The sequence below is a fragment of the Pelophylax lessonae genome (genome assembly GCF_965119305.1).
Source record: "Pelophylax lessonae genome assembly, chromosome: 4".
Classification (NCBI taxonomy): domain Eukaryota; kingdom Metazoa; phylum Chordata; class Amphibia; order Anura; family Ranidae; genus Pelophylax; species Pelophylax lessonae.
This window is the reverse complement of record NC_138771.1, coordinates 645800109-645872197: the sequence shown is the minus strand read 5'-3', so window position 1 is coordinate 645872197 and position 72089 is coordinate 645800109. Positions and strand designations below refer to the sequence as shown.

General features: G+C 43.7%; 2 protein-coding genes across 2 annotated transcripts; both read left to right on the top strand.

Annotated features, from left to right (window-relative positions):
* Positions 1 to 18755: 18755 nt before the first annotated feature.
* On the top strand, positions 18756 to 19562 carry LOC309552993 (olfactory receptor 10AG1-like; the record flags this gene model as incomplete). The annotated part of the gene is made up of 1 exon (XM_082253897.1): positions 18756 to 19562. Exon 1 carries the CDS (start codon positions 18774 to 18776, stop codon positions 19560 to 19562), a length of 789 nt encoding a protein of 262 aa, XP_082110023.1. The 5' UTR covers positions 18756 to 18773.
* A 34859-nt stretch (positions 19563 to 54421) lies between these two features.
* On the top strand, positions 54422 to 55174 carry LOC309554190 (olfactory receptor 11A1-like; the record flags this gene model as incomplete). The annotated part of the gene is made up of 1 exon (XM_082255821.1): positions 54422 to 55174. One exon carries the CDS (start codon positions 54422 to 54424, stop codon positions 55172 to 55174), a length of 753 nt encoding a protein of 250 aa, XP_082111947.1.
* Between the last annotated feature and the right edge of the window lie 16915 nt (positions 55175 to 72089).

Sequence of the window (72089 nt, the reverse complement as noted above, 5' to 3'; positions counted from 1 at the left end):
TTAATGGTGTGACCGTTGCCCACAAAACGTACAAATTATCGGCTTACGCTGATGACGTTCTGCTTTTTCTGACCAATCCGGTCATTTCCATCCCTAACCTTCTCCGCGATCTCGACGCTTTTCAAATTATATCCAACCTGAAAATTAATTACGCCAAGTCCGAAGCCCTTAACATTACCCTCCCGGCGCACACTGTGAAGTTCTGCCAAGATAACTTTCCCTTTCGCTGGGAACCCTCCGCGATCACCTACCTGGGCATACAAATCCCATCAAGCCTCACAGAACTATACGCGCGTAATTATCTTCCGCTGCTACAGTCCGTCAAGTCCGACCTCTCTAAATGGGAGTCGGGCCCCTTTTCATGGTTTGGTAGGCTGGCGGTCATAAAAATGAACGTCCTCCCTAGGTTACTTTATGTGCTGCAGGCTGTCCCACTCAGACTACCTCCGGCGTTTTTTAACTCCTATCGAAGTACTTGCACCGCCTTCATCTGGCGCTCCCAACGTCCCCGAGTGTCTTGGGACGTTCTTACTGCCCCGAAAGAAGCTGGTGGTCTGGGCTTGCCACACCTGCAGAGGTACTATTGGTCTTGTCATCTGTCGAGGGTCGTAGATTGGCATAAGCACCGCCTCCTCAAGGACTGGGTGGCTTTGGAGGAATCCTTCTCATCCTTCCCCATCCACCACCTCCCTTGGATTTCGCCCTCTTCGTTTCCGGCTGCTTGCTACAAACATCCCTTAATTAACCCCACGATCACCGTTTTTCGGAGTCTATGCACGAAACTAAATCTAGCCTCCACACCAGGTCCTCTGATCCCCCTGGCCCAGAACCCGGATTTCCCGGCTGGCCTCGCTTACCCTCCCTCAGCGGGATGTCAGACGAGCACACCCCGAAGGGCTGAGCAATGTTTTCACAAGGGCTCTTTACTTTCCTATACGGAGTTCACTCGGAGATACCCGGACCTTCAACTTCGGTTTTTCAACTATTTACAATTGAGAGACTTCCTGCTCCGTACCCCGGACGTCTCTTGTTGGTACAGGGACCTTACCCCCTTTGAAACCCTTTGCAAAAACTCCGGCCCCCAACGACATCTCGTCTCCTTTCTTTACTCCCTTCTTTCGCTGAAACGACCCACCAGGATCGATACCCTGCGTAGCCAATGGGAGGGAGATTTGTTCATTACAATGTCGGATGACGATTGGGATCGCGTGTACGCCCACATTCACAAGGGTTCCAGAAATGTTTTGACACAAGAGAATGGCTTTAAAATCTTTGCACGCTGGTATAGGACACCCGAGGTGCTACATAAAATCTCCGCCGAAACCTCCCCTTTATGCTGGCGATGTCGCCAACATACTGGATCCCTTCTGCATATTTGGTGGGACTGCCCACTGATCCAACCTTTTTGGAAGAATATACATGCCCTTATCGTCCGCATCACGACTTTCACGCCGGATTTTACTCCGGCTCAATACCTCCTTCACCACACCTCCCTCTCCCAACGGATCTATAGAAAATCCTTGATGTTCCATCTGATCTCTGCTGCCAAAATGTGTATCCCCTGCCGTTGGCTTTCCCCGTCCCCTCCCACTGTATCAGATTGGCTGCGGCGGGTGGACAAGGTTTCCCGCATGGAAGACCTCACCCTTCAGGCTCTCGATACCCCGTCCAAGTTTTATGACGCCTGGGCCCCATGGATAGACTTTTCCTTCTCGGATGAATACCATCGTCTGCTGACCGGTTAGATATGGCTTCTGGTAGCAGCTCGTCTCCTTTCCCCGGCTCGTACCCGGGGGAGTGCACCCACGTCCTTCCTTCTTTGCTGGCCTACCACCCCCCCCTTTTCCCTCCCCCCCCTTTTTTTTTTTTTCTTCTCTATCCCCCCCCCCTTTTTTCTTCACTTCCCCCCTTCTCTTTGTCTCTCTTGTTTCCCCTCCACTTTTGCCTCTCTTTCCTCCACATCTGCTGTTTCCAGATGTTCCCCGCGTTTGTCTTAGGTAGTTCGTCCCAACCCCCCCTCCTATTCTCCACTGCTCCCACGTTCCCTCATTCACCGGGGAGTCGATTGCTAACACTACCAGATGGTCATCCCATGGACTCGGACACAGTTAGATCCCCTTGGGGGTGTTCGTCCCTGGGACGACTCATCTTCACATAATACTTTGAAGCCCCCCCCACTGCACCCTTCCCTTATCTTCAGGTAGTTGAGATAGGGAATTCCCCCCCCCCTCCTAGTTACGTTCCCCCTTTTTTTTTTTTCTCTTCTTCTTTTTCCCCCCCTCTCCTCTACACCTCACTAACAAGTGCTCCTTCCCTACGTGGAAGCCTTCGTAGATTTACCTCCCACTCATCTTGTCCGTTCAAGCTTGGGCATGTGCCCGTGATACATCCGCACTCTTATGTAATGTACATATGACAGCCTTACTGTTTCAAGTTAAGCTCTACTTGCTTGTTTTAATGACATAGGAATTTGAGTTCATTATACGATGCTCTCTGTTGTATGCAGTTGTCTCATTTTGTATCACCTGGCCTTGTTATTTCGCTACCTGATGATACTGTTCTGTTTATATTTCTCTCAATAAAACGTTTATACAAAAAAAAAAAAAATTTGCAATTCTGCAAATTTCAGCATACCTACGTCAAAATCCGACCCCTCTTGCCCTATACAGCCTACTCATACTAGACTTCCACCTCTCCTAGGGCAAAGGGCATTTCAATTTTACATAATTGCATAATCTAAAATGGAATTTGTGAAATCCACCTCCATGCTAAAATGGGATATGGGCTCTGTAATCTCAGACTCTCACTGGCTGAAGGCTATACAATATACCTTGATATTTACTAAATGTATAAACAACTGGGAAATCTCCCAGAAAACACTACACAAGTGGTATCTAACCCAAGTACGTTTAGCAAAATTCACAAACACTAATGACAATTTCTGCTGGAGAGGATGCCAAAAAGTGGGCACTCTGATCCATACACTGTGGGAGTGCCTGAAAAGCTTCTGGAACACTTATCTTCGAGGTCACAGGTTGTTTGACAAAACCCATTACTGAACTAGCCCTACTCAGCATAGGAGTAAATAATTTACCTGACAAATTCAAGTCAATGGTAGTTCATATATTGTTTATTGCCATAAATAATGATTCTTAGAAAGCGGAGGGTTCCTTTGGCTCCTAATGTTTCTGATGTGAAGATTTAGTAGAACCTCACAGTGAGCTACGACGAGCACTGTTTAGCATCTCCAGCTCTGGAACCTAAGTCAGTTCCATAGAGCCTGGGATCAGTGGGTTGTAACTCAGATACTGTATCTGAATAAAAGTTTGTTGGCTTAGAGAAATCAACTGTTGTCATTATACTGTTTGAGGAAGCACTGTGTTTCTCCCTCAGGACACCAGCCCCACGGAAGTTTTCTCCGCTGGAACTGGTGGCCTACCAAACATCTTTGATTTGTCTTTTTACTGTTTGCTCTATCCTGCTCAACATGTATCTTGAGTATTACACATTAATGTTCTGCTCCTGATAAGTGTTTATACCTTCCAAGTTAACGGCTACAAAGCTGCCCATAGTTTCTCTGTAAGTTCTTGAATACAGCCTATGCAATGTTTACTATGTACTGTTTGATTAACCACTTTAAGACCGGAAGGATTTACCCCTTTAATGACCAGGACACTTTTTTCAACTTGACACTGTGTGACTTTAACTGACAATTGCTCTGTCGTTCTCTTTTTTCGCCTTTGAAAACGTCATCTGTGACGAAACGTGGTAAGGACACGGCGTACTGACATCATCTGACTGCGACAAGGAAGTGCGGACGAGCGGAGTCGTCTGGCCGGCGGCTATACTATCAATGCTCTGTACTTCCTGACAAATTGTGAGTTTTATTTGTTTATTTTTAATAAAATTTAAAGCGGTTTTACACTATGGAAGCTGTTCTCTTTTTATGGCGGTGATTACCTTGTGGCCATCTTTTTGGAGTCATCTGGGTCAGAATTTGCTTCAATACAAGCATCTCTATTCATGGAGTTTGATCTATCTACTGGCGTGTATATCATCTGTATTTGGTAAGAGGCGATTTCTTTTTCTTTTTTTTTTTTTGAATAATATTTTTTATTGAAAATTCAACAAGGTACAATGGACATCAATGCACATCATCAGAAAGCAACAAGGCAATTTACAACATAACAGCATACATTAGTGCCCAAACAGGAGGGGTGAAGGGAGAGGGGGGGGAAGGGGGGGAGGGAAGGGGGGGGGAGAGGAAGGAGAGTATACACTTATCATACAACTACTGAATCAATAGTAAACCTAGATCAACAAACCTGACTACTGAGTCACCTAACTCATCAGTGAATAAGTAAGTAAGCAGGTAAGTAGATATATACCACCGAAGCCCAGAGGTACAATAGGCGGATATGCAGAATAAAGAGACGGAGGGTGGAAGAGGACGGTACCGCTCCCTAACGTGGCCCCCAGTGGGAACATATTCACCACAGGAAGGAGCACCATCCCACCCCCGAACCCCCATGTCTACAATAAAGAAAGGACCATCTCAAACCAAACTAGGAGCATACTTCCAGTGTTTCCAAGCATCGTCAAATTTGGAGAGGGCGAGAGCGTTAACCGCCAACGCTCGTTCACATAGGTAGTTTTTGTTGACTAGTTTAATCAGGTCAGTGAAGCCCGGGATTACCAGGGACCTCCAGTTCCTAAGCAGCAGCGTCCTAGAAGCTAGCATGATGTGTGTGACCATACCTCGATAGCACTTCGGATAATCATCGATACCAATGTTCAGCAGGGCCATAGCTTTCCTGGGGGGGTGAAGGATGCCTGTACAGTCCGCTATGCAACCAAACACTCTGGACCAGTAGCTCGTAAGCGAGGGGCATTCCCAGAGTATATGGGCCAACGTGCCCGTACCACCGCACTCTCGCCAACACTGATCAGAGACCCCTGGAAAGATCTTGGAGAGTCTGATGGGTGTATAGTACCACCTATTGGCAATCTTGAGCGACTGTTCCCAGTGCGAAGTGCAACGGGAGTATCTGTATGGTGCCAAAAAGGCTCGGGACCACTGCTCGTGGGTAAATGTGCAGGCCAGATCTCTCTCCCAGCGAAGCATAGAAGACGTCTTGGGGGGGCGGTGCCCCCCCAAAAGGCATTTGTAAGAGAGCGATATACCCTTTCCCCGCCTGACCACATTGAGCAGGTAGTCCCATACCCCCTGGGGAAGTAGTTTTGTCGTCATGGGGTGCTTGGACAGGAAGCTGTGTATCCTGAGAATCGTGAATGTCCAGGTGTCAGGAATCTGATAAATCCTCATCAAGGAAGACGGGGAACGGAGGGAGCCCGCTTGGAAAAAATGGGATAACGTGGTCAGCCCCTTCACTTGCAATTGTGTCAAGTTTAGGGAGGGTAGATGAGCCCTCAAAATGTCTAACGGCAGGGAGGTCGATGCACAGGGAACGAGTTCCGCCCCAACACCTTGAGACGCTCCCAGCCTACGCCATGCCAGAAGGGAGGCCCGCATAGGAGGGGAGAGTCCAGGCGAACTCCAGGGAATCCAGAGGTCGCTCAAGAGCAGGAGGCGGAGGTCCCGAGTTGGAGACAAATGTCTCTCAATCTGCGTCCAGGGAAAGTCAGTGGCATCATGAAACCAGGACCTGAGTTGGTCCAGTCTAGTCGACCAGTAGTAGAGAGAGATGTCGGGCAGCTTTGCTCCACCCAGACACTTAGGTTGTGTCAGGATAGAGGTAGCTACCCGAGCACTCCCTCCGCACCAGATAAACTGGCGCATAGCTCTAGTTAGGGCGTCTAAGCACTTCTTAGGAAAAATCAGGGGGACCACTCTGAAGATGTACAGGATTTGGGGAAGTATTGACATTTTATACGCCGCCATCCTGCCACTCCAAGATAGTTCAACCTTGGCAATGGAGGCCATCTCTTTGGCAGTCTTCTTAAGGAGAGCATCAACGTTCGCCGAAAGGAGCGACGAAATGCGGGGGGTAATGTTGATACCCAAGTACGGAATGTGTGCATCCGTCCAGGGGTATGGGAAAGAGGACTGGAGGTGTGCGAGCGTTCGGCCATCTATTCCTAGGTTGAGCGCCAGGGACTTAGTCGTGTTGACTTTGTGGTAGGAGACAGCCCCATAATTGACTAAAATGTGATGTACTGCTGGGAGGGATTGTAAGGGGTTGGTGAGGACCAGTACAATGACGTCCGCAAAGAGACTCACCGTATGGGTCACATCACCTACTCGGAAGCCTATCACCCCACTATGCGACCTAATGGCCTCCACCAGGGGTTCAATCATCAAGTTAAAGATCAAGGGGGAAAGGGGACACCCCTGGCGGGTACCATTCGAGATAGTGAACGAGACGGAAGTCGTACCCGAAGTGAGAACCTGGGCAGAGGGACAGGAGTACAAGGCGAGGATTGATGAGAGAGATGGGCCAGAGAAGCCAAACTTCTCCAGCGTCATTCGCATGAATAACCAATTTACCCTATCGAACGCCTTCTCCGCATCCAAGGTGAGGAGCAGAGAAGGCGTTCGTGAGGCTTCGGCCAAATGGACAAGATTAATAATTCTCCTGGTGGCGTCAGCTGTCTGGCGGCCAGGCATGAAACCCATCTGGTCCCGGTTGATGAGGTGGGGGAGGATAGGTTGAAGGCGGGCTGCCACAATCCTAGCATAAATTTTGACATCACTGTTAAGGAGGGATATGGGCCGATAATTAGCGGGCGAGCTAGTGTCCTTACCCAGCTTGGGGATGGTAGTTATGTACGCTGCTAACATGTCAGGGGGGAACCGCGCCGTCGACGCTGCTTTGTTAAAAACATCCGTAAGGGTAGGGCTAAGGAGGGCGGCAAACAATTTGTAATAGTCGTTACAAAGACCATCAGGTCCAGGGGACTTCCCAGAGGGAAGCGTTCTAATGGCCTTGGAGATGTCCTCTGACGTGAAGGGGGAGGCTAGGGAAGATATGTGGGATTCGGTCAATACAGGCAGACGCAGCTTGTCCAAGAATGCTCGAACAAGCTCCGGGGTAGGGTGCAGTGTGCTGGGGTCTTTGGCTAGGTTGTAAAGGGAGCTATAGAAGTCTGCAAACTTGTTAGCTATATCTCCCGGGCTTGATATTCTCGCGCCAGTAGTTTTGTGGGAGAGGTAAGAGATGCGGGAGTTGACTCTACGTTGTTTAATGCGAAGGGCCAGGGCTTTACCAACTCTATTTGCGTGAGCATAAAACTTGAGCTTAAGAGTTTTGAGGTGACGGTCATAACGTGACATTAGATGGGATTTCAGGGATTCTCGCTTATGGGACAGTTGCAATAACACGGTCTGGGTGGGCGAGGTCTTGTGTAGGGCCTCCAGGTCCTTGATGTCGGCTAGAAGGGTAGTCAGCGTTTTGTTATAGGATTTCCTCATCCTTGCAGACTGCTGGATGCAGACACCGCGAATAAACGCCTTGTGTGCACCCCACAGAGTCCAAGGATCCGAAACAGAAGGGGAATTAATTTCAAAGTAGGAGGACAATTGATCCCTAATGAATTTACCCGAAGAGGGATCCTGCAATACCCTAGTATCACATCTCCAGATTGACGTCCGTTCCCTGGGTCCGGACTCCTCCAGCACCATTTCAACCGCCGCGTGGTCAGACCAGGTGATGTTCCGAATGACGGAGGAGGAGACCTTACCCAGCAAAGCGAGATCTGTCAAAAACGTCAATTCGCGAGTAGGATAAATGTCTATGAGAGTAGAAGGAATAGTCCCTTTCGGAGCCATGAAGGCACCGCCAAACATCATATAACTGTTCCCGCAAAAGAAGGGAGTTGAGGGAGAGTTGTCGGCCACGGGCAGGCGCCGAAGCGTCGAGCCCAGGGTCGGCAACCATGTTCAAATCCCCACATACAACCAAATTACCATATACGTTAGAGGTGACTCGTCTCAGAAGCCTGTGGAGAAAACGCTTTTGGTGACTGTTAGGAGCGTACACAGCCACAAGAGTCAGTGGAGTCGAGTTGAAGTCCCCTTGAAGAATAAAAAACCTTCCTTCAGGATCTGGGGTTTGCGAGTGAAGCCGGAACGCCACAGTGTCTCTTATTGCGATCATCACGCCTTTCTTTTTTCAGGAGCATTAGCGAAAAATAGAGCAGGGAAGTTCCTGTGGGAGAAGGTCGGATGATTACCAGATTTAAAGTGGGTCTCTTGGATGGAGATCACGTCCGCTTTGCTGTTGCACAACTCAGTCCACAAGGAGAACCTCTTGGCCGGGTGGTTGAGGCCGTTAACATTCAGGGATAAGAACTTGATGGTCATGGTGGGTATCTGAAGAAGTCCAGAGGCTGCAGGAGTCCGATACCAGTAGGCAGGGATGTATGGAGCAGGATGTCAGTAGCATACAAAACTTGGAACATGAGGTGGGTTCTGGAACAGCAGAACAGGGAGGGAGTCAGGGTGCAGGGTGCGCCAAGCGCAGGGTGAAACATAAGAAGTAGTCCAAGGGCAGGCAATGCCTGTAACATTAACACAGGGGCCAAGTAGGTCAGAGACACTAACTAGGCCAGGGACAAAGGCAGAGTCAGCGGGGTGTCTTTCCCAGCCCCAGGGGGAAAGCTCCTAGGTTTGGCTCTCTTGCGTGAGAAGACTTGCCATTCTCCAGAAGGTTCTGAGGAGGACAGGGGAGCCACAGGAGGAACAGTGCGGTCTACAAGGATTCCCCACTTGGTCAGTAGAGACATACCTTCTTCCAAGGAGGAGATAGTCAACGTAGCGTTCTGATAGGTGATAGTGAGCAGGGCAGGATGCTTCCACTTGTGGGGGATGCGGTGGTTGCGCAGGGCCTTGGTGACAGTGGCCAAGTTTCTACGCTTTTGCAGCGTGTGCCTAGAGAGGTCCGGTAGGACTTGAACATTGGGGTAATCACCAGGCATAACTTGGAGTTGGCGGGCAGCTTGGAGGATCCTGTCTTTCGCCTGAAAAAAGTGCACCCGAAGGAGGACATCCCTGGGCAGTTCCGGGGCTATGAAGCCCGGCTTGGGGATCCTGTGAATACGATCTATCTCTAAGTCAGAGGCTGAAAGGGCAGGGATCAAGGCAGAGAAAAGATCAGTTGCCACTTGCCTGAGGTGTGGAGGCTGAACCGTCTCTGGGATCCCCCTCAGCTTCAAATTGTTCCGACGAGATCGGTCCTCGAGGTCTGCCACCTTGTCTCTCAGCCACCCAATGTCCTCAGCGTGGCCATTGTGAGCAGCCACCATGGTGTTGAGGGAGAGAGAGCATTTTTCCATGGAAGTTTCCACCTGCTCCACCCTGGTCACTAGATGTCTCACCTCCTTCTTGGTCTGAGTGAGGCCTTGATAAAGGTCTGAGTGGAGAGAGGACCACAGGGAATGCATCATGTCTTTCAGTAGAGAGGCAGACACTGGCTGGTCTCCTGAGGGAAAGGCAGCAAATGGATCCCTCGGTGTCTGCGCCGGGGTCTCCCCAGGCTGTGGAGGAGCTGCTGCGAGATCCATCCCGCAGGCCTGATCAGGGTCCGGTGGCGGGGAGCTCCATCTGGGCTTCTGCTTCGCCGGGCTCCTAGCCGAGGGTGAGGGAGGAGTGGAGGATCCAGACGAGTTTCCACTGTCCGGGTTCGCTACTTGCCTCATAGGCTGGCCTCGCTGCTCCCGCTCGCCGGAATAGTAGGATGCGTCCTAGTGCGGCCTACCCGCGCCATGCTGGCGGAGACCCGCGGAGGAGGAGATGAGAAAACCGTCCAGCCGGTTCGCCTGTGACGAGCCCTTCTTCCACTTCATCCTTCCCGGGGGCTACAGGAGCGTCGGAGAGGTGAGTTTACCCGCTTTGTGGGCTGTAGTGGCCTGAAGTCCCGGATGGCCGAGCGGAGCTGCCGGTCTATGCGTCCATCTTGCAGTGCCGCAGGCCACGCCCCCCCGGTAAGAGGCGATTTCTACTGGTGAAGGCTAGCACTGGTTCTGAAGTGTTACATGTGACTGCCCTGTTACACTTTGGCTTGTTTAACAGTTTTATTTGGTAAGAGGCGATTTCAGCTGGTGAAGGATAAGCACGGATGTTAGAGTGTTTATGAGATTACTCCCATTCACTTTGGCGTTTTTACTGCTTTCACATGGTAAGAGGCGATTTCAGCTGGTGAAGGATAGCACTGATTCCTGATTGTCACATGCGATTTCCCTTACTCACTTTGGTAAGGGGTACCTTAAGGTGTTCTATTGCATGGGATTTATTTCCTTTTTCTTTTCAATATAATTTTTCTTTCTAACTAATTGTGAGCATTCACATTGGTGGTGGTTATATCAACACAACTTAATTTTTTGAGCTAACCATTGAATAATCACTTTGGTGTTACAAGTCACAATATATCATTTATGTTGGGTTTTACGCTATTGCGGTTTCTATTTAATTTTATGATTCAACGACCACTGAGTCACCACGAGCTTACTGGTTCCGGCTTTCCATTAAGTGGACAAGATATAATACAAAGAACCTGCATTTAAATTTTACCTTTCTGGTAAGCATACATCCATAAGGAGCCTGATTTGAAAACTAAGGATTACACCAATTTAAGGACTTATATGGACTTTATTTGTTCCATTTTTCACTTTTAGCGCGACTTGATATAGAACTATTTACTGGGGTGTGGTCACACTTGAAGTTGCAGCTATTTAATTTGATCTCCATTAGCACGGTTATTATTTCTATTTTTCAATTGCTCTGTCATGCAATGACTGTACCCAAATAAAATTTATGTATTTTTTTTCCCCACAAACAGAGCTTTCTTTTGGTGGCATTTGATCACCTGTGCAATTTTTATTTTTTGCGCTATACACAAAAAAAGAGCAACAATTTTGGAAAAAAATCAATATTTTTCACATTCTGCTATATAACATTCCCAAAAAAAAAAAAATCAAAATGTTTTAACATTTTAGGCCAATTTGTTTTCTGCTACATATTTTTGGTAAAAAAAAATGCAATAAGCGTATTTTTATTGGTTTGCACAAAAGTTATTGCATCTACTAACTACGGGAAACATTTATTTCATTTTTGTTGTTTTTTTTTTCTTTACTAGTAATGGCGGCAATTTGCAATTTTTTGCGGGACTGCGACATTGCGGCGGACAGATCGGACCCTTGACTGACATTTTTGACACTTTTGGGGGGACCAGTGACATTATTACTACAGTAATCAGTGCTATAAATATGCACTGTTACTGTAATAATGACACTGGCAGGGAATGGGGTTAACATTATGGGCAATCAAGGGTTTAAATGTGAGCCTAGGGGAGTGATTCTAACTGTGGGGGGGTGTGGCTTGTGAAATTACCATAGAGACCTGTGTTCCTATATAGAAGGATCACAGGGGCTCTGTGATCATTCCAGGGAGAAGAATGGTCAGCTGTGTTTACAACAGCTGACCGTTCTTCTCTCTCAGCGAGGGAATGATCGTGGGTGTCAGGCAGCAATTGGAGCCACCTGCCCGCTGCCTCGGCTTGCCCGCGGATGAGGGGGAGCGCGCCGCCGCCAGAGCACGCTTGCCCCTAGCCTCCTGCTGGGGACCGACATACAGTTACGGCGGTTTGCGCAGGAGCGGCTGTCTTCCATGGTACATCTGCGGCAGGCGGTCGTAAAGAGGTTAAATATCAATAAAAACAATGCTAAAAAAAAAAAAAAAAGAATAGTTTGATGACATGTTACTGGCTCTGCCAGGTGGTGTTGAACCCACAACTATACAGGCACCATCATTTAGGCGGTCAACCAGTCACAGTTTAAAGACCCCCTAGCAGCTTATAACAGAACTCTAAGGTTCCCTTTACCGTAGTTGAGAATGGCTGCTGTAAGATGTGTATCAGGAGAAATACAGATAAAAATAATAATTCCTGAAAGACTACTTCCTAGGATAATTATCAATGTAGTTAATTACAGAAAGGTGCCTTGAGGAGCAGAAAATATATAAAATGCTTCAGATCGAGAAGGCTAATCATTAGAACAAATACATTGAATGGCCATCTATTCAACAGAAAATATATTTTCTCCAAAAATAATGACTGAGTTGGCTTTTCAAGGCAAAATTGTATATCCAGAAGTCTTTTCTAAAACCACACATGATACTAAGGTATGCAATAATATTTCCAGTGTGTGTTGTTAGGACACCAATGAAAATGTTCTGCCTTTGTCATAAAATAACATAGTGTAACTATTTTAGATTTTTACATATAAATTATAGTATAACTAAGACCAGGAGCAAAAATGTGATATATTGCAGCATACTTGTCCTTAGGTGTGGTCGTTGCACCCATGCTCTTATTATTTGCCAGAAAAGCAGTGTCCCTGTGACCTGACCTGGAAGCATAAAACAATGTTATCTTAGGCGAGCTGATAATTCTGTTTTCTTTTCTGCAACCACAGTGTCAGTATTGATGGTGAAATCCCTTCTGCACTGCTGCTGTGTTCTGTTGGTGTGAGGGGCATGGGGAGCCTTCCCCACTGGAAGAACACAATGATTACTGCTAGTGTCTATAGCTGCCATCAATAATCGCATGCCATACATCCGACAGGCTGGTTGGACTTAAGTTGGTCAATGGATCAACTTCTGTACAACCATGGATTGAATCTCAGTTGGTTCCTGCTGAACCAGCAGAGCTTAGGTCCATTTATGGAAGACATGTTTGAAGTCCAGCCTGGGTGACAATCATGGCCCCTCTGTGGATAGAGGTAAGTGAGATTTCACTGTCAACCTAGAACAGGAAGTGTGTTATTCATAATATCACAAAGTAATGTTGGAGATACAACTTTCAGCTTAGCCTATTGACTGCAGTTCACAAAGAGGACACTAGATGTCGCTAATGCTCAGTGATATGCTATGCCTTTTCTATGACGTAACTTTTTTTAAATTAAAAAATAATAAAACAGTAAATTTATCCCAATTTTTTCTATAATGTGAAAGATAATGTTATACTGAGTAAATAGATACCCAACATGTCATGCTTCAAAATTGTGCACGTTCGTGGAATAGCGACAAACATTGGTACTTAAAAATCCCCATAGACGACAATTTAAAAATTTCTACAGGTTACCAGCTTAGAGCTACAGAGGAGGTCTAGGACTCAAATTATTGCTCTCGCTCTAACAATCGCGGCAATACCTCACATGTGTGATTTGAACACTGTGTACATATGTGGGTGGGACTTTAGTATGCGTTCGCTTCTGCACACGAGCTAACGAGGACAGGGCACTTTTCTTTTTTTCCCCTATTTATTTTATCTATTATTTTTTATTTTTACACTCTTGATCATTTTTATTCCTATTACAAGGTATGTAAGCATCCCTTGTAATAGAGATAGGCAATTACAGGACCTCTTTATTGTGAGATCTGGGGGTCAAAAAGACCTCATTACTACACTAAAAAAGAAAAAGAAAAGAGTAAATTATTTTCACGATGAAAATAAAGATGACGTTTGACATCGCTCTGGTCCTCCAAGACCATAGAGTTGAGTGGGGGGCAATCTTGCCCTCACTCGACTTCCTGCCTGTGAGGAGCGCGGACCGGATCGTTTTTCCCGCTGACGTCGGGTCCGGTTATCGGGGAAAACGACCAGAAAGCGGCGGGAGGGGCGAATCCGCCGCTGGGACCACCCTTATGTGAAAAAGGACCGCCCACCATTTAAAAAAATACCAGGGTTATGGAGGCTATCTGCTGCCATAACTCCAGTATTTAACCCCTTTACGACCAGTCACTGTGCCTCTACTGCAGCACAGTGGCTCGTTCCCGTCCAGCGACGTAGACCTACATCACAGCGGGAGTTGGGCCAGGGGAGGAGCGGCGGCGATCGCCGCTGCTCTTCCACAATCGTCGGGGAATCAAGTTTGGAGATCCGCCCGCTTGTGTAAACAAAGCGGGCGGATCTCCTAAGTGACAGACAGGGTCAGATTGCAGGGTTCAGCATAGCTGAACATGCGATCTGTCCCTGTGTCACTCAGTCACCGCCGCCACACACGTTAGTAAGCACCAGGCATACATTAACCCCTCCCTCTCCAATAAAATTAACCCCTTCCCTGCCAGTGTCATTTTTATAGTAACAGTGCATACTTATAGCACTGATTACTGTAGTAATGTCACTGGTACCCCCAAAAGTGTCAAAAATGTCAGTCAAGGGTCCGATCTGTCCGCCGCAATGTCGCAGTCCCGCAAAAAAAATCGCAGATCGCCGCCATTACTCGTTAAAAAAAAACCCACCAAAAATGACAGAAATCTTTCCCTTAGTTAGTAAACGCAATAACTTTTGCGCAAACCAATCAAAATACGCTTATTGCAATTTTTTTTACCAAACATAGGTAGCAGAAAACACATTGGCCAGAAATTTAAAAAAATGTTGATTTTTACATTTTTTTGGGGGGGAATTTCATATAAAAAAATGTGAAAAATATTGTTATTTTTTCAAAATTTATGCTGTTTTTTTTGTTTATAGCGCAAAAAGTAAAAATCGCACAGGTGATCAAATACCACCAAAAGAAAGCTCTGTTTGTGGGAAAAAAAGGACGTAAATTATGTTTGGGTACGGCATCGCACGACCGCGCAATTGTCAGTTAAATTCGCACAGTGCCGAATCGCAAAAAGTGGCCTGGACGTAAGACAGTAAAATCCTCCGGTGGTAAAGTGGTTAATGTCAAAGTACCGACGTAAATCGGCGGTGGGCGGTCCGGAAGTGGTTAATGCATTCCTTGCATTAAGTTAAAAAAAAAACCTTTCAGCCTCCCTATATTCTCACCTGAGCCTGGTCTTGATACAGCTGCAGAGATGCTCTCTCTCTCCTCACTGGCCCAGAGACAGCAGCGGGAGCCATTGGTGCTCCTGCATAGACACAGCACAGTCAGTGGGTGTTGTAACTCAATGTATGAAATGTTTTTTCTTGGGTTTAGATACACTTTGAAGACCACAGGAAGGTTATTGTTTTCAGTCAGATGGGTCCCTCTGGAAAGATAAGAGAATTGGCAAGGCAAAACCATTTTGAAACACCACTTAGAAGAAAGAAGAGCTTGCATGATATATGATGTAGCAAGCAAATATAGAAAAAGAAAACAAATGCAGCCATCACATCTAAGGTATGGTAAGATGGACCACATTGAATTCTTATTCCTGGGTTTTGAAAAACGCTTTAACCACTTCTGGACTGGAAGGTTTTCCTCCTTAATGACGAGGCCATTTTTTGCAATACGGCACTGCGTTACTTTAACTGACAATTGCGCGGTCGTGCAACACTGTACCCAAATAAAATTGACGTCCTTTTTTCCCACAAATACAGCTTTCCTTTGGTGGTAGTTGATCACCTCTGTATTTTTATATAAAAAAGAGACAATTCTGAAAAAAATATATACTGTATATATATTTTCCACATTCTGCTATATAATATTCCCAAGAAAAAATTTAAAAATCACATTTTTTCATCGGGCCAATTTGTATTCTGCTGCATATTTCTGGTACAAAATCCCAATAAGCGTATTTTGATTGGTTTGCGCAAAGGTTATCGCGTCTACTAACTACGGGAAATATTTATGTCATATTTATTTATTTTATTTTTTTTACTAGTAATGGCGGCAATCAGTGATTGTTAGCAGGACTGTGACATTGCGGTGGACAGATCGGACCCCTAACTGACATTTTTGATACTTTTTGGGGAACCAGTGACATTACTACAGTAATCAGTGCTAAAAATATGCACTGTCACTGTACTGACACTGGCAGGGAAGGGGTTAACACCAGAGGCGATTAAAGGGTCAAATGTGTCCCTAGGGGGTGCTTTCTAAGTGTGTAGGGTTTGTATTCACTGAATGAACACAGAGACCTGTGTTTCTAAATAAGAGGATCAGGAGCCCTGTGTGCATTACTGACTACCGCCGTTCTGTCTCCACGGGGAGCGATCGCGGGTGCCTGGTGGCAATCGCAGCCGCCGGGCCTGCTGATTGGCTCCCACTATAGCCCATCCGTGCATGTGCACACCTCAGGTGGTGTGCACGCGCCCTTTCTAGCGGTCCCACAAAAGGCGTCTAAAAACTAGGAGAAAGATTTATGTCTTTTTTATTTATTTTATTTTTTTTACTAGTAATGGCGGTGATCAGCGATTTTCAGCAGTGGGGAACCTTCAGAATAGGGATGATCGAACGGTTTGGGTCGACCATTGGTTCGACCCAAACATTGACTGTTCGAAATTCGGCCGAATCTCAAACTTTTTGCTGAAAAAGTTCGGAATTCGGCAACCAGAACCCGACCAAAATGCAATGGGACAGGAACTGGGCTTTAAAAGCCCGTGATTGGACCAGAACCATCAGTAAAAGCCAATTGAGGGGGCAGGAGGATGCTAGGAATGTGATTGGAGTGACTAGGGGGTCCAGAGGCCAATCAGTAGTGGGGCTGTGGAACAGAGTGGAAGCAGTTCTGTTACTCCTGCTTCAAAGTGTCATTTAGCAATTATTACTGTTAGGAAAGGGATATCTATTGTAGTTAGGGTACTATTTTCCACTATAGTTAGATTTAATAATCTAGTTTTTGTAGGGAAAGTGTTAAGTGTCAGGGGACTGTAGTGTAGTATAAGGTTAACTGACTCTAACTGCTATGGCAGGGTGACCAAACCCTTCCATGTCAGGGTGACCGCCATAGAAAGCCATAGAAAAAAGATTTCTATTTCTATTAGAATTGCAATAGAGGATAGTGGCTTCGCCCCTGTGATACCGGGCTTTTTGTTGCAGGTGTTTTATTGGGCTTTTTTGTGGACGTGTTTGGAGGCAGGCATAACATCAGAACTTCTGTGTAGGGGTATATACACACACACACATATATGTATATATACACATATACATATATAGGTGTGAAAGTAGCAGAACCCTATGCCTGCACTAATGAAATTATTAACAGCCATAGGACTTTGCTCCTTTCACACCTATATGTGTGTATGTGTATAAATACAGATAAGTGTGTGTGTATATATACCCCTATACACAAGTTCAGATGTTATGCCTGCCTCCAAAGACGCCCACAAAATGCCCAAAAAAAACCGCCTGCAACAACACACCTGGGCGTTTTTGTAGCAGGTGTTTTTTTGGGCATTTTTTGGGCATCTTTGGAGGCAGGCATGACATCTGAACTTCTGTGCAGGGGTATATACACACACACACACATTGTATGTATATATACACATACACACATATAGGTGTGATAGGAGCGTAGTCCTATGCCTGTTAATTATTTCATCAGTGCAGGCATAGTGTTCTGCTACTTTCACACCTATATATGTGTATGTGTATATATACATACATGTGTGTGTGTATATATACCCCTACACAGAAGTTCAGATGTCATGCCTGACTCTAAACACGTCCACAAAAAAAGCCCTATAAACGCCTGCAACAACAAGTCAGGTGTGAAAATAGCAGAGCCCTATGCCTGCTCTACTGCAAATCTAATACAAACAAACTTTTTTTTTTCTGGTTCTGGACATGCTACAGAGCTGAAACTTCACAGGCACACTTTTTAGACCCCCCCAGACACTAAATCCAAAGAAAATATTTTTTTTTCAATAATTTTTTCAATAATTGGCTCTCTATCAAAAATGACAATTTTTAAGAACTTTTTTTTGTGTGATTAATATTCCCTGGGGCATGACCCAGAACCCAAGGCACTTTTTAGGGGCATTTATTGGGTTTTAGGGCTTCAAAATGGTGTTTATTGATTACCGAAGTTCGGGTCCCATTGATTTCAATAGGGTTCGGAAATCCGGGCCGAACTTTCGGGAAGTTTGGGTGTTCTGGTCGAACCACACTTTTCAAAAGTTCGATCATCCCTACTCCAGAAGTGAATGTGTGTACCTCCAAGGGGTCGTTGAGGTGTGCTGGATGGTTGACTCTGTCTGTCGGGAGATCTATCATTGTTGTGGGGATATTGTTCCAGGAAGGGTCAATTGTTGCTGGTAGGGATCTACAGTTGAGTGAGGACTCTAATGATGCTGGCTGATGTGAGATCTATTGCTGCTGGTGGGGTCTTTTGTTGCTAGAGAGGATCTGCTGTTGCTAAGGGATATATTGTTTCAGGGGTTCTATTGTTGCTGGGGGGGTATATTGTCGCCAGCTGCAGGGGATCCATTTTACTGCCTTTCTTGTTATCACCACCAAATTCCATACAAATTATTTAACACCACAAAATGATACTTGGTTCTGTATTCTCTGGAAAAGGGTGGTATTGAGCAATATATAGGGCGTGGAACAGGGGCGGCCCGTCCATTGGGGGTGCAGGGGCGCTGCCCCCCCCCATCCATGCGTCTGACCCCCTAATGCAGGGCGCCTGGATTCCAATAGGGGATTTCTTTTTTTTGAAGCCTGTGATTAGAGCCAGAGGCTCTAATAGGCTTCAAAAAAGGGTGGGCTCGGGGCATTGGTTTGCCCCCCCAAATTACCGAGCACCAGTCGCCTCTGGCGTGGAACCATTCTGATCCTGAGCACTGTCCAGGTGTACTGTAAATATTTCATGTATGTGTACTATTTTTATTACTTACCACATGAGATGATGGTGCTACATAAATAACTGCTGCTGCTTTGTTACTATTAATGTCGTTCATATTATATTCTCTTACCAGGTAGCCTATCACAACAATGTAACCAATGTGTTACTTTTAGGATTTCAAAATATTAAAAGAATCAGAATTCTGCTTTTCTTATTGCTGTTCATCATATATTGTGTCACCGTGTCTGGAAACCTTCTTATCATGTTCTTGATTCATGTAAGCAAAAACCTTCATTTTCCCATGTACTTCTTCATTACACAATTATCATTACTTGATATGATGCTAAGTACAGATATCCTTCCTAACCTTCTTTATATCATACTTTACGATGGATGTACCATGTCTCTTTCTGGATGTATCAGCCAGTTTTCCTTCGTTGCAACTGTTGGAGTTTCTGACTGTCTTCTGCTGACTGTGATGTCCTACGATCGCTACCTGGCCATCTGCAAGCCCTTGCATTACAATTGTATAATAAACCAAAGGTTTTGCATAAAATCAGTAATATTCATTTGGTTGCTGGGCTTTAATGTTATGGTACTTGATTCCATGTCTTTATGCAGTCTATACTACTGTGGACCAAACATCATTGATCACTTCTTCTGTGACATACAACCCATACTTGAGCTTTCTTGCTCCGATCCTTCATGGGTTCATATTCAGATCACTGTATTAGGTTTCATTTGTGTTCTAACTCCTTTTACCATCATTGTTATATCATATATCTATATTGTTCTAACCATCTTAAAGATCCCATCGATTGCAGGGAGACAAAAAGCGTTCACCACTTGCAGCTCTCACTTAATTGTAGTGTCTATATTTTATGGTTCTATAACCATTGTGTATTTATTTCCAACTAGAGGAAAATTAGGTGTGCTGGGCAAAGTCCTTTCCTTGTTTTACACCATAATTACACCATTGCTTAATCCCATCATATACACTTTTAGAAATAAGGATTTTAAGAAAGCCCTTAATAAAATAAAATCTGATTGAGGAATATTATGGTAGCAAAATATGCAGTTATATATGGCCAATTCTTTATGGACCCCTGACCAGTATGGTGTGTTTTAAATTAGCGATCGAACGATTATTGGCAAAGCCGATATATCGAGGGCAGATATGCACTTTCCCCGATATATCAGAATCGGCACCTGAGGTTACCGATATTGGCGATATTTCGGTGAAAGTGCATGTACCGGAGTGATTCCTGCAGCTAGAGGAATCACCCCAGTACCGGCGTCCATAGCCGAGGGACAGCTGTCTTGCAATGACAACGGATGCAGCTGAGAAGCCGCTTGGCTGTCATTACAAGTAGTGGGGTGGGAAAGCCCCCCTTCCTGCTGCCTTCCTCGGCTCACCCGGGCCTACCGTCCCAGGAAACCAGCCTGCATGGCCACCAAAGACTCGATCATAGCTGCATTTGGCTCTGATCAGGTTTCCATGCAAAAACCCGGAAGTGATGTCATGACTTCTGGGTATTGGTGCCAGATTAAAAAATTCTGCCTAACTTGGCGTTTTGAATGCTTTTAAGTGCAGAGGAGGGGTTTGGGATCTTTTACACCCCCAGATGCCTCCACAAGAATACCTGTCAAGAAAAAAAAAAATTAAATATACGAAAATATCGGGGCATATCGGCCAATACCGATATGCAATGGCCAAGATGTTGGTATCGGCAACGAAAAAACAATATTGGTTGATCACTATATGAAATACAAATACATTTTAGAAAATAGTGAGCTTTTAACCAAATACAAATCCATCCTCATAAAGACATTGTTTGAAAAATTCAGACTGGAGGAAATTTAATAGACTGCAGAGAGCCTTGACTTCATCTCCTGTTTGAATGAACTTGACCTCCATTGACCGCCAGGCAGGGCAATGGGTGGGTGGAAGGAGTGGCTGCCCTGAGAACTGTGATAATGTGAGGTGGGGGAGCGCCACAGGGAGATTGAGGGGGTGGGGATTTGTGTTGGAAGAGGGAATTTGGGGGGGGGGGGCGGCAGGGGCTAAGTATTTTTCTAGTTTGGGAAATTTGGGGGGTGCTAAGAGTGGTGATTTAGGGGGGATTGGTTTGGGAAAGGGCATGGGGGGGGGCAATATTTGTGCTAAGAGAGGGATATGGGGGAATTTGTGCTGAGAGGGGGGATTTGAAATGGAAGGAGGAGGATTTGGGCTAGGAGTGTACATTTTTTTAGGGTGGGGATTTGGGAGATGGGGGGGCAAAGTTGTGTGCTGAGAGGGGGGGTATCAGCAGGGGGGGGGTTATACTGGGAGAAAGGGGAATTTATGCTTGAGGGGTAAACATGCAGAGTGCTGAAGTGTTTCTCTGGGCGGATGTTTGCTTATACATAATGCTCATGCATCTTGGGGGGGGGGGGCACAGTTTGGCATATTTGCCCTGGACTCTAGGTGACCTTGCCCTAGCACTGCTGCCAGGTCTTCTCATCCAACCACTTCAATCTCACAAATACTCTTTTTGGCTGAATGGGCAAACGTTCACACAGACACTCAAAAATCCTGTGGAAAACCTTTCAAGAGGAGAGGAGGCTAATCTAGATGCAAAGTGAGAATCAGCTCTATATTAATGGTTTTCAAATGGTGTGTCCATATAGTGTAAATAAAATATGACCTACATACAAATTCACCCTTCATGACTAGGAGAAAATGAAAAACATAGAGAGTATTTAATTTATTTTGTTTTTAATTTTGCTAATCTGTGAAATTGTCTGTTCACTTCAAGAGTGTTAAAATAAAAATATGATAATTTGCAAGGTTTTATGTTTTATTAACCACTTGCCGACAGCCGCACGACTGTTTACTGCGGCGGTCAGCCCCTCACAGGCAGAGCGACGTAGTACTACGTCGCTAGCCTGTGAGGGTCTAGGGAGCGAGCGCGCGCCCCCGGAGGCGCGCTCCCGCTCCCGAGTGGTCACGGACCCCCCCGCGCGTGTGACCGGCAGACCCAATCGTCCGCCGGTCACTCGCGATCGGCGGTGGAGAGGGAGAAAGGCAGGCGGCTAGTGTAAACAAGCCGCCTGTCATTCTCCCCTGTGTAGGAATGATGATCATACGGTTCTACTATGTAGAACCGTTGATCACTGTTTATACATCTCAAGCCACAGCCAATCACAGTTAGAATCACGCCCCTAGGGACACACATAGCACCTCCCTCTCAAAAAAAGTTAACCCCTTCACTGCCAGTGTAATTTTACAGTAACAGTGCATATGTATAGCACTGATTACTGTAGAAATGTCACTGGTAACCCCAAAAGTGTCAAAAATGTCAGTCAAGGGTCCTCGGCAATGTCTGCAGTACCGCAAAAAAAAATCGCAGATCGCCGCCAATTACGCGTTAAAAAAAAAACAACAAAAATGACAAAAATCTTTCCCTTTGTTAGTAAACGCGAACTTTTGCGCACACCAATCAAAATATGCTTTTTGCGATTTTTTTTACCAAACATATGTAGCATAAAACAAATTGGCCAAAAATGTTAAAAAAATTTATTTTTACATTTTTTTGGGGGGAATTTCATATAAAAAAATGTGAAAAATGTTGTTATTTTTTCAAAATTTACGCTGTTTTTTTGTTTATAGCGCATGATCAAAAAATCGCACAGGTGATCAAATACCACCAAAAGAAAGCTCTGTTTGTGGGAAAAAAGGACATCAAATTAGTTTGGGTACAGCGTCACACGACCGCGCAATTGTCCGCTAAAGTCATGCAGTGCCGAATCGCAAAACCCCCTGGTCAGGAAGGGGGTAAAATCTTCCGGGGCTTAAGTGGTTAAAAAAAAAAAACTCTGTCCACCATTAGCTCTATAAGTAAATACATATTCACCAGCACACCAAGGATCTTGCAAAAGCAGTCCAAAAACTTTACTCCAGAGAAGATCACATAAAAAAAAAACGTTTCGGAGCCACGCAGGACCTCTTCGTCAGGCATGTGATGACGAAGGAGTCTTGCGTGGCTCCGAAACGTTGCACTCATTTTTTTTGATGTGCTCTTCTCTGGAATAAAGTTTTTGGACTTCTTTGGCAAGATCCTTGGTGTGCTGGCGAATACGTATCTACTTGTAACTGAACCACTGGCCAGCTGGTATTCGCTGCAACACCCAGTATACAGGTGCCTACAAACCAGGAAGGTGTGCGATAGGAATATGACCTGTACATTAGCTCTATATGGACTGCTACTGTAAAGTGAGCATGTAAACCTCCTTAATTGATGCATTACCTTGGCCTTTACTATCAAATGGGCATTTCAAGCCATACTGTTAAAACACTAGCTGGATTTTGTAGGGGATCTTTTGCATCTAATAAGAATGCAGGTATATATATATATATATGCTCAATTTACTTGCTCTGGTGAGGCCATGTAACTGCCTTGCCTCAACAAAACAAAATTTGCAATAATATAGACCTGAATTGTGTTAGACACCAAAGAATGTGAAGTTTGGACCCTAAGCAATACCATTACTGGATAACTTAGGTTACGAAAGATGCAAGTATTCAGAACTTCTTAGGTTCCTTCCTCAGGCATCATAAAGATGAGAGTTAGAATCATCTAATGCCCAAATTCAGGCTCCACGCTTCACCTCAATTTCCCCAGACACTCTAAAATCTTGTGGAAAACCTTTCAAAAGACACAGAAACTCTAAAATCTTGTGGAAAACCTTTCAAAAGGAGTGAAGGCTACTATAGATGCAAAGTGGAAACCAACTCTATAATAATGCTCATTGCTTTTGAATCGCATTTACATATAGTGCGGGCATTACTAAATGGCGGCCCGCGGTCCGAGTCCGGCCCGAGCTACTGCTCTATCAGGACCACCGCTATCAGCTACTGGTTTTCTTCCCAGCCTCTGCCGCTGTTATTAGCAGAGCAGGGCGGCCGGCCGGAGGCGGGACGTTTCTGGACTGGGGGCGGGACCGGCATTGCATGGAGAGAGGCAGCTGCCTGAATTAACTTTTCACGTTGGAGGTGATTGGCTGGGAGACACACAGTCGGCTGCCTCTCTCCATGTGGTGCTGCTGTTCCTCTGCATTCAGTTCAGGATTGTCCTGCCTCCTGCTCTCCACTCTGTGTAAGGTAGGAGAGTGAAGGGAGGACATGGTTGTGAACTTGTGAAGGAAGAGGAGCAGGGGTCATGTACAGGGGGGTAGTGCAGTGTGTGGGGATTCATGTAGAGGGGAGTTATGCTGTGGGGGTGATTTGAAGGGGGACAGTGTTGTGTGTGGGGGGGTGGTGAAGGGGGACAGCGTTGTGTGTGGGGGGGTGGTGATGTGAAGGAGGACAGTGCTGCATGGGGGGGTGGTGATGTGAAGGGGACAGTGCTGTGTGTGGGGGGTGGTGATGTGAAGGGGGACAGTGCTGTGTGTGGGGGGGGTGGTGATGTGAAGGGGGACAGTGCTGCGTGTGGGGGGTGGTTATGTGAAGGGGGACAGTGCTGTGTGTGGTGATGTGAAGGGGAACAGTGCTGGGGGTGGTGATGGGAAAGGGGACAGTGCTGTGGGTGGTGATGTGAAAGGGAACAGTAATGCGTTTGGGGGGTGGTGATGTGAAGGGGGTCAGTGCTGTGTGTGGTGATGTGAAGGGGGACAGTTCTGGGGGTGGTGATGTCAATGGGGACAGTGCTGTGTGTGGTGGGTGGTGATGTGAAGGGGAACAGTGCTGCGTTTGGGGGGGGGTGGTGATTTGAAGAGGGACAGTGCTGTGTGTGTGTGTGGGGGGGGGGGAGGGTGGTGATGTGAAGGGGTACAGTGCTGTGTGTGGTCGGTGGTGATGTGAAGGGGGGCAGTGCTGCATGTGGGGGGGTTGAGGATGTGAAGGGGGACAGTGCTGCGTGTGGTGGGTGGTGATGTGAAGGGGGGCAGTGCTGCGTGTGGGGGGGGATGTGAAGGGGGACAGTGCTGTGTGTGGTGGGTGGTGATGTGAAGGGGGACATTATTGCGTGTGTGGGGTGGTGATGTGAAGGGGGACAGTGCTGTGTGTGGTTAGGTGAAGGGGGACAGTGCTGTGCGTGGGGGGTGGTGATGTGAAGGGGGACAGTGATGTGTGTGTGTGGGGGTGTGGTGATGTGAAGGGGGGCAGTGCTGCGTGTGGTAGGTGGTGATGTGAAGGAGGACAGTGCTGTGGGGGGGGGGTGATGTGAAGGGGGACAGTGCTGTGTGTGTGTGTGTGGGAGGGGTGGTGATGTGAAGGGTGACAGTGTGTGGTGGGTGGTGATGTGAAGGGGGACAGTGCTGTGTGTGGGGGGTGGTGATGTGAAGGGGGACAGTGCTGTGTGTGGGGGGTGGTGATGTAAAGGGGGACAGTGCAGCGTGTGGTGATGTGAAGGGGGACAGTGCTGTGTGTGGGGGGGTGGTGATGTGAAGGGGGACAGTGCTGTGTGTGGTGGGTGGTGATGTGAAGGGGGACAGTGCTGTGTGTGGGGGGGTGGTGATGTGAAGGGGGGCAGTGCTGCGTGTGGTGGGTGGTGATGTGAAGGGGGACAGTGCTGTGTGTGGGGGTGGTGATGTAAAGGGGGACAGTGCTGTGTGTGGGGGGTGGTGATGTGAAGGGGGACAGTGCTGTGTGTGTGTGTGTGTGGGGGGGTGATGTAAAGGGGGACAGTGCTGCGTGTGGTGGGTGGTGATGTAAAGGGGGACAGTGCTGTGTGTGTGGGAGGGTGATGTGAAGGGGGACAGTGCTGTGTGTGTGGGAGGGTGATGTGAAGGGGGGAAGTGCTGCTTGTGGTGGGTGGTGATGTGAAGGGGGACAGTGCTGTGTGTGTGTGGGGGGGTGGTGATGTAAAGGGGGACAGTGCTGCATGTGGGTGGGTGGCGATGTGAAGGGGGACAGTGCTGTGTGTGTGGGGGGGTGATGTGAAGGGGGCAGTGCTGCGTGTTGTGGTTGGTGATGTGAAGGGGGACAGTGCTGTGTGTGTGGGGGGGGTGGCGATGTGAAGGGGGGCAGTGCTGCATGTGGTGGGTGGTGATGTGAAGGGGGACAGTGCTGTGTGTGTGGGGGGGGTGGTGATGTAAAGTGGGACAGTGCTGTGTGTGGTGATGTAAAGGGGGACAGTGCTGCATGTGGGGGGGTGGGGATGTGAAGGGGGACAGTGCTGTGTGTGGGGGGGGGGTGGTGATGTGAAGGGGGGCATTGCTGTGGTGGGGAAGATGTGAAGGGGGATAAGCAGCTGCACAAAAAACGTGCAGGGGTACCATTGACTCTTATAAGCAATGAAATACAAGGTGCGGTTTCCTGCACATGGAAATTGCATGGTGCAAACGCACCATGCAGTTTCAATGTGACTGCATTTTTAAAAAGGTGCCCGGGCTTTTCCCCAGCAGAAAACGCAGACACAGCAGCCCATTCAAATGAATAGGCAGTCGTGCATGCACACCTGGGCTGTGATGTAAAGAATCCGAGTCATCGCAAAAAAATGCAATCTGGACCTCTGCTGGAAGAAAATTTTACTAATCGGACCTCCATGAATTTTAATTCAATACCTCTGATATAGTGTATATAAAATATAACCACCATAAAAAAATCACCCTTTATGGCTAGGAAAAAAACAAAAAAGAGGATTTAATGTATATGTTGTATAAAGATATGTTTGTTTGAAAGGTTTTATGTTGTTTTTTTAAAAAATGGTTTGTTCCCCATTAAAACTCTGTGCACCATATGGTATATATGAACTCCTACTGAAAAGTGAATATGTAAACCTCCTTCCTTATATGATAGAATTATCAAATGGGCATTTCAAGCCATACTTTTAAAACACTAGCTGGATGTTGTAGGGGCTGTTTGGCATCTAATGAGAATGCAGGATTGTATATATATGCTCACGTTACCGGCTCTGGTGAGGACATGTAACTGACTTACCACAATATCCCCTAATGCCCATATTCAGGCTCCACACTTCACCTCAATTTCCCTCAGCATGTTTTGTGTACCTACTTTTTTTTTAAAGTCTACAAAATGATCACATGATGCCAGAAGGTGTTCTTTTCCTGGCTTGGAGAATTAGGAGCTCAGTGTTTGCCATCTTTTTAGATAGCTTGTTCGCTGGATTGGACATGGGAAGACATTATATGGCTTCAGCTGCCATTGTGTTCTTGCTGAGAATCGAATGTGTCCCTTGGGCATTTAGGGAGGAGTGGGCTCCATCCAAGCAAACCTGCTCCTAATTAAAGCCCCATACACACGCACAGATTGTTGGCCGTAAATTGTTGGCCAATGTCCGATCTGCCGATTGTAGGCTTGTTAGTATGATGCTTCTGACAACCAACTGCGAATTTTCGGCCGAAAAAAATCTGTTGTGCATGCTATAAAATTTTTGTTGGCCAACAAAAAATGGCCGATTGTTCCTCAGTCAGTACAGATTTCGGCAGACAAAAATCAGATGAGCAAGACTGGGCATGCACAGAGAAGAAAAAACACACTGAAAGTCAACCATCACATGACATCACTTCTGAAGTTGGTTTTTGTTGGCCAACAAAAGTCCAGTGCAAGTCTAGAGCACATTTCAACCAACAAACAACACTGGACAAAAGTTGGCCGACCAGTTGGCCAACAATCTGTGCGTGTGTATGGTGCTTAACTCACTGCTATATGTGCTCCTACTTGGAGAGTCTCAAAAATTTAGAGTTAGGACAGCTGTGTTTAGAGGAGCCTTGGCTTAAGCCTCGTACGCATGCAACAAATTTCCGCCGACCGGTCGTCCGTCTTTTGTCCAGAGTGGTGTCCATTGGTTGGAATGTGCTCTAGACTGCACACAAATTTTCCCGTACGACAGAATTCTTCTTCAGAAGTGATGTCATGTGTTGGATTGCTTTCTATGTGTTCTTTCATCTCTGAGCATGCCTAGTCTTGCTCATAAGATTTTTCCCCGTCGAAAATCTGTACTAATGAGACAAAAATCGGACGACAAAAATTATATAGCCTGCACACCAGAATTTTTTCGGCCGAAAAGTCGGAGTCGGTTGTCAGAAGCACCATATTAACAAGCCGAAAATCGGCAGATCGGTCGTCGGACGAAATTTCCCAGCCGAATTTCTACTCGTGTGCACGGGGCTTTAAACCTGTTTTTAATCTCATTACTTCTTTATTAAAGTATAAACATTACAAAATGAAAAAGAACATTTGAGATGATATTAATTGTACATAGATGGTATACAATGGTGTGTATACATGAATTTAGTATTCAGTAACCTTTTGCCATATAAGACCACTTCTAAGCCCACATGATGAATCTACAAATGTCCATAAACCAACTTAGGAATTAAAGTTAAGGTATAAGAAAACGGTGTGTAACAAAACAACAAAACAACAGGACAGTCAACAGGTTTATGCTGTATTTTCAGAACACAAATGTCAGTTTATTCATTAAGAAATGTCTTATACCAATCAATCCACAATTTCCACCTAGAGTAAGCTGTGTGATATTTGCCCTGAGAGAAGGCAAATAGCATCTCATGTGTTCCATGAGTGTAGGATGTCTCGATCACTTCGCAGATAGAGGGAGTCATATGGTCTTTCCAGTGACGTACTAAAGATATTCATATTATTTAAAAATGTATACAGCAGAGGGGCGTGGCGACCGCCGTCTAGCATGGCCGCATAGTCTCTGAGCTCCGCTCCACTCAGGACCATATCGGCACATATCAAGCCTCCAGCTCCCGATCTCCACGCCAGCTGCTGCTGCCTGACACCCTCCGCTTACCGGGACTCCTGCTATGCGGAGACGCCGCCTCGATCCGCTGCACATACCGAAGCTGTCCACCTTCTTCTCTCCCATGCAGCGCGATCGCTGCCAAGATGGCGCCGTGGCCGGCCCTCCGCCTCAGACTTCACAGGCGCATCCATCCATGGACGGACCGGACAAGGAGCAAGGGCATCCTCTACTTCAGGCAAGTCTTCTGCCCTCCTCTCCTTCCCCCACGTCTGAGCCGTCTTCCCCTACATCGAGGAGCCCGGCCAAATCTAGGCCGCGGTTTGACCACCAGCTCCATGAGGCCTACTCATCCCCTATGGACACGGTTGCGGCCCCCTCTCCAGACCCCTTTGGCAACTTCACCCCATCTGACCAGCCTCTCTCAGTGACCCTCATGCTGGACATGCTGAGAACCCTCAGATCATCCATCCAGTTGGACATGCAATCCTGTATTAGGGAATGCAAGGCAGACATCTCCCACCTTGGTGAAAGGGTTAACCTTGTTGAGCAGCATATGGGAGAATTCACCTCTTCCTTCAACACCTTAGTGGACTCTCATGCCTCTCACCATAACATCATCTCCTCCATGCAAGCAAAGATCGCGGACTTAGAAGATAGGTCCCGCAGGAATAACCTGAAAATCAGGGGAGTCCCGGAGACCATCCTGCCTCACCAACTCCCACACTTTGCCAAGGACCTCTTCCTAGCGGTACTCCCATCCCTCTCCAATGCGGATCTCACGATTGATAGGATCCATAGAGTACCCAAACCCTCTTTTCTGCCTTCTGAGATTCCCCGTGACGTGCTGCTACATGTCCACTTTTTCCAAGTTAAGGAACATCTCCTCTCAGCTTTCCGCAAACGCACGGAACTACCCCCCCAGGCTGCGAATCTCCAAGTCCTGCCGGACCTCTCCCAGTTTACCCTGCAGAGGCGCCGCAACCTCTCATCTATCACGAAGGCATTGCGGAACCACCAGCTTGTTTACCGCTGGAAGTACCCGGCCAAGCTTGAAATCACCCGTGAGGGCTCGAGACATTATGTTTCCTCCCTAGAAGACGGCATCCGCCTATTGCGGACCTGGAACATTCTGCCTGAAGAGCAACCTGCCCGCGACAACTCTGTTGCCCCTTCCCCGGAACATCTCCGCCAAGAATGGCACACGGTCTCCTACAAGAAACCGCCCAAGAAAACCAAGGGAACCAGGAATGCTTCTTTCCTCCCACCACCGACCTGACTCCTGAGTGTTTTGCGGGTACCTGTTGATGTACCCGTTCCCCCCCGCTGTTCGCAGTGATTACTGCTCTGGCCTCACTGGGGCCACTTTTTTACCCCCTTTTTGGTTGTTCCTAATCTTTTTTGGATGTACTATACAAGGTCATTATGGCTACCCCTTGCTCCCACGCCTGTATCCTACCTACCACAGTTCTGGTACCACCCTCCCTTTTGCTGACTGTGCTCTACCTTTTGTCCCTATCTCCTGGACTGTAGCTCTGCTCATACCCCGTCACTACTGGACTGCCATCCTTCTGATCCACTACTACTCCTCAGACCGGCCTGCCTGTGCTCTGCGAACTATTGGCCTGCTGCAAGTTGTTGTTTTCCACCTCCTTTGGCTGCTAAATCTTTTGTTGGCTTCTCCCCATGGGGGTTAAATTTGTTTCGATAAATGCCCGTGGTCTCAACCACCCGGCAAAGAGGAGGTCCCTCTGGCAGGAAGCTCTAGACCTCCATGCGGATGTCCTTGCAGTTCAGGAAACGCACTTCAACAGCCAGTCATCTCCGAAATGCTCCCACCCAGCCTTCCCCCATGTATTCCGAGCCTCCGCCGCAGAGAAGAAGAGAGGAGTTCTCATAGCGATAAGAGACACTGTCACGTTCACCCTCACAGATTCTACCATTGATACGAACGGTCGGTATATTGTTTTGAAATGTGTCATTAATAACATGCCTCTCACTTTGGTAGCTGCATATGCCCCTAACATGCGTCAAAAGAAATTTCTGCGTAATTTGTTGAAGAAAGTTTCCCTCTCCAACTATGGTAACCTGTTATTATGTGGGGATTTGAATGCGCCTGTCAACCCTGACCTCGACACCTCCTCCTCTCACAACAGGAGGCCCGCCGCCTTGGCGGACCTGCTTGAGTCTGAGGATTTGTACGATGTCTGGCGTTGTCTAAATTCCACAGATAGGTCGTACACTTACTACTCCCCCAGTCACAATTCCTACTCCCGTCTAGATTACTTCCTAGTGGACAAATGGTTACTACAAAGAGTCTCTAGCTCTTCTATTCACGACATCGTGTGGTCGGATCATGCCCCGATTTCCCTCACACTCGAAGATAGTAACTCCCTCTCCCTAGCAAGAGTGTGGAGATGCAACGCATCTCTCTTCCATGATCCCGCCACTCGCGATGAGGTCTCCCAACACCTACAGCAGTTCTTTTCCCTAAACTTACCCTCAGACACGAGCCCCCTTAATAATTGGTGCGCCCACAAAGCATTTATTAGGGGTATCCTCCTGAAGTTGAACTCCAGGCTCCGTAAGTCCTTCCGCTCCAAACTTGATACCCTCCTTACAGATATCCGTGCCCTTGATGCCCAGAATCAATCCTCCCCTTCCCCTGCCTTGGCCGACAAACTCTCTAACCTTCGCAACTCGCTTAAGGAACTTTTGTCCTCCCAACATGGCCGCTACATGCGCACGCTGAAGCTTAACTACTATGCTAACAACAACAAGGCTGGCAAGCTCTTGGCTAACCGCCTGAAAGCCCGTAGAACCAAGACCAAGATATCGTCCCTTACCCACCCACATACCCACAATACTCTGACTAACCCTCAAGAAATTGCTGATGCATTCGCTGATTACTACTCCTCCCTGTACAATCTAAGGTCCTGCACCTCTACACCCCAACCCACGAACACCACTATAGACTCCTTTTTGTCCAAGCTACGTCTTCCCTCCCTATCCTCCACACAATTGGAATCCCTGAACCAACCCTTCACTACCGAGGAGATCTCGGCGGTGGTCCGCTCCTTGCCCCTTGGCAAATCTCCGGGCCCGGACGGCCTATCCTCGGAATACTTTAAGTCCTTCCTCCCTATTTTGTCCCCACACCTCCTAACGACGTTCCAAGCCGCAGCTGTCAGTGGCTCCTTCCCCAAGGAGATGCTGTTGGCCCATGTGGTTACTATCCCCAAACCTGGCAAATCCCCAGACTCCCCTTCCAATTATCGCCCTATCTCCCTCCTCAACCTTGACGTTAAGATTTATGCCAAACTCTTGGCATTCAGACTTCAACGTATTCTCCCTTCTTTGATTGCCCCAGACCAATCCGGCTTTATGCAGGGCAGACAGCCATCGGACGCTACGCGACGTATGCTTAATCTGATCCACCATTCTGGGGCCAGTCGGACGCCTTCTCTTCTTCTGTCCATAGATGCGGAGAAGGCGTTCGACAGGGTCCACTGGGGGTATCTCAGGGCAGTACTGCACAAATTTGGGTTCCAGGGCCCAATCATGTCATCCATCCTGGCCCTTTACTCCTGCCCCTCGGCTAAAGTTTTGACCAACGGTATGCTCTCCAAAGCTTTCCCCATTACAAACGGGACCCGTCAGGGCTGCCCCCTGTCACCGTCCATCTTCAATTTGGCCATAGAACCACTGGCTGAAGCCGTACGTTCACACCCGCATATAACTGGTTTCAAATTGAACCGACAATCCCACACTATCAACTTGTTCGCGGATGACATAATACTTTCCCTATCAAATCCGACAGTATCCCTCCCCTTTGCCCATGACCTCCTACAGCAATTTAGTAATGTCTCCTTCTACAAGGTGAACTTCGCCAAGTCTGTCATACTCGACCTGGGGGTGGGGCCCTCGGCCAAAAAACACCTATCTACCTCTTTGCCCTACGTTTGGACGGATCAGAGTATACCCTATTTAGGGATCTTCCTTGCACCCACTGCCCCCAAAATGTCCTCCCTTAACCTGGACCACCTTTTGACCCAACTAAACAAAGATGTGGCGTCCCTGGCTAAACACGAGATTTCGTGGGTGGGTAGAGTAGCCACCTTTAAAATGCTCCTACTACCCAAAATCCTTAACCTTTTCTGGACCCTTCCAATCCCCCTATCCGCCCCTCAACTTAACAGACTGTCCTCATCCATGAGACGCTTCCTGTGGCAGGGGAAGCGAGCCAGATGTGCTGCAAAATACCTCTCTCTCCATAGGAGAGTGGGTGGCCTTGGCCTCCCCGTTATTGAGGACTACTATAAAGCCTCTATACTCACCCAACTCTCATGCTGGTTTAAGGACCCGAATCACTCCTGTTGGGCTTCATTGGAGGCATCCTGCTCGCACACCCCCGATCTTTCCCTCCTACTGTTGGCGGACTCATGGATCCCGATTAACCTCTCCAACCTCCCACCCCCCACCAAAGCTTCCATCCTTGCCTGGAGGTCACTGATCTCCCACTCACAATCAGACTCTAACACCACCAAGGTTAGAATACCTATCCCAACCCTGGAAATACTGATCCCCCACCTATCCCTCAACCATCTCAAGACAGGGGACATCCTTTGGGTTGATCAACTCTATACAGGCACGCAATTGATGACTTTTGAATCCCTCTCCACCAAGTATGGTCTCCCGGCCAAGGCCAGGTTCTCTCATTCCCGTATCTCTTCCTTCCTACTGAGGCATCCCCCCCGACTATCACTGTTAATTTTCAAGCTTGGAACCACCTCACTCAACCAAAACCACACACGAGGGGCATTTCCCTCTTTTACTCCCTGTTCCACCATAAAACGCAGCTCTGTAAGACTCCCTTCATGCATCACTGGGAAACAGACTTAGGTAGAGAATTTTCCCTTGCCACATGGGCTCAGGCCTTTAAATTTGCCTACTCCTCCTCCCACTGCATTAATCATTGGGAAACGTTCCAGAAAATCCTGACAAGATGGTATAGGACCCCCCAACTACTGGCCAGGTTCTACCCTTCCTTATCTCCACTTTGTTGGAGAGGATGTGGACAACATGGGACCATATTCCATCTCTTCTGGTCTTGTAAATCGCTGACTAGTTACTGGAAGAAAATCTTCTCCATTGTCTCCCAAATCACAGGTAAGATGGTGGACCCCGACCCAGCCCTAGCACTTCTCCTGTTGGGCTTTGACGCCATCCCACCTAAGGCAAGAACACTGACCTCACACATATTGTTAGCCTCAACGCTAGCTATTGCACGTCACTGGCGCAGTTTGTCACCTCCCAACCCTTCGGAGGTGATCACCCAAATCCACCTTAATGGCCACTACGAACACCTATTAGCCTTGCGAACCTCCTCCCTCAAAACCTTTGACACCACCTGGAGCCCTTGGTGGCAGTGGCGGACTGGATCCCCCCCGCCGCCGCTTCCACCTCAGGTCCCCCTCCCGGGAAGCCTCAGTCCTCCCCCTTCTGGAACCACCATCCATAGAGCAGAGCCTCCCCCCCCCCCTCTCCCCTCTCCTTTTCCCCTCATTCCATCTACACATCCCTCCACCTTCAGACCGGTATGAGTACTTAACCCCCTCTCCTTTGACATTTGTGGTACAATTGTTTGTTTCTTACTTACTTACCTGTTGATTACTGTTGTCCTGCCTACGTTGGTATATAGCTGTAACCCATGACCGCTTGTATGTACGTTTGTTGATCGTGTTATTCATGTTTATTCTTTTGTTCCAAACATTGTTCATTCTGGCTCTGCGGCTGCGTCCGAGAGCGTGTTTTCTAACTCATGTCTTTTTTTGAAAAACCCAATAAAAACTATTTGAAATAAAAATGTATACAGCGCCAACACTTGGTATCCAGCAACCAGCAAAAACAAACAACAATTTGTGAAGAGTAATGAATAAAAAATGCAGCGCTGATAAAATAGAATAAACAATATAAAGTGCAGATCATATATCAATACTTACATAAAAGCAGTCCAAATATATTGTGCAAATTAATACAAAAGTGTGCAAATTCACAAAAGTGAAATTGAACTAATATACACTTTACAAAAATAGGAATTGCAAGTTTATGTGCAAAATTATACAAATAAAGTGCATGAATGTGCATATGTATGAAAACATATACATTTAATAAACAATAGTGGAAACATATGTGCAAAAATATGCATGTATATAAAGTGCATATGTTTTTATGCAATAAAGAAAAGAATAGTCTATGATAAAAATAGTTTGTTACATCCACCACAAAGTGCAGAGTGCAGATAAGTCCTCCTTAGTTGATCCTAGGTGTATGACCACCACCAATGATATAAGTGAATCAGAGGCTTACCAGATAATGAGGACCCAAAGTGTTAGTTTGTGCAGAAAATTAATAATTAATTCAGAATTTGGTTGGGATATTTCTGGGTCTCCGTTAAGATTATAGAGTGAACTATAATAGTGACTGAAGGCATCTGCTATATCCTTAGGACTGTAGAGTTTGGCCTTAGTGTGTGGATGTATTCAGTGGCGGAACTACCAGGGTCGCAGCAGTAGCACTTGTGACTGGAGTTCCGCCACTATGGGGGGGCCGCCTGTTCTGTCACTGCGAAGGGACAGAGGGGTCACTGTGGGAGGTGGAGGCTGGCCCCTGTCCACCCATTATGTCACTGCAAGAGGAGGGGGTGGTCACTAAGAGAGGGGGGCCCATTCCTGCCCGTTCTGTCACTGTGAGGGGAGGGGGCCGTCACTGCGGGAGGTGGGGCCGGCCCCTGCCCACTCATTCTGTCACTGCGAGGGAAGGAGGCGGTCACTGCAAGAGGAGGGGGCCCATGCCCATCCGTTCTGTCACTGTGAGGGGAGAGTGCGGTCACTGAGAGAGAAGGAGCCGGCCCTGCTTGCCCGTTTTGTCAGTTCTCAGAGCCTGTACTGGCAATCCTGTCTACCTTGCACGGATAGGAGACAGTCGATCTTCTCCTTCAGCCCCTCTCCTGTGTGCACCGCGGGAAGTGTGAAGCCCAGCATCCAAATGATCAAATTCTTCTGCTGAACTTCACCCTTCCCCCTGTGCACACAGAAGAGGGGTGGGAGGAGAAGGGGCAGATCAGCTGTCTTCTATCTGTGTGAGGTAGGAAGGACTGTTAGTGCAGGCTCTGAGTCTGAGCTGTATGAGGGAGACACTCTCAGGTCAGAGTACTGCTGGCTGGCACTGATAGGCAGCATTGATGAGCACTGATAAGTGGCACTCGGTCGAGATCCTCTCTTTGCCTCCACAGTGTGGCGCTGTTTGTATGGCCTGTTAAAGTACTTTGCATCTCCTTGGATTCAGTGTTGACTACTGAATATCGTAAGTATCAAGATGTATTTGAGGTGCAAGCTGGTACTTTTCCTTTTCATCATCCATATGATTGTGCCATAGACTTGCAACCTGGAGCCATTCCCGTGGCAGGGTTTATCCTCCTTTGGTTGTGGAGAATAAGGCCATGGAGGAGTCTGTTGCGGATGCGCTTTCCCAGGGGGCACTTTCGCAAGTCCTTTTCTCCGGCAGGTGCCGGTTTTTTCTTCGTAAAGAAAAATGGGGGTGAGTTGAGACCTTGCGTTGATTATAGGGGCCTCAATCACATCACAGTCAAGAATGCATACCTGATTCCATTGATTACTGAGTTGTTCAACCTCCTCAAGCTTGACCTAATGGCCGTGTGTAACCTTGTAAGGATCAAGGAGGGCGACGAGTGGAAGAATGCAATTAATAACAGAAACGGCCATTACGAGTCTCTGGTCATGCCCTTTGACTTGTGCAAAGCATTCGCTGTCTTCCAGGAGTTTATCAATGATGTCTTTCATGATAGGTTGCGTGGTAGTCTATTTGGATGTCAGACGCATGCTGCAACAGTTATGTGAGAATAATTTTTTTCGGTAAGCTTGAGAAATGTGAGTTCCACCTGTCTCATCTTTCCTTCTTGGGCTACATCATTTCTGTTGAAGGGTTCACCATGGACCCTCAGAATGTTTCAGCTGTTCTACAATCGCCTTGCCCAAGTGGTCTCCATTCCATTCAGCATTTCCTTGGGTTTGCCAACTACTATCCGAAATTTTTCAGGAACTTTTCCTCTTTGGCCAAACCTATCTCTGATGTGACCAAGAGGGCAGCGATTCCCAAAATTGGACACCTACTGCCATCCAAGCTTTCGAGGCCCTCAAGTCTGCTTTTGCTTCGGCTCCTATTCTATATCATCCCAATGCTGGTTTGCCCTTTGTCCTAGGAGCTTGATGCATCTAAGACGAGAGTAGGCACCCTCCTGTCTTAGCGTTGGACACCTGATGGACCCTTACTTCCTTATGAGTTCTACTCCAAAAAGGCTATCTCCAGCTGAATGCAATTATGAGAGCTATTGGTCATTATCCTGGCTCTCCAAGAGTGTAGACACTTGCTCGAAGGTTCTGCGCTTCCAGTTCTCATTCTCACCGATCATAAGAATCTGACGTATCTCTCGGGGGCCAAGAATCTCATACCCCGTCAGACCAATTGGGCCTTATTCTTGTCTCATTTTAACTATGTTGTCTTCTATTCCCCGGCTCCAAGAATGTTAAGGCTGATGCCTTGTTCCACTAGTATTCTCAGTTGTCCATGGAGTACTCCGTGCCGATACCGGTCATACCTTCAGATTATATCCTGGCTGCCATCCACACCAACTTAACCTCTCCTCTTGGGGAGCAGATATTGGCTGCTCAACCTGATGCTCCCACAGAGAGACCAGTTGGCAAATGTTTTGTACCTGAGGGGTTGCGCACATACCACAATTCCAACACTGCCGGTCATCCTGGTATTTCCAGTCAGTTCTGGTAGCCGTCTCTCCGCACTGATGTTGCTGCGTATGTGGCTGCTTGTTCGGTCTGTGCCCAGAACAAATCTCCTCAGCACCTTTCCTTGGGCCTACTGCATCCATTCCCAATAGGGAACATCCCTGGTCTCACCTGGCCATGAATTTTATTGTGGAACTTCCCGCGTCTAGAGGTTACACAGTTATCCTCATGGTGGTCGACCAGTTTTCCAAGATGTGCCACTCGACCCCGGCTTGGATGACTACCCACTTCTGGACTCGGCCCCGGCTTGGATGACTACACGCTTCTGGACTCGACCCCGGCTTGTTCCTGATCTCACTCCTCATTTTTGATGTGCGTTTATTGCTGTTTGCTCCAATAGACTGCTCTTTTTTACTTGCATATCCGTGTGGTCTAGTTTACTGGCACCCTGACACTGCCTTTGCAGCTTATACCACATTTGTTATAGTAAAACATGAATACTGTAAGTACAGCATGCAGATGACCAATAATGGTGGAGTAGACCGAAAGCTGCAAAAGCTTCAATTTATGCAAGGGGAAAAAACTGTAAAACTAAATTTGGAAGATTTCCTGATACTTTATAGTTGTCATAGCTTGTATTAAAAATGTTTATATAGTGTCCCTGATAACTGGCAGTGGAGGGTGCTGAGGAGACCAGTCACCCAACAAACGCTACCCGGATCACATGAATAGTCTCCTTAACAAGAAATGCTGCTTAAAAAGGATGTAAAAGAAGTGCGCATGCGCGACTGCTCTGGAATAACTCCCAGAAAATAGGCGTGGCACTCCTTCAGCAAACCCACTTTCCCAAAAATTACCAACCCTCTTACCTCCACCATAAATATGACAAATTCTTCCTAGCTAAAGCAGAAAACAAAACAAGAGGGGTAGCTATCTGCTTTGCTAGACAGCTTCACTTCTCCCTGTCCAAAACCATTACGGATCCTAAAGGACAGTATATTCTCGTCTCAGGAACAATAGAAGGCTCCCTGTATACCTTTGTCTCGTATTACTCCTCAAACAAGGGCCAAGCAAAGTTTTTCACCACTATGCTCCACAAACTTAAACCCTTTTTGAGGGATTTGTAGTCTTGGGAGGGGACACAAACATAGCGCTAGACCACTCTATAGATAACTCCAGACTAGGCACCCCAAAAAACAAGCACCTACCCAGGCAGAGCACAAAAATAGCACAATCTATTTTCGCCTCAGACCTCACTGACATTTGGAGGGAACTCAACCCAAGGACCAAAGATTACACTCATTACTCCGCCCCACATCGAACATACTCAAGAATAGACCACATCTTTATTAAAACTGCCTCCATTCACCTTGCACTGAAATCTAAAATTAGGGATACCGCACTCTCGGACCATGCGATGGTCTTGCTAACCACATCCAAAACACAAAGTTCTGCTCATGCCTTTAGATGGTGCCTCAATGAATCCATCTTAAGTGACCCAGTCCGCTGCACACTTATAGCTGTCTCCCTTCGGGAATGTTTCCAAAATAATGACACCGACACTGTCTCCTCCAAAACACTATGGGCCACACACAAACCAACGATCAGGGGGAAGTTCATTCAGATCTCATCTCAACTCAAACGAGAGCATAAACAGATGATTGCTTCTCTGACTAAAGAATTTCTAACCCTGTCCAAACGACACAAAGCTAACCCATCTGTAGACACACTTGCTCAACGAGATTCCTCTCACTTGGCACTGAATTTAGCGCTAACGATGGAAGCGGAAAAACCCCTCAGATGGTCAGGTGCTCGCCTGTATCATCAGAGGGACAAAATTGGTTCCAAACTAGCCGCTAAATTGAGCCCCAAGTTTCACGCCACTGCTCTCCCTAAGAGTCGCACTAAACAGGGCGTCCTGACACAACACCCTCAGAAAGTGATGGAGGCCTTCCAGAAGTTTTATTCCAATCTTTATTCGGCTCCAAATATGCCCCCTAAAACTTTGGAATAGATTCTTAATGATATCCATCTCCCCATATCGTCGATAGAACATTCTAAACTGCTGGATCTCTGAAGCTGAAATTTGTGAAGTCATCAAATCTCTAAAACTAAACTCAGCCCCTGGCTGGACAACTTTTAGTACTCTCCTCACCCCCTACATGGCCTGATTTTTCAATTCCCTCTGTAAAGGGCAAGGTCTAGGCAGAGACTTGAACTAGGCCATTATATCCCTGATCCCGAAACTGGGGAAAGACTTGAATGACGTCAGCAATTACCGCCTGATATAGTTAATCAATAATGGCCTTAAAATTCTGACCAAAGTATTGGCAAACAGACTCTCTTCCTTTATCGCACACTATATTCACATAGACCAGGCAGGGTTTATACTGGACCGCCAAGGAACGGATCAAATACGGAGGGTGATAGACATAATCTCTTTAATCAAATCCCAATGGGACAGAGGTAACAAGCAGGAGGGTTACCTCCTTTTGATTGATCTTCACAAAGCTTTTAATTCAGTCTTGTGGCCCTACCTGGAGAGATGGGGCTTTGGCCCAAACTTCCAGGGAATCCTCCAATCCTTATACTCTACACCCACAGCCCAGATAAGAATGACTGAGCAATACTTTGACTTGTTCCAGATCTGAAAGGGACCAGGCAAGGCTACCCATTATCTCCTATCATTTTCGCTATTGCAATGGAGACATTAGCTATCGCAATTTGGAACCACCCGAATATCAAAGGGGTCTCATGTGGACCTCTACAACACAAATGAGCTCGCTTTGCTGATGATCTCTTACTATTTGTTACCCCTCACCTCTACACCTAATATCCTTAAACTCCTTCTCAAATTGGGACAAGTTTCAGGCCTACAAATTAATGTTTCTAAATCCACAGCATTGAACATTTTGGTTCCTGACCGCCTAGTAGATCTTATTTTCCCTTCACTTGGAACACTCTCTATATCCCATACCTCTATATCCCATACCTCGGTGTCAACCTTCCCAACTCCATCGACAAAATGTATTTGGTAAATTATCCTGGCAACTTAAAAAAACTAGAAGAGGACCTTAAAATCTGGTCCAAATTTGATCTCTTTTGGATAGGGAGAATCAATACCATTAAAATGACCTTACTGCCACATATCCTCTATCTTTTTAGATCTCTCCCCATCCCTCAAAAAATCATAACTTGACAACCTACAATCTAAAATTGTGTGCTACTCCTGGGGCAATAAGGGCCACCGTTGCTCGAAATCCACACTTAATAGGCGGAAAGAGGAAGGAGGCTTAGGACTTCCTAACTTATGGTGGTATTACCTAGCGGCGCAACTTTCCCAGACATCGACGGTTTACTCCAGAGGTCCGAAACCGGACTGGGTCCAAATCGAAAGACAAGCGGTCCCTTACAATACAATAGACTATCTTCTATGGTGCGACCCCAAACGTAGACCCCCCTGTGCTCACTCTTACTTTATCCCACTCCCTCTCACTGTGTGACACACTACACAAACGGTCTTCCCTAATATCTGACCCACGGCCCTTAGCTCATTTGTTTAACAATCCTGACTTCCCACCTGGAATGGATATTGGGGCCTTCAAATGGTGTCTAAATAAAGGCTTGTTCAGAATTGGACATTTCTTCAACAGATTAGGTCCCCTTAAACTGGTACATTACACGAACACTCTCAAAATGCCACCTTCAGAAAAATGTAGGTACTTCCAAATATCCCACTTTCTTCACTCGATCTGGTCTGATAAAAATGAACCCCCCAAACTCACTTCATACGAAACCTGGTGCTCCAACATAATGGATCAGAGAGGTGGAATCTCCACTATATATGGTTCCCTAGCAGAAGCCAAAGACAAACCTCCCTATGCACACTCTTGTGAATCTGATCTGGGTGAATCATTGACACCTGAGACTTGGTCGCAATGCTTCCTATGCTCGTTCAAAGGCATCCTTAACATTTCCCCAATTTAAGCTAATGCTAAAGTATTTACCAGATGGTATAGGGTCCCGATTAAGTTGGCTAAAATGTTTCCACAACTGTGGAATTACAGGCACCATGTACCATACGTAGTGGCCTTGCCTAAATCCTATTGGAACATAATTTTCCATATGCTGCGGAATGTGTTGGGCCTAGCTATTCCACAGGATCCCAAAATTGCTCTTCTCAACCATAGGGTAGAAAAAGCCCCAAAACACATGTCCAAACTTATTTTTTTATACTATTGGGTACTAAGATGACAATCGCCAAAGCTTGGAAAAAGGAAGGGATCTCCATTGCCACAACCAAACGGAAGATATCTTGGATTATGGCTCAAGAAAAACTTGCTAATACATTACTTGATAAAGAACACTTATTTCAAACAATTTGGGAACCCTGGGCAATATACACTAAAATTCCCCTCTTCCTGGGACACCTACCGACCTGAAAAACTAACCTCCAAGGAGACTTCACCCGCGCTCTTCAATATTTTATTATACTCTTTTCCTACCTGCTTACAAATGCAGAGGTATTCCTTTTCCCATATCTATACCACCAGAAACCCCACGGCACTTCCCAAACAGTATGCTGGCCTTTCCTAATTGGTTGTCATTAAGATGGGAAAGAGCACAATATCCATTCCCTTGAAGAGGGATTGTCCCTCCTGCATCAATAGAACATCCTTGAACCATTGCCTCAACGACGCAACCATAACCCTCAACGGATTCGGGAAGATGTAAGTTGTAACATGTCTAACCAACCAGACGATATGATCACCTGAAGAGGCCCTCCTGGCCAATACACCTCTACTCTAGCCCTGATTGCTGCCCTGAATATGGGCCTTTGCTGATTACCCTCAAGTTCATAGTAGGGGTTCTACCGCATGTTCTATTTTATAAAGTGTTACACTTTTTTGGAAACATCCATTGTTTTTCCTTTTTTTTTTTTTGCTTCTCCTTTTACCACTCTCTGTTCAAGCTAAATATGCTCCATATCACATATGAGTCTACCGCGCACCTTCTCAGTGAACAGTAGCAGTAGCGGATCTCACTACCTGCCCGTTACTTTTAAATCCTATGTACCTCTCCACTCTCCAGGGATAACCAGACACATTTGGGTCCCGCTTAATTGGTCGTCTCTCCACCCCTACTCCTGGTCACCTCAGTGAATCCTATAGTCCACAACTTCACATGGAAATGCCTTTCAAAATTACATCCTTCAACATTAAAGGACTGAACAGCCCGAATAAGAGGCACTCTCTATGGACTGAAGCCAGTAAGCTACAATGTTACATCCTGTGACTTCAAGAGACAAACTTTGCCCACACTAATGCCCCATCCTTCACTCACATATATTTCACCAACGCCATGCAGTAGAAGAGAGGGGTTCCGCTTCCATACAGAGCAGTTAGACCCCCTTCCTTCCTAGACCAATTTTCAGCTTTCAGCACTCACACTTTGAATGACAATTGCTCAGTCATGCTACACTGTAACCAAACAAAATTTTTATCATTTTTTTTCACACAAATAGAGCTTTCTTTTGGTGGTATTTGATCACAACTGGGTATTTTTTTTCGTGATATAAGCAAAAAAAACGCAAAAATTTTGAAAAAAAAAAACACTTTTTTTTAGTTTCTATTATAAAATTTTGCAAAAAAATAAATTTTTCTTCATACATTTGGGCCAAAATTTATACTGCTACATATCTCTGGTAAAGTTAACCCACATTGGTGTATTTTATTAAGTCTGTGTGAAAGTTATTGAGTCTAGAAGCTATGGCACCAATTGCTGAAAATTGATCACACCAGATGTACTGACGGCCTATCTCCTTTCTTGAGGCCCTGAAATGTCAGGACAGTACAAATACCCCCCAAATGACCCCTTTATGTAAAGTAGACAGTCCAAGGTATTTAGTTAGAGGCAAGGTGAGTTTTTTGAAGTTATAATTTTTTCCCACAATTCTTGGGAAAATGAAGAAAAACATTTTTTTTCTTTTTTTTTTCCCACAAAGTTGTCAATTTATAAGCTATTTCTAACACATAGCACGTACACAGCAAAAATGACACCCCAAAATACATTCTGCTACTCCTTCTGAGTATGGCGATACCACATGTGTGAGACTTTTACACAGCCTGGCCACAAAAAGAGACTCCACATCCAAGTAGCACCTTCAGGCGTTCTAGGAGCATAAATAAACAAAACTTTCTTACTACCTATCACACTTTTGAAGGCCCTAGAGCACCAATACAATGGAAAAGTCCACAAAATGACTCCATTTTGGAAAGCAAACACTCCAACGTATATTCTATGAGGCATTATGGGTAGTTTGAACATGTCATTTTTTTCCACAAGTTTTTGAAAAATGTGGGAAAAAAATGAAAACTTTTTTTTTTACACAAACTTGTCAATTTATAGGATATTCCTAACACATAGCATGTACACAGCAAAAATGACACCTCAAAAATACATTCTGCCACTCCTCCTGAGTATGACAATACCACATGTGAGACTTTTTCACAGCCTAGCAATATAGAGGGGCCCAACATCCAAGGAGCACCATCATGTATCCTAGCCACTTGCCTAGGCCTATTTTTGACATTTGGTGTTTACAAGCTAAAATCAGTTGTTTTTGCTAGAAAACTACTTAGAACCCGCAAACATTATATATATATATATATATATATATATATATATATATTTTAGCAGAGGCCCTAGAGAATAAAATGGAGATTATTGCAATATTTTTTATCACACCGTATTTGCCCAGCGGTCTTCCAAACGCAATTTTTTTGGAAAAAAATCACTTTTTTTAATTAAAAAATAAGAAACCAGTAAAGTTAGCCCAATTTTTTTCCATAATGTGAAAGATAATGTTACGCCGAGTAAATAGATACCCAACATGTCATGCTTCAAAATTGTGCACGCTCACGGAATGGCGACAAACTTTGGTACTTAAAAATCCCCATAGGCAACACTTTAAAAATTTCTACAGGTTGCCATCTTAGAGTTACAGAGGAGGTCTAGGGCTCAAATTATTCCTCTTGCTCTAACGATCGCGGCAATATGTCACATGTGTGGTTTGAACACCGTTTACATATGTGGGCGGGTTTCCGTATGCGTTCGCTTCTGCGCGCGAGCTCACGGGGACAGTTCGCTTTAATTTTTTTTTTTTTTACTATTTATTTTATTTATTATTTTTTATTTTTACACCATTTTTGTAGAAAAAAAAAATTGATCATTTCTATTTCTATTACAAGGAATGTAAACATTCCTTGTAATAGAAATAGGCACGACAGGACCTCTTTTTTGTGAGATCTGGGGTCAAAAAGTCGTCAGATCTCACAAGTACACTAAAAGATAAAAAAAAAAAATAATAATAATTATATAAAATGAAAAAAAAAAAGGGACCTTTAAACCGGTTGCTAGGCAACGACGTTTGCCGTAGCTCCGGTCCTCCAAGACCATAGAGTTGAGTGAGGGCAAGCTTGCCCTCACTCGACATCCTGTCTGTGAGGATCATGGACCGGATCGTTTTCCCCGCTGCCCACGGGTCCGGTAAGCGGGGAAAAGGGCTGGAAAGCGGCCGGAGGGGGGCCCACCTCTTCTGCCATCCCGGAAGGGTGATCCCACGGCGATTCCGCCGCTGGGACCACCCTTATCGGAAAGCCAACCGTCCACCGTTTAAAAAAATACCAGGGTTATGGCAGCTATCTGCTGCCATAACACCGGTATTTAGGTTTAAACGGAGGACGTATATAAACCTTTTTGGACTTGGACATGGTGGCTGTATGAAGGGTGACAGGTACTCGGGTACTTTGCTGGGCAGGTGACAGGCAGGTGACAGGTACTCTGGTACTGATGAGCAGGTGGCAGGTACTCGGGTACTCCGATAGGCAGGTGACAGGTACTCGGGTACTCTGTTGGGCAGGTGACAGGCAGGTGATAGGTACTGATGGGTACTGATGAGTAGTACTGATACTGATTGGTGACACAGATACTGTACTGATGGGTACTGATGATCAGTATTGATACTGGTTTGTGAAATCACCATAGAAACCTGTGTTCCTATATAGAAGGATCACAGGGGATCTATGATCATTCCAGAGAGAAGAATGGTCAGCTGTGTTTACAACAGCCGATCATTCTTCTCTCTCAATGGGGAGTGATCGTGGGTGTCACGCGGCAATCAGAGCCACCTGCCCGCTGCATCAGCTTCCCCGCTGATGAGCGGGGGCGGGAGCACGATGCCAGTGGCGCGCACTCGCCCCCAAGCCTCCTGCTCGCGACCGACGTACAGTTACGGCAGTTTGCGCAGGAGTGGATGCCTTCCATAGTACATCTGCGGCAGGCGGTCATAAAAAGGTTAAATATCAATAAAAACAATGCTTAAAAAAAAAAAAAAATTGTTGGTGACATGCTACTTTCTCTGTCAGGTGGTGTTGAACCCACAACTATACAGGAACCATCATTTGGGCGGTAAACCAGTCACAGTTCAAGGAACCCCTAACAGCTTATAACAGAACTCTAGGGTTCCCTTTACCGTAGTTGAGAATGGCTGCTGTAAGATGTGTATCAGGAGAAATACAGAAAAAAATAATAATTCCAGAAAGATTGCTTCCTAAGATAATTATCAATGTAGTTAATTACAGAAAGGTGCCTTGAGGAGCAGAAAATATATAAAATGCTTCAGATCGAGAAGGCTAATCATTAGAACAAATACATTGAATGGCCATCTATTCAACAGAATACATTTTTTCTCCAAAAATAATGACTGAGTTGGCTTTTCAAGGCAACATTTTATATCCAGAAGTCTTTTCTAAAACCACACATGATACTAAGGTTTGCAATAATATTTCCAGTATGTGTTGTAAGGACACAAAAGAAAATGTACTGCCTTTGTCATAAAATAACATAGTGTAACTATTTTAGATTTTACATATTAATAATTATAGTATAACTAAGATCAGGAGCAAAAATGTGATATATTGCAGAGTACTTGTCCTTAGATGTGGTTGCATCCATGCTTTTATTATTTGCCAGAAAAGCAGTGTCCCTGTGAGCTGACCTGGAAGCATAAAACAATGTTATCTTAGGCGAGCTGATAATTCTGTTATCTTTCCTGCAACCAGAGTTTCCGTATTGATGGTGAAATCCCTTCTGCACTGCTGCTGTGTTCTGTTGGTGCGAGGGGCATGGGGAGCCTTCCCCGCTGGAAGAACACAATGATTACTGCTAGTGTCTATAGCTGCCGTCAATAATCGCATGGCATACATCCGACAGGCTGATTGGACTGAAGTTGAATAAGGCCCCTTTCACACATACGGTCCGTTCAGTTCATCAGTTCAGTCACGTCAAAATGTATCAGTTTTCCATTCGTTTTTCATCAGTTTTTCATCCGTTTTTCGTCAGTTGTCATCCGTTTTTCGTCAGTTGTTATCCGTTTTTCATCCGTTTTTCATCAGTTATCTGTTTTTCATCCGTTGTCGTCCGTTTTTCATCCGTTGTCATCCGTTTTTCGTCTGATCGGTTTTTTTGACAGATGAAAAATAGGGCATTCATCGGTTCAAAAAAAACAGACATTGACGGAAGCGGATGAAAACGGATGTTAACTGATGATTATCCGTTTTACATAGAGATACATTGATGTAGGTATGGTGAGGTAAAGTGGCGCTGCCTAGTGATCTAAAATTACAATAAATGTGGTTGTTTTACGTGAAAAGGTGTTAATTAATAAGGTGTCTTTTAAAATATTGAGTTAAATAAATATGTTGGTAAAAGTATCCCTAAAGTGGTAAAGTGCAAGTGTGCACAAAAAATAATATATATACTATATAGTACTGGTTGAAATCCAAATATAAAGATAAAAGCAGTGGTTCTTATAGGATTGAAAACATAGTGCATTAACAATAATAAATAAAAACATTTTTAAAAAGTGCTCGTGCAATGAACTAAAAACAAACAGTCCATCGATTAGTAAATTGCTGAGTGAATCCATGACTAAAATATATAAAGTTGATCACCAATAAATATTCAAGTGAAAAATAAAGTGTGTTGAGTGCTCTCTTTAAGGAGTGGGGTGGGTGGTGGGCAGAGACACGCAGGTGCACCCCTCTTATTCCTCCCGCACTCACCGAAGGTAGGTACCCCTACAGGGGTAATGGGCCTTATTGCAGCATAGTCAGTATGGCTCCTGTAGAGGGATGGGGGGAGGGGATACCCCCACTTTTGACCAGGTAATGGAAGACTCCTCTTGGATATGTATGATGATGATGAGAGAAAGAAGTGCCAATATAGTGATGTACCGTAATATACAGTGCTTTATTAAATCTAAAATAAGTCAGGTACTCACATAAATAATCAAAACAGTAGGTAATCAAGCAGTAGGGGCCGCGAGTTCCTCGCCTCGTAATATAAAGTGCTTTTAATAAAGTGCACCTGTGTGTCTCTGCCCACCACCCACCCCACTCCTTAAAGAGAGCACTCAACACACTTTATTTTTCACTTGAATATTTATTGGTGATCAACTTTATATATTTTAGTCACGGATTCACTCAGCAATTTACTAATCGATGGACTGTTTGTTTTTAGTTCATTGCACGAGCACTTTTTAAAAAATGTTTTTATTTATTATTGTTAATGCACTATGTTTTCAATCCTATAAGAACCACTGCTTTTATCTTTATATTTGGATTTCAACCAGTACTATATAGTATATATATTATTTTTTGTGCACACTTGCACTTTACCACTTTAGGGATACTTTTACCAACATATTTATTTAACTCAATATTTTAAAAGACACCTTATTAATTAACACCTTTTCACGTAAAACAACCACATTTATTGTAATTTTAGATCACTAGGCAGCGCCACTTTACCTCACCATACCTACATACTTTGATATAGCCCTCGGGCCATATTTTGAGGTAGGCTGCAGCCTCTGCTAATTGTCCACAAGTGCGGATCCCCCCCTTTCCAGAGATACATTGATGTCCGTTTTTCATCCATCAACAGATGGATGAAAAATGGACAAACGGACAGCATGTGTGAAAGGGGCCTAATGGATCAACTTCAGTACAATGGAATGAATCTCAGCTGGTTCCTGCTGAACAGGCTAAGATTTGGTCCATTTATGGAAGACAAGTTTGAAGTCCAGCCTGGGTGACAAATAATGGCCCTCTGTGGATATAGGTAAGTGAGAGTTCATTGTCAACCTAGAACAGGAAGTGTGTTATTCATAATATCACAAAGTAATGTTGGAGATACAACAACTTTTAGCTTAGCCTATTGACTGCAGTTCACAAACAGGACACTAGATGTCGCTATTGCTCAGTGATATGCTATGCATTTTCTATGATGTGTTGTATTTCTTGTACATTGTACTGTACTTGTTGGTTTCTTTTTCCTGTCTGTGGTTATCTTACCATGTGAGGTGACATCTTTGCTTTTTGTGGTTATGTTCTAATAAAGAAGCCAGTTCCTGTTACTCCACAACATCTGATCTGAATCGACTTTGTTGCACCCAGTAATCGCACTTTGAAACAATTAAAACAAAGGAAAAAAAACACTAGCATTAAACAAATATAGCCACCACATCTAAGGAATGTAAGCTTCAATATATTACATTATTTGTTGGGGTTAGTTATGCTTTAAGTCTAAAGGCTTTGAATACATCTCATTCATATTTTTTATCTGTCATTACAATGATATTATCGATGCAAATACGACTTACAAAGCAAGCACATGCACATTTTGGGGTTGATTTACTACAACTGGAGAGTGCAAAATCTGGTGCAGCTGTGCATAGTAGCCAATCAGCTTCTAACTTCAGCTTGTCCAGGTAAACTTTGACAAATAAACAGGAAGCTGATTGGTTTCTGTTCAAAGCTACACCAGATGTTGCACCCTCTAGCTTTAGAAAATCAACCACTATATTCATCTATAGCTTTCTAGGATACAGGCAATCGCCAGGTTACAAACAAGATAGGGTCTGTAGGTTTGTTCTTTTGAGAGTTCCACCCTCAAAATGAACTTTTCCCTATCCACTTGCTCTAAATTACCTGAAAAACAATTGGATAATTACATTTTTTTTTATTCACTTACCTTGTTTTTAAAGAAAATATACTTACCTTCCTTCCTCTTCCTCCCTCTGCGGACACGGCCACCAATGTCACTTCCTCCTTGCATTGACTCCTGGGAGATGAGCGTCATCGCTCCCAGGAATCAATGCGCCTGCATTGGCCCCGCTCGTCACTTCCAGTGCAGGCGCACCATTCCCTGCTGAACTGCTTCTGGGCATGCCCAGAAGCTGTGCAGGGATGACGCACCTGCACCAGAAGTGACAAGCAGGGCCGGTGCAGGCCATTCTGGGACTCCAACATCACCGAAGAGGACACTCCCGCCCACACCTGAGATGGCAGCGCTGGACAAGACATTTTCAAGGTAAGTATTTCTTCCAAAAGGTAAGTAAAACAGGGGACAGTTCAGCAGCTATCGTTGTATAAACCACTTAAGCCCCCGCCCTATTTCGGACACTTTTTGTTCACAAGTTAAAACCAGTATTTTTTCCTAGAAAACTACTTAGAACCCCCAAACATATTTTTTTAGCAAAGACTCTGGAGAATAAAATGTTGGTCATTGCAATATTTTTTGCCACGCGGTATTTGCGCAGCGGTCTTTAAAACGCCATTTTTTTGGGAAAAATTTTGAAAAATCACATTTCACTGCATTTAAAAATACTAAACAGTAAAGTTAGCCCATTTTTTTTGTATATTGTGAAAGATGATGTCATGCTGAGTAAATAGATACCCAACATTTTACGGTTTAAAATTGCGCCCCCCCCCCCCCCCCGTGGGATGGCGACAAACTAAGGTCAATAGAGATCTCAATAGGCGACGCTTTACATTTATTTAACGGTTACCAGTTTAGAGTTAGAGTGTAGCTCTTTTTTTTAAATTATTGCCCACGCTCTGGCGATCGTGGCGATACCTCACATGTGTGGTTTGAACAGCGATTTAATGCGCGCCTCGACTTCCATATACGTATTTTTTTGTGCGCGAGCTAACGGTGACGGGGGCAGCTAAAATTTTTTTTTTTCCTATTTATTTTTTTTTTTTATCTTACACTTTTTAAAAAAAAAATCTGATCACTTTTATTGCTGTCACAAGCAATGTAAACATCCCTTGTGACACCAATATGTAGTGACAGGTACTCTTTATGGAGGGATCGAGGGTCTAAAAGACCCTAGACCCCTCCACTACACTTCCATGTATGCAAAACGCTGAAAACTGCATTTTTGCATACAGCCGTTTTTTAAATTTGCCGCCTTTTGCAGCACAGTAACCCGGAAGTGACGTCATGGACGCCGCCTCCGTGTTACGTCATCGGAGACCCGATCTATGCCTTTTCCGGCATTCATCGGGACTCCATCCAGCCAGCGGATGTGCCGGCTGGGTGCTCGGGGCTCCCGGTGGGACGGGAGCCCCGAGCAAAGTCACGGAAGGCGGCGGGAGGGGGGGGCGTCCCCTCCCGCTCACCCGGGTAACGATTGAGCAGCTCCCGGGCCGCATCGGTCATTACCGACGGAAAGCCGACCATTGGCTGTTAACCACAGTACCGGGATGGTGCCTCTAGCTAGAGGCATCATCCCGGTATACTACCGCAAAGTCTGCCGACATATATATACGTCGATATGCGGTAAGTGGTTAAATGCACTAGCCCTCACTGTCCCAGGGGTAGTTTTATCTAAAAAAAATTTTCAGGGTGGAACTTCGCTTTAAGTATAATTTAATTGTAAGTCAGAACAGGTAGCTTTTTTAAGTGTAACTCCAGCCAAAATAATAATTTTTATGTTTTTTGGATAGCATATGGAAGGGTTAACACCCCTGTAACATTTTTTTTTGCTGTCTGTTCCCCTGTTCAGAAGATTTCACCTCACTTTCTGTCCCGATGACAACTGGATTTTGAAACATTTGGGTTGTTGTGGAAACAAGAATTAGTGATAAAGCTTCAATTGAGACACCTTTTTCCCACTTACAGGAGTGAATTTACCTTCCTAGGAGTAGATTTCCTTCCACTTCCTGTTGTCTCCCTCCATTTGTAAGTAGGAGCCATTAGTAAGACAGATGGTTGTAACCCGGGGACCGCCTGTACTCATCTAATTTTTGTTGATTTTTTTTTTAATTGTAAAGTAATTCTATGCATGAAGGTACAAAAACCTTGAATATGCAGCTCTCCCTGCAGCCCCCCAATAGTTGCCAGAGCCCAATCCAGATTCAGCGATATGCACGAGAGCATCTGCTGTCCCTGCATCCTCATTGGCTCAGAGACAGCAATCTATGTCAATCACAGCCTGTGAGGAGGGAGCAAGGGGACAAAGCCCTGCTCTGTGTGTCTTATTGGCTCGAGAACAAGCACAAATAAGTGCCACCATAGCAAGCAGCTTGTTATGGGGGCAATGGGCAGGGGAAAGGAGACTGCTGGTCAGAGACCCAAGAAGAAGAGGATTGGGGCTGCTCTGTGCAAGACCATTGCACAGAGAGGGTAAGTAAACCAAGTTTGCTATTAAAAAAAAAAAAATGAAAAAAGCCTTTAGTATCACTTTAACCTCAACCCTTAACCATTTGCCGATCACAATACGTATATATACGTTACTGTTTGCAAGTGGTTTGCCAGGATTATGGCTGATGATATCAGCCGTTACCCTGGTATCGTTTTTTGCAGCCGGCGGCTGGCTTTCACATGAAACCATTCCGAGCGGCTCATGAGTAGCGGGGACCCTTTCTGAAGTTACATAGTGAGGCTGAAATAAGACATCAGTCCATCCAGTTGAACCTATGATGTGTGTGTTTGCTGTTAACTGTACATTGTATACCCCTGTATGTTGTGGTCTTTAAGGTGCCCATCTAATAGTTTTTTGAAACTATCGATGCTCCCTGCTGATACCACTGCTTGTGGAAGAGAATTCCACATCCTTACCGCTCTCACAGTGAAGAACCCCTTATGTAGTTTAAGGTTAAACCACTTTTCTTCTAGTTTTAGTGAGTAGCCACGTGTCTTATTGTATTCCCTTTCTCTGAAAAGTTTGTTCGTTATGCTAGGGTCTCCAGTACAGTATTTGTACATTGATATCATATCCCCCCTCAATCGTCTCTTCTCCAGAGAGAATAAGTTCAGTGCTTGTAGTCTTTCCTCATAGCTGATGTCCTCCATTCCCCTAATTATCTGTTTTGGCCTTCTCTGGACTTTCTCCAGTTCCAGCACATCCTTCCTGAGGACCGGTGCCCAGAACTGGAATTGCAGAAGGGAAAGCCCCTCCTGCCACTCGCTGATGTTTCTCGGGCTTACCATTTCTGCCGGTTCACCTGCAAAACCATTTTGCAAGACCACTAAAAAGAAAGAAGGCCTTGCATAACACGTAATGTAACAAGCAAATACAGAAAAGGAAAACAAATGCAGCCATCACATCTAAGGAATGGTAAACTACAATATTGCTTTTTTTTTTTTTCATGGGTTTGAATACCCTTTAATAATTTTCCTTATCAATTATATCACCCTCCATGTCTCTGGTTAGAACCTTGCATTGACAGGATCTTTTCTCCTTTTATATTTTGCCATTGTTGTTTGGGTATTTACTGGGTAATTGTATACATTTTCAAACATTTATTGTATTTTTTATTTTTTTCATTTATCCTTAATTTGCCATGAGGGAAGGTGTTGCTACATATATAATTGCTATTGATTTTTTAATAATAATATTAACCACTTCAGTATTGGGCACTTTCACCCCCTTCCTGCCCAGCCCAAATTTTCAGCTTTCAGCGCTGTCACATTTTGAATGACAATTCCGCGGACATACTATACTGTACCTATAAGAAATTTTTATAATTTTTTTACACAAACAGCTTTCTTTTAGTGGTATTTAACCACTTTACCACCAGAGGATTTTGCTGTCTTACGTCCAGGCCACTTTTTGCGATTCGGCGCTGTGTGACTTGTGTAACTGAAAATTGCGCAGACGTGCGACGCTGTACCCAAATTAAATTTATGTCCTTTTTTTCCCACAAATAGAGCTTTCTTTTGGTGGTAATTGATCACCTGTGCGGTTTTTACTTTTTGCGCTATAAACAAAAAAAGAGCGTTTATTTTGAAAAAATAAGAATATTTTTAACATTTTTTTATATGAAATTCCCCCCAAAAAAATGTAAAAATCTATTTTTTTTTTAATTTTTGGCCAATTTGTTTTCTGCTACCTATGTTTGGTAAAAAAATTATGATAAGCGTATTTTGATTGGTTTGATTGGTTTGCGCAAAAGTTATTGCGTTTACTAACTACGGGAAATATTTCTGTCATTTTTGGTGTTTTTTTTTAACGCGTAATGGCGGCGATCTGCGATTTTTTTTGCGGGACTGCGACATTGCGGCGGACAGATCGAACCCTTGACTGACATTTTTGACACTTTTGGGGTTACCAGTGACATTACTACAGTAATCAGTGCTATACATATGCACTGTTACTGTAAACATGACACTGGCAGGGAAGGGGTTAATTTTATTGGAGAGGGAGGGGTTAATGTATGCCTGGTGCTTACTGACGTGTATGGGGGGAGGTGACTATGTGACACAAGGACAGATCGCATGTTCAGCTATGCTGAACCATGCTATCTGTCCCTGCCTGTCACTTAGGAGATTCGCCCGCTCTGTTTCCACAAGCGGGCGGATCTCCTCACTCGATTCCCCGACGATCGGGGAAGAGTAGCAGCGATCGCCGCCACTCCTCCCTGGCCCGACTCCCGCTGTGACTGAAAACAGCAGGAGCGCGCCTCCAGCGGCGCGCGAGCCCCGCCTACAGGGGGAGGAGTTCAGCAACGTAGGTCTACGTCGCTGGACGGTATCGAGCCACATTGCTGCAGAAGCAGCAATGTGAGCAGTGGCTAAGTGGTTAAACAACACTGGGCTTTTTTTTTTTTTTTGCTAAATAAACTATAAAAGAGTTAGGCTGTTATTTTGCAGTTCAGGATGGGCAGCCAGGGGGTGGTAAAAAAAAAAGACTATTTTATGACCTATTTCATACCTTATTCCCAGCACTAGGTGTTTGTTTTCTGCATGCTTACAAACTTGCAGACTTTCCCAGGTCTGCAAGTTCAGTTTCTCGTGTGACCCCTTGGGAAAATGAATTGCCCATCCCTGATATAAATCATAATATATTCTCTTACCAGGTAGTTTATCACAACAATGTAACCAATGTTGTACTTTTAGGATTTGAAAATGCTAAAAGCATTAGAGTTCTGCTTTTCTTATTGCTGTTTATCATATACTGTGTTACCATTTTTGGAAACCTTCTTATCATGTTTCTGATTCATCTAACTAAAAACCTTCAGTCTCCCATGTACTTCTTCATTGCTCAATTAGCATTACTTGATATGATGCTAAGTACAGATATCCTTCCTAACCTTCTTCATATCATACTTTACGATGGATGTACCATGTCTCTTTCTGGATGTATCAGCCAGTTTTCCTTCTTTGCAACTGCTGAGGTTTCTGAGTGTCTTCTTCTGACTGTGATGTCCTACGATCGCTACCTGGCCATCTGCAAGCCCTTGCATTACAATTCTTTAATAAACCAAAGGTTTTGCATAAAATCAGTAATAATCATTTGGTTGCTAGGCTTTAAAACTATGCTACTTGATTCCATAGCCCTATGCAGTCTATACTACTGTGGACCAAACATCATTGATCACTTCTTCTGTGACATACAACCCATACTTGAGCTTTCTTGCTCCGATCCTTCATGGGTTCATATTCAGACCACTGTATTAGGTTTCTTTTTTGGTCTAGCTCCTTTTACCATCATTGTGATATCGTATATCTATATTGTTTTAACTATCGTAAAGATCCCATCAATTTCTGGGAGACAAAAAGTGTTCACTACTTGCAGCTCTCACTTAATCATAGTGTCTATCTATTTTGGTACTCTAACCATTGTGTATTTATTTCCAACTAGAGGGAAGTTAGCTTTGCTGAGCAAAGTCCTCTCTTTGTTTTATACTATATTTACACCATTGCTTAACCCTGTCATATACACTTTCAGGAATAAGGATTTTAAGAAAGCCCTTGATAAAATAAAAAATAGTCTGTAGAGACATTATGGTAGCAAAATGAGCAGCTACACTATATGGCCAAAGGTTTGAAGACCCCCTGACCATTATTTCCAGTGGTGTTTCCAATGAAGGGTACTGTTATTGCTAAATACAAACACATTTTGTATAATTGTGCACTTCAGTAACCGTTTGGAGAATGTATTTTTCTCTTTCAGCATGACTGAGCCCCTGTGCACAAAGTCAACTGCATAAAGACTCAGTGTGGAGGAGCTTGATTAGCCTGAACAAAGGAATGACATCATTCCCTGTTGAAATAAACTGGAACACCAATTGACAGCTAGGTCTTCTCATGCAAACACCATCTCACAAATGATTTTTGGCTGAATGGACACAAATTCCCACAGATAAAGTGAGAATTATAGGGGATCCAGGGGAGTATCTATGCGATGGTGTCCGGAATTAGCTGCAGTATTGAGAGGCACCTTTTGGGCTCAATACTACTACAGGTGTGAGCCTTAGGATTCTGCATTTTGACCCCTAAACTGGATGAAGAACCATTGGAACTGAGGCCCTCCTCTGACTGGGTTGGACAGATGGTATTGGGTGGATTACTTCACCCCTCTTTTGGATATGGACACACTCTGCAGCGCCCTTCCCACTCCTTTTATTACTCTTTCTCTTTGGAATACTGGTAGACCATCTGCCCGGTCGAGGCAAATGCCCATAGCTTCGCTCTGAGACTTCAATCTATTTCTTCACCTACCTGAACCATCTTCACAAAATACCCCTGAGGAAGCCAGAGAGGCGAAATGCATTGGGAGGAGTTCGGTACCCTCCTGTTTGCATACTGATCATACTGTACTTACAGTAAATCTGTGGGAGGGGTTGAACTTCCTTAGCTTGTGAGGGGGTGATATTATTGGATTGTATTGTTCAATATGTTGTGCAATAATCTTTTGTATTGATTTTATTTGTGGCTACTGGCACAATATTTTTATTTGAAATTAATAAAGTGATAGTTTTTAAGACTGATGCATCTTGAATTTTACTGAATGAGGTAGTCAACACCGTGAAAGTCCCACTCTTTCTTTCTTTTACACTATACGTATATCTTGGGGTGCGGTGTTGAGGTGATTGGCTAGGTCGACATATAATAGAGTGATAGGAGCGGAGCCCTATGCCTGCAAATAATTTCATGAGCGCAGGCATAGGGTTCCGCTTCTTTCACACCTATATGTGTGTAGGTGTATATATATACATATATGTGTGTGTGTATATATACCCCTATACAGAAGTTCAGATGTTATGCCTGCCTCCAAAGACGCCCAAAAAATGCCCAAAAAACGCCTGCAACAAAAACACCCAGGTGTGATATTGCAGGCGTTTTTTTGGGCATTTTTTGGGCGTCTTTGGAGGCAGGCATAACATCTGAACTTCTATATAGGGGTATATATACACACACACATATATGTATATATACACATACACACATATAGGTGTGATAGGAGCGGAGCCCTATGCCTGAAAATAATTTCATTAGCGCAGGCATAGGGTTCTTCTACTTTCAGACCTATATGTGTGTAGGTGTATATATACATATATGTGTGTGTGTGTATATACCCCTACACAAAAGTTCAGATGTCATGCCTGCCTCCAAAGACGTCCACAAAAAAGCCCAATAAACGCCTGCAACAAAAACGCCCGGATGTGAAAATAGCGGAACCCTATGCTTGCTCTACTGCAATTCTAATACAAACAATCTTTTTTCTATGGCGGTCACCCTGACATGGAAGGGTTTGGTCACCCTGCCATAGCAGTCACAGTCAGTTCACCCTACACTACACTACGGTCACCCTGACACTTAACACTTTCCCTACAGAAACTAGATTTTTGAATCTAACTATAGTGGAAAATAGTACCCTAACTACACTAGATATCCCTTTCCTCACACTAATAATTGCTAAATGACACTTTTGAAGCAGGAGTAACAGAACTGCTTCCACTCTCTTCCACATCCCTGTATTACAATGCTAAAGATTTGGCGGGGCTATGTTATATACGGGGGGGGGCGTATTCACTACTGATTGGCCTCTGGACCCCCTAGTCACTCCAATCACATTCCTAGCATCCTCCTGCCCCCTCAATTGGCTTTTACTGATGGTTCTGGTCCAATCACTGGCTTTTACAGCCCAGTTCCTGTCCCGTTGCATTTTGGTAGGTTCTGGTTGCCGAATTCAGAACTTTTTCAGCAAAAAGTTCAGAATTCGGCCGAATTTCGAACAGTCAATGTTCGGGTTGAACCGATGGTCAACCCGAACCGTTCGATCATCCCTACTGGCTAATGGCTAGGGCGCATTTGAACTCTGTCTGAGATCCCCTATCCCTATTATGGAAGCTGTCTTCTAACTAGAAGCCCTGAGCTATCCTCAGGCTTGAGAATGTATTCACACAGGCTGCAGGCATCCAGTAAATACCATTAACATAAATTTAAAATGAAGGTAAGGTGCTTCACATCCTCAGTGACTCCTCGCAAAATGAAAATCTTCAAGTAAAATTACATTAATATGATTAATATGTACTGTCCAACACCGGAACTATGTCAGACATGTCTGGTAACTTAGTATTTTTACATCTGGTTCCAGGCTTTGGAATGCATGTCGACTTCAAAGACAGAGCGGAGGTGATTGCATTAACCAGGCTGCTTGTATTGGTGCAAGGTACAGGGCACCTTTTAATGAGTCTAATACTTTTGGTTTTCATGGTGTTTACTGATTTGGGAGTCATTGCTTTCCCAGGGAAAGAGGAGCTGATGATACCTGGAACAAGGCCATTTAAAGGGTCCAGTTGCTAATTTTTAAAGTTATATTAAAAAGTGGTGCCGTGCTCCCAAATGCTAATGTGCTAGTATCCCTTCAAATATGTTTGCATAGCAATTTTCAGAATCAGCATATCATATCAAACCATATATAAAAAAAAAAAAAACAAACAAACAATGCATGAGTCCATAAAGTGTCCTTTGGTATGAATTTGCTTGCATATGCTCATTCTTTCATAAAAAACATGCTTGCGTTCACATATCCAAATGGCTGCTTCCTTAATTAGTGTTCACCACTATGTGCTTCAATCATCCACATACATTAGTGATAATCCCCTCATCCAATCTCCCCCTGAGGAAGCCACATGACCCTGTGGCGTAATGCATAGGGGAAGGGCCAATCTGTTGTCATGCTGAGGTGCGCATTGTGAGCATACCATGGAAATACTGTCAGGTTTATACCCACACTGTGAGGACTGAATTATTTTTACAGTTTGATGCACTCTAAGCAAAATGTGAGTGTATGTATATTTAGTGTTTAATAACTGGTTGTTTTAACCACTTAAGCCCCGGAGGATTTGGCTGCTAAAGGACCAGGGGTTTTTTTGCGCTTTTTTACTGCGTGACTTTAACGGACAATTGCGCGGTCGTGCGACGCTGTACCTAAACGAATTTGACGCCCTTTTTTTCCCACAAACAGAGCTTTCTTTTGGTGGTATTTGATCACCTGTGCGATTTTTTGATCACGCGCTATAAACAAAAAAAGAGCGTAAATTTTGCAAAAATAACAATATTTTTCACATTTTTTTATATGAAATTCCCCCCAAAAAAAAGTAAAAATCAAAATTTTTTAACATTTTTCGGCCAATTTGTTTTATGCTACCTATGTTTGGTAAAAAAAATTGCAAAAAGCGTATTTTGATTGGTTTGCGCAAAAGTTATCGCGTTTACTAACAAAGGGAAAGATTTTTGTCATTTTTGTTTTTTTTTTTTTAACGCGTAATGGCGGCGATCTGCGATTTTTTTTTCGGTACTGCGACATTGCGGCGGACAGATCGGACCCTTGACTGACATTTTTGACACTTTTGGGGTTACCAGTGACATTACTGCAGTAATCAGTGCTATACATATGCACTGTTACTGCAAAAATGACACTGGCAGGGAAGGGGTTAACTTTATTGGACAGGGAGGGGTTAAGTGTGTCCTAGGGGCGTGATTCTAACTGTGTAGGGACATTCCTATTGGTGTAAAAGCAAAGATCAACCGTTCTACATAGTAGAACGGTCAGATCTCCACTTTTACACAGGGAGAACTGACAGGCAGCTTGTTTACACAAGCTGCTCTGTCTTTCTCCCTTCACAGGAGCGATCGCAGTGTGACTGGCGGACATCGAGTCCGCCGGTCACACGCACTGACTTGCCTGTGAACGAGCCGCGGCGGGCGCGCGCCTCGGCGGGCGCGCGCCCGCCCGCGATAGGCTCGCAAGTCAGTGACAGGCGAGTGACGTACCGATACGTCACTCTGCCTGGCCGGGGCTGACCGCCGCAGTATATAGTCGTGCGGCGGTCGGCAACCGGTTAAAAGATAAAGCACTATGTCCAGCTTTCTCTCTTTATGATTTGGGCGTATGGAGATAAGTGTAACTCAAGATTGCCACCAAAGGCGTGAAACAGCATAAAACTGATCCACAGAGACGGACAAAAGCACATAAAGACCATTGGTTGGTCTTATCCCCCAGGTGAGGGAACATGGCAACATGGCAGGAGGGGATAATCACTAATGTAAGTGAATGATTGAAGAACATAGTGGTAAATAGGGATGAGCTTTGAGTTTGAGTCAAACATAAGTTCGACTTGAACATTGGCTGTTCGCTCATTCGTCAAATGACAAACAAATGGGCTTCTTTGCTGGAACTTCAAGTTCCCACATTATCATGGACTGGACTCTCTGACTTCTAAATTCCAATAAATAAATGACTGGCTGGCAGGGGGAATTCAACTCACAGCTTTTATCTTTGCAAGCCTGGTATTCTACCACCTACGCCACCAGGGCAGCCTAAGCTGAATACACTCTCCCTAACTTTTATCTCATCCACTGTGTGTAGGGTGAGATAGGAGTTAGGCAGGGAAAGTGTATTCAACCCAACTGTACTTGACAGTGGTGTAGCTGGTAGAATAACAGGCCAGCAAGTGAGAGTCTGTGGGTTTGAATCCTTGGCCAGTGGGTGATAGTCACTTACATTTAAGCCTTTAAAATGAGGACTTGTGACTGTTTGTGTTGGTATGTTTGCTAGAACATTTCCCCTGTTCGAGATGTTCTGGTGTGAACCGAACAGGGGGGTGTTCGGCTCATCACTAGTGATAAACACTAATTAAGGAAACAGTAGTTTGGATATGTTAGCACAAGTCTGTTTTTTATGAAATATTGAGCATACTGTATGCAAGCAAATTCATACCAAAGGACACTTTAGGGACTGATGTATTGTTTCTTTTGTTGATGTTATATTTAGTGATGAGCCGAACAACCCCCTGTTCAGGTTGCACCAGAACATCTCGAACAGGGGAAATGTTCTAACGAACATGCAAACTCCATTAAAGTTTATCACAAAAATCAAAAGTCCTAATTTTAAAGGTTTAAATGCAAGTTATTTGCCCAAAAAAGTGTATGGACACGAATCAATGCATTTTTTTTAAACTATTGTTTTTACAGGAGCAGTGATTTTAATAATGCTTAAAGTAAAACAATAAAAACTAAAAATTCCTTTAAACATCGTGCCGGGGGGGAGGGCTTAATGTGCTTGTAAAGTGGGGCATTTGTGCGATGTGTGGAGCCTGTTGCAGCATAACTTACATTTCTAAATGAAAAAATTTAATTTAAACTTACTCGCAGCTGTAACGTATTGTCGGCTCCCGGCAATACAGATAAAAAAATTTAAAAAAGCCAAAATTTAAAAAAAAAAAATGGTGTGGGGTTCTCCCTAAATTCCATACCAGACCCTTATCTGAGCACACAGCCTGGCTGGCCAGGATGGGGTTGGGGCAAGCGAGCGCCCCCCCTCCTGAACCATACCAGGCCACATGCCCTCAATATGGGGGGGGAGGTTGGTGTGGACAGGTGTCTCTTCCCAACAACCGTGGGCTGTGATTGTGGGGGCCTGCAGAGGGGAGGCTTATCCGAATCTGGAAGCCCCATTTAACAAGGGGGCCCCCAGATCCCGCCCCCCATGTGAATGGATATCGGGTACCCCTACCGATTCACCAAAAAAGTGTACAAAAAAATAAAGATAAAAGCCAGTTTTGGACAAGTCCTTTATTAACCTCCCTGGCGGTATGATTATGTCAGGAATTATGTACCAAAAGCGGTACACTTTTTTGCATGGAAATTTGACATTATGTATTATAGGCCTACAATTCTTAGTAATTACTGACTTAAACCTGACCAAAACAAGACTCTAGTAGACATCCCAGATGTGATAAATTTGAAACACAAACGCATGAATGATAATCTAATCAATAATATAATTTTATTATATAATATATAATATAATATATATATATATTATATTATATAATAAAATTATATTATTGATTAGATTATCATTCATGCGTTATATATTATATATAAATGTTATGTGTTTGTGTTTTGTGCAACATTTGAATTTCCCTCCCAGTTCCGCTCCCATGCAGCATTGCTGCTGCAGGGAACGGAACCAGGAAGTCATCAGACCGATGGACGAGCGGCGGGGATCTCGGCTGGCGATCACAGCAATGGGGAGGTCATCGCTGGATCACCAGGAGAAGGTAAGAGACACCGCTGCACGCTCTGCACATCCACCCCGAGCATGACTCGGGGATACCGATAATAGCATGGAAAATCCACCCTGAGTCACGCTCGGGGATACCGCTAAGCTGGTTAAAAAATAAAAATAAAAAAATAGTGTCCCCCGAGGATCACGTCGCCCGACTGAAAAATTGAAAAAAAAAGAAGCTCCTGCTTCTCAAGACGCCTCCTGTGCTAATGAGTTGTTTGAGTTTGACAGCTCTTTTATAGGGATCTGACATCACGAGCGCCCCATAATGCACTGCTCAGGTACAGTGAATAAATTACATGATGTCAGTAATTTATTCACTGCACCTGAGCAGTGCATTATGAGGTGCTTGTGACATCAGATTCCTACAAAAGAGCTGTAAAATCAAACAGCTCATTAGTGCGGGAGGCGTCTTGAGAAGCAGGCAACGTGATCATCGGGGGACACTATTCTTTTATTTTTTTTTTTTAATAAAGGACATGGGGGCAACATGGAGGCAAAGTGCTTTTGGGGTGGGGGGGCAAAGCCCCCACCCACGTTAAGGGCATGTGGCCTAGTATGGTTCAGGAGGGGGTGTGCTCGCTTGCCCCCACCCCCATCCTAGCCAGCCAGGACCCGAAGGGCCTGGTATGGACTGGGGGGACCCCACACCATTTTTTCAGCAATACTGACATGAACTGATATAAACTGAAGTGCCTATATATATATATATATATATATATATATATATATATATATATATATATATATTTGTGGTATACACTGCACTATCTGATCTCAACAAACTGTAAAAAGCTAAATAATTTCTCTCCTTGCCAGCAATGTATTATTAACTATACTAGTCTGCACTATCTGTTGAACTCACTGCACTCTACCTGAAAGAATTCCACTTATAAATCACTCCCTGGCCAAGGGATTCAAACCCATAACCTCTCAAAAGCAGGTGCTTTTAGGCAATCATGGCTCAGGGGTGGCTGCCGTGCATTGTGTGTGGGGCGATATAGAAGTTAGTTAGGCAGGGAGAGTGTGTGTGTTCAGCCTAAGCAGGCTTGACGGTGGCGTAGGGGTTAGAATACCAGGCTTGCAATTGTGAGGTTTTGGGCTCAAATCTCTTGCCCAGCGGGTGATTTATAAGTGGAATTCCTTCAGGGAGAGTGTAGTGAGTTTAACAGCTGCCCCTGAGCCATGATTGGTTAAAGGCACCTGCCTTTGGCCAATCATGGCACAGATGATTTGATTGGCCAAAGCATTGAGGGCAGAGTCCATGCTTTGGCCAATAACATAATGCACTGCTGGTGCGCAGTGCATTATGAATGCGGGAACTCAAAGCTCCCACGAAGAAGCCCATTTGTTCACCATTCGGCGAACGGGCTGTGTTTTAGTCGACCTTAGGCTCGACTCGAACACGAAGCCCATCCCTATCCAGCATGAAGATTTTCCCCATTGAGATCTGATGTGTTTTCAAAGTGTCCCTTTATTTTTTTGAGCAGTGTATATATATATATATATATATATATATATATATATATAGATAGATAGATAGATAGATAGATAGATAGATAGATAGATAGATAGATAGATAGATAGATAGATAGATAGATAGATAGATAGATAGATAGATAGATAGATAGATAGATAGATAGATAGATAGATAGATAGATAGATAGATAGATAGATAGATAGATAGATAGATAGATAGATAGATAGATAGATAGATAGATAGATAGACAGATCTATATCTATATATAACAATAGTAGGTGTAGCGCTTAAAACATGATGTTAAGATGAACAGCACAGTCCATTGATCCTTAAAAAGTCCACACATATAAGACAAAGATGTTAAATTTTAAAAGTAAAATGTGTGATCTCAAAGACACTCCAAACTCCAATATCCCAGTGCAAAGATTCCACCACCAAGGGATAAGATTGGCCACTTACCACAACACAATGATCCCCATGACAGGGATCATATTCAGCATATGTGAGATCCGGATCCGCTGACAGGTCCTGCACCAGCTCCCACACAGATTGTACTCACTCCTCTCAAGATGAGTAGGTATGGAAAAGAAGGGGAACAACTGCCATAGCGTAATATTGTTGGGAAAATTTATTCATATAAAACTTCAGAGTGGCTACTCACATTTGTGTTGTAATCGTAAGCGTGTGTCACGGAGTGTCCCGAGACTCGATATCCTGCCAAGAAAATGGCCGCCGCGTCCCCTCTGTGGTGACGTGCCACAGGCTCCTCCTACAGGTCCTACGGACCCCCTGACGACGTCAGTTTCTGATGAAACGCGTAGGAGGAGCCTGTGGCACGTCACGCTGTGACCACCGAGGGGATGCGGCGGCCATTTTCTCGGAGAGTTGAATATTTAATGTGTAACTCCACTTTTATTGAGAAAAAACCTTCCTCTCAGAGTGATCTTTGTAAATTGCAAGGATTATGACAACCTTTGTTGCAGATTCTTACCTTTTGTTATTTTGAAGAAACCCCTGTGTGTTCCTCTGTGCTCATATAGGAAAATGAATCTAATGGGCGTGGTTCGATAATTATCAATCAGCTGTGGCACCTGCATAGCGCGAATGAGGAAAGCATCCCTTTAGACGTGTTCCTATTGGGAGTATCTCACCAAAAAGGACATTGTTGCAGGGGATGCCTGAAATCAGATATGTATCTTAGTGCAGACTTCTGGGAAAATTGGTGAGCCAATCACACAAACAGGAAATTATGTTTCGGGGGGGGGAGGGGTTGAGGTTGTACAGAACACCTCCAGGTTACCATACTGCATTGAATTTTCAGAAAATTACAACGGCTGCAGATTGAAAAGGAAAGGATTTTTTTTTTTTTTTTTTACATTCAATGACAATATGATTTGTGTTGCAATTGTATATGCTATATTATTTTTTTTCTTTATTTACAAGATTTGTCCCCCTGAAAGTGGAGTTACTCTTTAAAAATATTAAACACGGCTTTTTAAAAGACATAAAAGAATATCTAAAGGCAAAACTTTTTTTTTTTTGTAGTTTTGGATAGAGTTTAGAGGGATTAGAAACATCTGTCAGGTTTTTATTGCTGTCTATGTCCCCAATAGGGAGATTCACCCTCTAACTTTGTCCTGTTTGCCATTATCACTGAGAGTGAAAGTAAAAGAAAATCCCACATTTTGCGCCCAGAAAATCCTCCATTAGGTAGACAAGTTCAGATGTTCTGGGGGAACCCAAGGGATTCCCTTAATTTGCAGGGATTTCCTCTCATTTCCTGTTTTGTCCACGGGACAGGAAGTGAAGGTAAATCTCCCCAATGGGACGCAAAAATAAAACTGACAGGGGTTATTATAACCCTCCCTTACTCTATCCAAAAAAAAAAAAAACTGTTTTGCCTATAGTTCTACTTCAACATGGTAAATCTTACATGAAGTTTTAATGATTAGGAACACATAGACTGTAAAATACCTGCTCAGATAACAGGTGCTGAGGATTAGCCAAGTAGATCTGATCATTTCTCTATTCCATTAACACGTGTTAAGGCCACATTGCATTAGCATTACAGAATATGGTTAGTTCAGAAATATGTCATTTGCCTTATCTTTACAAAAATAAAAAATAAAATAAAAACAGAAATAAAAAAAATAAATAAATGCACATGTCAAATAAAAATCTGTTTAGATATTTTTCTTTGATACACTATTTTAAAAAATTAGATCAGGATAGAAGGACAATCTCAGGAAATATTTTACACATAATTTTAATCCAACCAACAGTTTTGCCTATGTCCCTTCATTGAACAAAAATGTTGTTTTGCAGCTTTTAAAGTTTATTGAACTGTTTTTTTTTTTTTTTTTAAGAACCCGCCTTTCCACATTATGTTTTTAAAATCTGAGGACAGTTTGATTTGTCATGGTAAAACTTATATCTTATTAAAAAAAAATATTTTTGCATGTTTGTGTTGTGATTTTTTTTATATTTTATTTATATTGATGTATTTTTACATTTTTGTTTTTAGATTGATCTAAAACCAAAAGTGTTTATGCTTATATTAATTACCATTGATATTAAAATAATTACTATTTTTTAATGCATTTAAATGCATTTTTTTTTAAATGTAGGTAGCACATACAATATATTCTATCTATCTATCTATCTATCTATCTATCTATCTATCTATCTATCTATCTATCTATCTATCTATCTATCTATCTATCTATCTATCTATCTATCTATCTATCTATCTATCTATCTATCTATCTATCTATCTATCTATCTATCTATCTATCTATCTATCTATCTATCTATCTATCTATCTATCTATCTATCAATCAAATTTATCTTACTGAACATATATAAATATTAGTATAATACTCTTTATTTCATATATTTTCATATTCATTTTTAATATAAAAAGTTATTATTAGGTCTATCTGTATCTTGACTTTAGCTCTGATCTGTATTTTCCCTATGGAAACATTACATTGATACAAATAACAGATTACTTCATCAGCTTGTTAGTAAAATTAGTGATGATACCAGCCATGACCTAATCATTTTTAATTTTTACTCTATGGGAGATGCCCTGATGGAATTAATTAGGAAGTTAGGCAAAGCTTATATTTTTTTATTGTCACTCATTGCATTATTATGGTGTTGGTAAAACTTTTCTTAATTTGAATTGGTTTCCTTAAGAGGAATTAAATTAATCATAAAGGGAATTAACAACATTACATTTATTTTTAAGTAATTTCATTGAACTGCAAATAATAATTCCTAGCAATGGGGCCAATCAATTTCTTAACAGGTTACCTAACGAGCTATGTACAATAATTTTTCCCTTGTCTAGATGTTTGTGTTGATGGGGTGTCAGGGGTTTTGTACAGGACAATGAGACTCAATACATTCATTATTTTTTACATAATTTCCCCAGTGCTTCTATTCTCTTGTTTTGCCAGCAAAAGCAAAACAGACTTAAACTTTTGGAAGTTAACACTTAATATTACAGCACAGATCTAATTTCTGCTATGAATATGAACAAGACAAACTCAATAGCCAAATTTAATTACTGTTAACGATGAGAGTTTTAGGCAAATGTATAAAAAAATGTAAAGTCATATAATAAGGTCAACATAATGATAATACTAATAATACAGTTTTATTAAGATACACTTTAATAAAGAGTGATTTAATAAGCTGTAGTTTGGTAAAGTTGTATTATTATTAATAATAATAACATTATTATTATTATTATTATTATTATTATTATTATTATTGTTATTATTATTCCAATGTATTAGTGAGGACTATAAATTACATTATAAACAATGCATACAACGCGAGGAGAAGATCATCATGATAGTAAAGAATCTTTAAGTCATATAATAATGTTTTAAAAAAATAAATTAATAATATTAATAATCATTAACTACAATAATAATAATAATAATAATAATAATAATAATAATAATAATAATAATAGTCAGTAAAAAAATTTTACAGTCAGTCATAGAACTTCTGAACCAAGCCCACATCCATTAGTAAAACATTAAACAGAAAGAAAGGAGGGAAATGTCCGTGTTCACCGAGTTTGTGGGATAAAAAAACATCAGGTGAAATTTCCCGTTTGTGGGAGGACTTTATTGGGCTAGTAAAGCATTAGGTGAGCAAAAACAGAGTCTTAAAGTATAATTTTATTGGTATAAAAAAGGGGAAAAAACAAACAAATGCAAAAAAGCACATAAAGACACATATAGCAGCATATGGATTCATACATAAAGAAGTGAATCAATAGCGGTAGGACTATCCATATCATTATACAGTTGCTTGGTTCGACGCGTTTCGCCAGAAAAATACATTGGCTTCTTCAGGAACCAGTATAATCAGGACAGAAAAACCTCTAATTTAATAATAATAATAATATTAATACAGTTGATTTTAGATGAAGTTTAATAAATAGTGATGACATGTTTATGTAAAATACTCCTTGTTAAACACCCAATAATGTTATACTCATAAATGTAAAATAATTCAAAACAAATGCAATTAAATCAATAAACTTGTAACGTGCTCACACATTAAAGACTGCTGCAGAGGATTGCTCCTTTAACAGGGAAGGCACTTCAGGCTGGTTTATAATCTGGCCAGCAACACTTTTTTACATTTTGTTTGTGCAGGAGCACGTTACAAGTTTATTGATTTAATTGCACTAATTTTGAAGTATTTTTAATTTCTGATTATAACACCATTGGGTGTTTAATAAGGAGTATTTTGCATAAGCATGTCAGTACTTTTTTTGTGAATGAGATTAGTTTGATGTATGGATTATGTTTTTTTTTTAGTTTATTTTGGATTGAAATTCAGTAGCATAGAAGGGTTCAAATGTTTTCAGCACACTGAAGGAACTGAAAGCACATTAGGAGATTGCAAAAGTAACACTTTATTAGTCACAAAGTAACAACATATAAAAACATTAAAAGCTTCCTTTCCTCACAGCGCTGTCACCCTGCTAACATAATATCATAATAATAATAATAATAATAATAATACAGGTAAATCAAAATACAATTTCATAAATAGTGATTTATGAATTTATCTTGTAAAAACTGAATAATAGTGCTAATAAGAATCATCATCAACATAAAAAATAATAATAGTAATAATAGTCATATTAACATTATTTTCATTATTGTTGTTGTTATTATTACAATTATTACAATCCTAATTTTTATTTTAGAGGTGAGAATATTTTTTATTAATATATAAAAAAGTTATAACATTAAGTAAATCAAATATGACCAACAATTCAGGTGTATAGAATCCAAAATTCGAAGACAAATAAAGTCCAACAACATGAAACATTATTGGAATTCAAAAAAGACAGATTCATATGAAATAATTGGAAACCATGGAGCCATACAAATTAAAGAAACACATTATACTAGAGAAAGCTATTGTTGGCTATTCCTCATAAGGAGATATAAAAGAGAAAACAAGAGAGATGAAAATACTGTCAGGCATCAAATGAAAAAGTCTGTAAGAAAAAAAAAAAAAAGAATTAATAATTTTTGAGTATGAGCGGGGAAAGTAAGAGAAAGAAAAAGAAAGGAGATAGGGAAAAAAAAAAGAGAGAAAGAAAGAAAAGAGATAGGAAAAGTATGGAGGAGATATCAGAAAAGATAATAAACTATAAATAATGCACAGCAATAATAATAATAATAATAATTTTTATTTTATATATTGTGCCAACATATTACTGAAGATTGCATATTATATAAACAGTGCAAATTGCAAAATCCACACAAAAAAAGTATAGAAACATGGGGAGTAGATGGTCATCTATTAATAAAATGAGAGGTAAGTAGGTGGGTAAGCAGACACAATAGCATTGAATACAATGACACCGAGGGGCCTATTTGCAAATCAGTAAATGTGCCTTTCCCCAAATATTCTCACTGCTTTCCAAATTTGCCCTTGAATTTTCACTTACCAAAATGAGCGAAGGTCTAGCTCTTCACTTCAATCCTCAATCATGCGCACACAATAATCCCATATTTTTAAACATAAAGTAAATATTCTCTACTTATTTAGTAACTATACCTTAACAGGGAAGAGTAATAGTAAGGTGATGAGGGTTAGTTTATTGGTAACAAACAGATCCAATTGAAGGTTAAGGGGCTACTTTCAAATCAGTGATACATTTACAGCCAACTGCAGAAAGCTAAATCATAAAAACTGTTCCCCCGCTTTAGCACTCCTTGACCCAACTGCTGAAGGATTAACGCTTGTTTTTTTATTCCAATAAAGTGGATGTAAACCTGATTCATGAAATCTGACCTGGGCACATATCTGTAGTGTTTACTTATCTCTCTCCAGAGCCCTAAGTCTTGTGTCTTTCTACAACTCCATTCCTCTGTTATCAGCATGATAACTTCTGACAAGTTCTCCGAGATGGGAGATGAAGCAGCTGGGAATTTGTGCCGGGGTCGATGTTTTGAATAGATTAGCAGAGAGCTGGTCTATTTACAGCACAGCTCTGCACATTCCTTCCTTCCTCTGCCTATGTGGAGGAGGGGGGTGTGCCTTCCCTCCAATCAGTTGTCACACAGTGTATGCCAAGACTATACTCCCACTGCTGAAACAGGAAGAACAAAAATCTAACATGATGTATACTTTCTAAACAGTATATAAAGCTGAAGACAGCAGATATACAAATATAGGGAGCTTTGTTTTATCTCTGTGTATCATCTGAGGCTATTTACTTCACTGGGTATAGGTGAGGGTTTACATCTACTTTAAGGAATAGTAGTAAGCAAATCTGACCTGGGTTCAGTTAGCAGGAACATTGAAGGAACTCATTGTAAAATCCACAAATTGTGGACTTTATTGGGAATTGTATTGAGATTGAATCTTGAAAAGATGTTCTATCTATTTTCAAGACTAATAGTTAACTACTTCCGGTCCGCGCTATAGCCTAAGTACGGCTACAGCGCGGACTCGAATTTCCGAGAGGCCGTCTTTAAACGGCCTCCCAGAAACAGGCTCCCCGCGCGCTCCCGCGAGCGCGCATCGGGGAAAATCTGTGTTGGCCGTGTCCCTTGGACACAGCCAATCACAGATCGTGGTAAATGGCCAATCACAGCGGCCATTTACCACGTGATCGGGCCTTGCAATGAGAGATGATCTCATATGTAAACATATGAGATCATCTCTCATCGCCAGCTCTCTTCCTCACACGGAGACTGCAGTGTGAGGAAGAGGAGAGCCCGAACAGCGGTAAGAGAACACACAGGAATGTAATCAGGGCACTGATCACCAGTGCCCTGATTACAGAAGAGGGGAAAAAATGCCACAACTGCCCACAGTGCCCACCATCGGTGCCCCCCATCAGTGCCCACAGTCAGTGCCCATAGTGCTGCCAGTCAGTGCCCATCAGTGCCTGCTCATCTAGGCACTGACTAGCAGCACTATGGGCACTGAGTGTGGGCACTGATGGTGCTGCCCATCAGTGCTGATCAGTGCCACCCGTCAGTATCCATCAGTGCCACCCATCAGTGCCCATCAGTGCCGCCTATCAGTGTCCATCAGTGCCATCTCTCAGTGTCCATCAGTGCCGCCTCTCAGTGCCCATCACTGCCGCCCATCAGTTCCGCCTCTCAGTGCCCAGCAGTGCCACCTCTCAGTGCCCAGCAGTGCCACCTCTCAGTGCCCAGCAGTGCCACCTATCAGTGCTCATCAGTGCCGCCTATCAGTGCGCATTAGTGACGCCTATCAGTGCTCATCAGTGCGGCATATTAGTACCTCCTCATCAGTGCCACCTCATCAGTGCCCATAAGTGCCACCTCATCAGTGCCCAAAAGTGCCACCTCATCAGTGCCCATCAGTACAGCCTATCAGTGCCCATCAGTGCCGCCTCATCAGCGCACATCAGTGAAGGAGAAAAATTTATTTATTTTCAAAATGTACTCACAGAAAATAAGAAAAACTTTTTTTTTTCAAAATTTTCTGTCTTTTTTCTTTTTGTAAGAAATAAAAAAGCCAGAGGTGATTAAATACCACCAAAAGAAAGCTCTATTTGTGTGGAAAAAAATGATAAAAATGTCATATCGGTACAGTGTAGCATGACCGCGCAATTTTCATTCAAAGCGTGACAGCGCTGAGAGCTGAAAATTGGCCTGGATAGAAAGGGGGTATAAGTGCCCAGTAGGCAAGTGGTTAAAGAGCATGGGGAACTGGGCACTGAAAAAAGAGGCATATATCAATACAACAAAGGTTAATAAATACAATTTAACGTGAAGTAGGTCCTCCATTTTATAAAACATGGGAATAACATCAGTTCTTCAAATTACTTGCTTCAAAGATGGCTTTATTTACAGGGTTAAGTACAGTACAGTTCTCCAGGACTGCATTGATGGCATCAAATTCTGGCATCACATAATTTGCATGAATAATTGTTTTTTTGTACATGTACTTGTAAATTTACAGTAGTTTTCTGCTAGGTGTGATCAAAGTTTGCTTCTGAGTTTGGTAAGGGCAGCCATGATAGCATGGGTAGGGGATGTTTTGTTCTAGGCTTCCAGGAAATGTATATCTGACAATAGTTGAGAACGCTTTTTATTAAATAGTTTTTTTTTGCTCTGGCCCCTTATTGGATACATTTACCTTGGATGTAAGTTTTATGGGCATTCCACAGAACATTGGGGTCAGATACAGTTTGGGCGTTGGTGTAAAAAAATTCCTGGAGATGCTGAGAAAGCGCTTTGTTGGTAACCTTATCTTGCAAAAGCTTACCATTGCATCGCCATATTTGGGTTCTGGTAAGGGGAGCCTGGTCCCCTATTGAAAT